At 40.1% G+C, this 72089-nt stretch overlaps 1 pseudogene; it reads right to left on the bottom strand.

The window, feature by feature from the left end:
* Positions 1 to 24314: 24314 nt before the first annotated feature.
* Positions 24315 to 56663, bottom strand: LOC140517574 (actin-related protein 2/3 complex subunit 1A pseudogene; annotated as a pseudogene).
* Positions 56664 to 72089: the final 15426 nt, after the last annotated feature.

The following is a 72089-nucleotide window of genomic DNA, read 5'->3' as shown; positions in this document are numbered from 1 at the left end:
TTGTTGCTTTAATCTTGGATCCAAGGAAGCAGAATCAGTTCTTTCAGTTATGGGCTGGTCTCAATGGCCCCTAAGGTCCCTCCCGATTGAGATTCTGTGAGATCTTATTCTCAGAAAATACCTGCTTGCCATATTAATGTAGTTTGAATTATTTGAATGTGCCTTTCTGTAATGGTCCTGTAATGGACCTAGCTGTGCATGGCTCAGCCTAGTTAATATGACCTTGAGTGCACTGACCACTGACTGAGAACCAGCCCTTTAGAGGCAAGTCCACCTGACCGCCATTGTTGGCCATTGGCTGTACCCATCCCTCCCCTGGCCCTGGCCTCCCTGTGGCTGTCTGGAGGAAGCTCTTTGCCTTGGTGACTTCATTAGCATAATGACAGCTGCCTGCACAGCTGTCTCTCCCCTGTGTAGGCCACTCTGAATTTGTTTGAACTGGCTTTTGCAGGCAGCAGGGGCCCACAAAGGAATAGTTAATGTCTCCTTGTAAATAATAGATGGTTTTGAAACACACGGCTGCTTCTTGATTCTTTTGCTTAGAGAGAAACCCAGCCCTGTGGTCATAATGACTGCCAGCCATTCCCACACAACGTCTTCCCACCCAACAGCAGGAGATCCCTGCACCAGAGGAGAAAGCACAGTTGGTTTAGACAAATTTCTTTGCAGTCTGCTTCTTCCCTGGGATGTTGCAGCTGGCTCCTTCAAACACTCCCTGGGGTTCAGACAGTTGCCATGTCAGAGCTGCCGCCTGGGTCTTTGAGGAAGGCCTTATCATCACACACCCACCTGTAAAAGAATCCTGAGCTTGGATCCACCGCTGAGAAGGCACCAAGTGCAGTCACCACACACAAGATTCTTAGGGAGAGAGGAAAAATGGAGACAACCTGAAGGTTACCTGGCACCTTACCATCATTCAGCATAACGAGAAATATTCACGTGAGGGGAAATGATTCTGAGGATCCCAAATAACGACCTCAAATAATGCAATGACAATTTTTTTTAGCCCCCAGAATCTAACTGGTTTGGAATCTTTCTGCATCACCAACCACATCTACCATGATAACCCAAATAGTGTCCCATGTAATAATTCTTGTTTCTGGCTGCCACGGGCATAACGTTGACTCATTAAACTTTGTAGTTCATTAAGATGCCACGATTTATTTTAGATCCCACTGTTCAGTTGCTCCCCAGGATGGGAAAAGAAGACCAGTGCTTTGGTGTTCTGGGACCAATGGTGTCATGGTAATTGATGCTAGAATTTGAACAAACATGAGCAGGCTGGAATTGGATGTAAAATGATACCATCAATAATAATCCTTTGAGGTCCTTGCCCCTTGCTACCTATGTGATTTTGGGAAAATTGCTTCAATTCTCTGGACCTCAGTTTCTTTTTAATCTGTAAAATGAGGGGGATTAGACTAAATAATCTCAGAGGTTCCTTCTACATTATAATCCACTCATGATGATGACCCCTGGCAGCAGGTTTATACCTTAATAGCTCATAAAAATTAGAATCAGAAGGAATATCCAGTCTACTCTAAGCTCAACTGAGGCACAGAGAGGAAGGTCTTGTCCAAAGTCATGTGGATAGTAGATGGAGAACTCACATCCTCCAATTTAAAATGCTCCTTTTTTTAAAGTATACTTTAAATACTGCTTCCACTAATACCCTTCATCCTTAAATTTCTATATTCAGGTTTTTTTATTGTTCAGTCATTTTTTAGTCATGTCTGACTCTTTGTGACTACTTTTGAGATTTTTTTTTTGCAAAGAAATTGGAATGATTTGCCATTTCCTTTTCCAGTTCATTTTTATAGATGAGGAAACTGAAGCAAACAGATTTAAGTGACTTGCTCAGGGTCACACAGACAGTAAGTGTCTGAAACCATATTTGAACTCAGGTCAACCTGACTCCAGACCCGGCATGCTATCCACTGCACCACCTAGCTACCCTTGTCCCCAGGCTTACCTGGGTCTAATTCTCTCTCCAAAATAACTGGATCTGCCAAATGCCCTCCTGCTGTTCTTGACACACAATATTTCATTTCTTGTCTCCATGTCAGGAATGCCTTCCCTCCTTACTACCATCTCTTAGACTTCTTAGCTTCCTTCAGAGGTCATCTTTTACATGAAACCTTACTAAATATCTCCAGTTGCTAGTTCCTTCCCTTGAAATTACCTTGAATTTATTTATTTTATATAAACTTCTATCTGTTCTGTTTCCTATAAACTTGAGTTCAGGGACAGTTTCATTTTTGTTATATACTTTAGTGCCTAGTGGAGTGCCTTGCATGTAGAAGACATTCAATAAATGCTTGTTGATTGCATCTTGCTATGTGACATAGAACAAATTACTCAATGTCTTTCAGTCTCAGTTTCTTCATCTGTAAAATGAACATCATAATACTTGGAAAACCTCACAGAATTCTTTTAAGCCTCAAAAGAAGTAATAGATTTGATTATCTCCCCCTCCTCCACCCCAAAAAATGAACAGCATATAAATAGCTTAAGAAAGTAAAACAAAGACATGGGTAGCATTGGAAGGATCACTCTGGTCAACCCTTTGATCCATTCTGGCCCAGAACAGATTCCTTTCTCCCAATCTTCATGTAGCTGGTGGAATAGCAGCCTCAGTAGCTAGTTCTGAATTATTTAAGGATGTTAAACATAGTTTCCACTGTGATTTTTGCATTACGGCCCTTTGGGCTTCCATCCCCAAGGAATCCCTAAGAATTAGACATGGTGGTGCTAAGAGTTGGAGACCAGACTCTGGGGAGGTTGTCACACTGACAACCTCAGCTCAACAGGCTGAAGATTTAGAAATCTTGCTAAGTAGGACCAAGTTAGCAGTCTAGGTAGATTTAAAGGTCAGTTACAGAGAAATGTCAGTTAAAGAAAGACAGAGGAAGTACATTGCAAGGAAAAAAGGCCTGGAATTTGAGTCATCAGAGCTGTGTTCAAACTCAGCTTTGCTACTTACTAATTGTGCAGCCTACTCCCTTTGAGTCTGAGATGCCTTGTCTATCAAGTGAAGGGTTTGGATTAGATGCTTTCTCAGGTCCTTTCTAGCTCTAAAGACTTATATAGGTATAGACAGGCCAGAGGACCAAGACTAGAGAAAGCAGCTAAGAGGTTAAGACCATATCAAGTAGGAACACCCACAGCAGACAATGATGAAGATGGTGAGGGGACAGGAGACTATGTTATCAGATAGTCAGTTGAAGGAACTAGAAAGACTTAACCTGGAAAAGAGAGGACATGAATGGAGACAGGGACATGGGGGCTCTTTTTAAGTATTTGAAAGACTGTCATGAGGAAGAAGGATTAGAAATATTTTGCTTAAAAGAAGATGCCATCTGCATCCAGAGAAAGAATTGACAAATTTAGAAGTGTGTATAGAATGATTTTATATTCATGTGTCTATTTGTGTCTAATGGGAGCCATCTCTAGGATGGGAAGGGGGAAGGGAAGAAATAAAGGAAAGAAGAGAAATTTACATGATAACTATTATATATTGAAAAGGAATAGAAAGTTGTACATAATAAGTTTGCAATCTCATGGGCAATCTCTTTTTTTATTACACTATGTTATGGAAATGCTTGTTTTATTCCATAAATTAAAAATAAAATAAATAAAAATAAAAAAGAAGTGTTCTTCTTGGTCTCAGAGGGCAGGACAAGGAGCAATGAGGACCTACTGAAATAGAAGTTATCGTAGGCAGATTGTATTTACATGGCTAGAAAGAGACTGAAAATTGGAGCTGTCCAAAAGTGAAATGGACTGACTCAGTTCTTCTTCCTTGGAGGCTGAATGAATAGAAGGGTTCTTGTTCATATATGGACTAACTGGATGTTTTCTCAGGTCCTTTTCAATTCTGGCATTCTGAGGTAGGATCTTGGATCAGTGATTTAGAGCCAGAAGCACAGATGTTTTAGAGCCTTAGAGGTACAGATGGAACTCAGAGAAGTTGCTACCAAGTCATGCAGGTAGCCAAAAAGTGACCTGATTTAGGAGAAAGAACACTGGCCTAGGCTTCTGGAGATGGGATCTAATCTCAGTTCAGCAGATGAGCAGAGTACAGGTCTGGGAGCTTGGTGGACTGCAAGGTCAAAATGATTTTCCTAAAGTACTAGTGCTACCATTTCCCATTCTCCTCCTCCAATAAACTCCTTTGGCTCCCTACCACCTGCAGATCAAATAAAAAATCCTCTGTTAGGTTTTTGGAGCCCTTCAAAACTTCTTGCCCCCATCCCCCCACTACCATTCCAGCTTTCTTACACCTTCCTTTCCTCTTCAGACACTGGCCTCTTTTCAGTTCCACAAACCAAACATTCCATCTCTAGTCTTCAGAAAGCTTCTCTGTCTGTCCTCCATGCACAGAATGCTCTCCCTCCTATCTCTGCCTTCTAGTTTCCTTCAAGTCCCACTTAAAATCCCACCTTCTACATCAAGCTGTTCCCTATCACCTTTAATTGTAGTATCCCCCCCCCGCATTTGTTATTAATCTCCAATTTGTCCTGTATATAGCTTGTTTATACATAGGTGTTTACATGTTGTCTCCCCCATTAGACTGAGGACAGGGACTATCTTTTGCCTTTCTTTGTATCCCCAAAACTTAGCACAGGGCCTGACACACAGTAGGCACTTAATAAATGCTTATCGTCTAACTGACTGGATCAATATGAATCTTGTCTGTGGCATGTAAATCATGAACTTCATTTAGGCAAGAGACAGAATGAACCCAAGACTATGTAGGTAACTGTTCCACCGTCCATACTGTTTCCATTTTGGGTACCACATATTAGGAAGAACATTGAGTAGCTGAGGGTAAGCCAGAAGAGGGGATCTTACTTGGACAAAGGTCTCAGGTTCATACCATATGAATCAAGTCAAGTCAGGAAGAATTTATTAAGTGATTCTTATGTACAGTAGGTGCCAAGAACTGTGTTAAGCACTGGGGGATACAAATATTAGAAACAAGAAGGACAATTATTACCCTCAAGTAGCTTATAATCTAGTGGGAGAAGAAAATGCATAAAAAAAGGCCTGAAAAGGAGGAAAAGTCCCTGAACTGGGGCAGAGTGGTGAAGTCTAAAGACTGGAGCATCACTGTCCTGGGCCATATAAGGATCAGTTGAAGGAAGGTAGATGTTTAGACTTGAGAAGGGAAGATGTAGGGAAGACATAATTGTCTTCAAGAATTTGAAGGACTTCCATGGGAAAGGGAAGAGATTCAAGTCCCTGCTTGTCCTCAGGGGCCAGAACTAGAGACAATGGGTGAATATTGCAAAGGGAGATATTTAAGTTTTATATAAAGAAAGGCTTCTTAACAATCAAGATATATCCAAATTAAGACATATCCAGAAGTAGAATGGGCTGCCTTCGGAGGAAGAAGCTTCTCCCTCACTGGAGGTCTTGAAACAAAGGCTAGATAACCGCTTCTTGGAGATTCTTCTTGTAGTTTAAACTAGATGGCTCCTAGGGAGTATTATAACTTGTGACATTCCAGGATTCTGAGTCACTGGGTGACTTTGGGTAAATCCCCAAGCCTCTCTGAACCCAAGGATTTAGTTTTGTTCTGGAGGTGGCTGTGGTGTAGTGAAGGAAACATTGGAATAGAAATGAGTATGATTAAGTTCTAGACTTGACTTAAACATAGATTGGAAGTATGTCCTTGGGCAGGTTTCTTCCCTTCTGTGGGTCTCAGTTTATTTCTCTGTAAATTCAGGTGCTAAATGTTCTTTGACACTTATAAGCACCATTGGTTTAAACAGGTAAACACACCAGATTCCAGGAGTTGGAATTCAGGACCATAATATTAGGCAGAAATTTCTCTCTCTGCTTCTCTCTATCATTTTATATACTCTGCTGGATGTGAGAAGCCCCGGGTACCTAGGATTTAATTATGGCTGAGAAGTAATCAGAAGCCTCCAAATAATTAGTATACATTAAGTGGAAAAATGAGGCTGGGGTTATTCCATGGACAAAACTGAACCCACAACAAAGAACCTCCCTTCAAATGTCACCTTCCCATCTGGGAGTGACTTTCCTTTTTGGATTGCTTTGTTTTGTGTCTCTGGTGTACTTATTATGTAATACTGTGTGTTGTAGTCTTGGTATCTTATCTTGTTCCTAGACTACAAGTTTCCTTCCAGCAGCAGCAGCAGCAGCAGCAGCAGCAGCAGCAGCAATCATGTCTTATTTAAATTTTGTACCTTCCTCAGTGCCTTCTCCCAGTGGTTCCAAATAAAAGTTGGTTGAATTAAAATGACTATCATTTATATTGTGATTTAAGGTTTGCAAAACACTTTACAAATATCCTCTCATTTGATACTCACAACATCCCTGGGAGTCAATGCTATTTTTTATCAGCATTTTACAGTTGAGGAAACTGAGATGGACAAAAGTTTAATAACTTGTCCAGGATGACATAGCTATCAAGTGACTGAGGCTAGATTTGAACCCAGATGCTCTTGATTCCAGGACTGGCACTGAACTGAATAGAGTGGAAATGGAAACATAAAAGAAATATGAAGTCCCAGTCCTAATTGGTTGCTCAGGCAATCAGTGACAGTAGATGCAGGAGCACTGGAGGTCACTGAATATATCCTTCTTTCCTACTCTTTTACTCATGCCACACAGGCAGCTTCCCTAAGGCACAGAGTATATATATGTCTGTTCTGGATGGACCAGAAAATCCTGTGGCTCCAGACTTGCAGATCTGACCCTCTGGCACCAGTAGTAGCTGTGGCATTCTCTGGGGCACTACTGAGAAAACCGCAGTCAACGTGGCTTTCCCCCTATAACTCTGTCGCCTGCTGAATGAGTACTGATGATGATTAATTTCATTAGTGGTAGATTTCCTTTAATACGTCTCTCTCTTTCTGCTCCCCACACTCTGTGAGTGTAGATAATTTTTTCCCAGCAAGTAAATCCAGGATGACAGTTTAATAGGCTCAGACATGCTTAGATCTAAAATGAGACTGTAATATTAATATACTATTGACCAGCTATGGATTAAGCAAACCTAGGGCAGCCCAAAGCAAATGCCATCCGAGGACAAGTTAATGTGCTAAGTGCTTTGTATGCAATGATTAAAAATAGCCTTGATTTACTTGGAAATTAATAGCTTTTTTAATTAATCTAATAAAACCAGAAACTGCATGTCACCAGTTTTGACCCACATTGGGCTGGAAGGTGCTGAATTGCTAGAATGTTGACTTTTCTCCTACCCAATCTTGAATCTCAGACATAGAGGGTGGGAGGCACTCACTGAGCAGTGATGAGGGGATGAGGAGCACAAGAGACACAGGATAGCTCCATCTTTTGGGCTCAATACCAATTTGTTTTCATTAGGAGACAGGATAAGGGTAAAATTGGAATATCAGAACTGGTAAAGGAGAATGAGGACATATTTTGGAGAAATCTATAACAATGATGATGGTAATGATAACGGTGATGATGATGATGGTGGTGGTGATGATGATAATGATGAAGGATAGCGACAGGGGCTAGACCCAGGATTTCATTCATCTAGCAAACTTTGAGATGAGGAAACTCCTTCTACCAATGCAAAAACGTACCTTTTCTTCAACTTTTAGCATTTGAGAATTTCCTAGAGCACTGAGATCAATGCTTACCAGTCTCCTAACCAATTTGTGTCAGAGGTAGAATTTGAACCCAGGTTTTCCTTGTTTCAAGTCTGGCTCTCTGTCCACTAGACTGTAATATTACCACTATCCTCACCTGGCATTAACATAGCAATAGTAACTGCTAGCATTCATATAGCACTTTAAGGTTTGTGAAGTGCTTTATATGTGGTTTCTCACTTGATCATAACAACGCTAGGAGGCAGGTGCTATTTCTCCATTTCACAGATGGCAAAACTGAGGCTGAATCAGGTTACGTGACCTGCACAGAATCACATAGCTAGTAAGTGTCTGAGATTGGATTTGAACTTGGGTCTTCCTGACTCCAAGTCCAGTGCTTTCTCCACTGGGCCACCTAGCTAGCTTCAAAATTTACTAAGTTCAGTACGTGCATTATCTGAATCATTATTTGAATTTCACAACCATCTTGTGAGGTAGACAGGGGGGTGCTGGTAAATGTTTACAATGAAAATTTAACAAATGACCCTCCTGAGTCAGTTCTGACATTATAGGTATTAGTATCTCCAGTTTTACAGATAAAGATGGGGTGAAGGGTGTGTTCAGGGAAGACTAGCACCTTTGGTGAGATGGTTGCCAAGCCCTCTTCAGGGCTACTTTCCACCTTTGGTGTCCACCTGTTTCACCTCTCTGTTCCAACTCTCACCTGTGGCTCTAAGAAGCTATAGTATGTGCAGAGGTCACACTCCAGTAAACCATTTCAGAGGATGGGCTAAACCAGTGTGAGGGTAACCAAGGGGGTTCAAACCCATTGGTGAGTTAGGGAGGTATCTACCTCAAGCATGTGAAGACTTCCCCTGGTGGAATGGGCAGATGAGAACAACTTGTTCCAATGATCATTAAGGCAGCTGAAGCAGGTGACATAGAGTACTTAGAGCTTGGTAAGACACCGAAGACGCCAAGGTCATTCACTGCATCCTGAGCCATCATTGGTTGTTGGTCTGCCGCTGGACTATGATGACCCTGGAGGAGAGAGTGAGGTCGATGACTTTATTCAACTCTGCCTCACTTAAATCCAATTTACGCACAAATCAAAAGACATCACCCATAACATTTTACCGTTATACCTATCACAAAGTCCTGTGGTGACAGGGAAATGATGAAGCAGCAGGTGTGGATACACTGGGAGCTGTACACAGGTGACCCAGGCCATAGGATCATTTCTCACTGGAAGCAGCAGAGGGATTTGGCAGCTCCCTGGGTTTTTGAACAGCCTTGTAAGGATCACACTGCTCACCTCCTGGTGTGAGGAAGGGGCTAAAAAAGGTACCCAAAAAATTATCTGCTTACCCAACACCCTGAATACCACAGCAGGCAGGGAATCTCACTCTGTGGTCAAAATACACAAAAAATAATGGCATGCCCATGTTAGAGAAGGTACTGTGCTCTATGATCAAAGTAGAATTGAAACAGCTCAAAGGAAATGTAGGATGTGCAAGTTTAGAGTATCCACCCAAACATTCACATGAACCATTTGTGCCTGACCTGTGGTAGAGCATACTGAGCTCATATTGGTCTGATCAGCCACAGTCAGACACATTGAAACTTGACTCTAGTGATGCCATTTTGGTCTTCTTCGAGAACAAAGGACATCAACCAACCAACAGATAAAGATGCTGAACCTCATGGAGATTAAGTGACTTGCCCAGGGTCACACAATAAGTAAGTGTCAGAGGAAGGATTTGAAATCAGATTTTCTTGATATCATGTCTAATACTTGAACTACTATGTCTCCTCATGTAGCCAATGTTCAGTAAATAACATAGACAGTCCTTTATTGAGGCTTTATTCATTGCCTCATCCTGTGTTTGTCTCTGCATATTCTAATGGGGGGGGGAACATCACATATATATATATATACACATATATATATATACACATATATATATATGTACATACATATATATATACATATATATATATGTACATATATATATATATATAGTTATATAAAAAACACAAAGAAAGCAGAAGTAAGGCAACCTTGAAGGGGAACGGTATTAAATATTGAGCATTAGATGGGAAAAGTCTCACACAGAAGGTATTGCTTGAATTGAATTTTGACAGAGACAAGGATTTCAAGAGATGGAGATGGAGAGGAAGAACATTCCAGGAATGGGGGACTAACAGTTCAAAGGATATAGAGAGGGACCCTGTTTATTCACAGGCTGTTCTAATAGAACTCAAAGTCTGGTGTATCCTACTAAGCTTTAAATTCTGGACCCAGCAATGAACCATGTGTCTGTTATCTGAGGACCAGTCTAGCTCAGGCTGTAGAGTATATAGCTAGAAGCTTGATCACTTGAGCCCTAGTGCACATTTTTTTTCATCTAAAGCATGCCATAAAGACTGTCTACTGAGTTACAATGGGCCTGTGATCTTCACTGGGAATGAGAGAGGAAGGGGGATTCACTGGTAAAATAATGGGCATTAATGTTGTTATTACTGCTTTCTTAACTAGAAAGCAGAAATTCTGGTTAAGCAGTATTCAAGCATGTGGACTTCAAGGTTGACTATTGCCAGTGTACCATTACAGAATATGTGAATTTCAGAGGTAGAGAGAACTTTAAGGAAACATTCACCCCAAAATGTACATGTCCAGGCAACCCTTTTATATCCTTCCTACTTTGTGATAGTCTAGACTTCAATTGAAGATCTCTGTTTACAGGGGGCCCAACACCTCCCATGGCAGACCATTTTACTTTTTGGAAAGTTTCAGTTGTCATACTGTTTCCTTAATTTGTGCTGAAATTTTCCTCCCTTCAACCTCTACCTCCCAGTCCTCATTTTGCTACCTGGGGACCATGCAGGATAATAAGAGCCCTTCAGATTATTACTTGAAAGCAAGCTATCATGGTCCCCCGAAGTCTACATAGCCAATTCCTTTAATCAGTCCTCATGTACAATGGTCTTGGGTCCCTTCTGCATCCTGGACACCTTCCTCTTGCCTGTATTCCAACTTGTCAATATCCATTCCAAAATGCGGTGCCCAGAGCTGTGCACAATACTTAATTATCATCTGGCAGAGAAATGTGAAACTATCACATTCTAAACGGGAAACCTCTCCATGTAATCTGAGATTTTGCTAACACCTTTATGTTGAGTTTCCAGGTCAGTAAAATTAATAGAGGAGATGGGTACTGGTGTGCTACTGAGTAAATGATATGCCTGACTTGTACACGTTTGTGTATGTTTGCCTTCTTAATTAATGTTTATGTATTAATTTAATGGTTATGGTTTTCATATTTAGCTAAGGGATTAAAGTATGGAGTCAGACAGCAAACGGGTAGCAGGTTGAGTGCCATTTAGATGCCATAGGTTTTATGGATATTCTGTAACCCATCCCCAGCCCCACCAGATGAAAGTCTTCTTTCCCTCCTGTGGTTTCTCACAGCATTTATCTGATCCTCTCCTTTGCCCTTATTTCACAATTCTTTGAACTGTAGAGATTTGTGTCTGTCTTTTCATCCGGTAGATAAGAAGCTCCTTGAAGGCAGGGTCAGTGCCATTTTTTTGTGAGGAGTGGTGATGTTTCTCCTGGCATAGTGTACTGCTCATAGCAGGTACTGAATAGATGTTTGCTAAGATGAATTCCTTAAGATAGTTTACAGAGGTAATCACATAGGCACTGTGTATGCATATGTATGTGGGTATGTGTGTGTGTTGGACTTGTTGCTGTTGTCCAGTCATTTTCAGTCATGTCCAATACTTTGTGACCTCATTTGGGGTTTTCTTGGCCAAGATGCTGCCATTTTCTTCTCCAATTCCTTTTATATATGAGGAAACTGAGGTAAACAGGGTTAAGTGATTTGCTCAGGGTTTCACATCTGGTAAGTGTCTAAAGCCAGATTTGAACTTGCCTTCTTGACTCCAGGTCTGACACTGTATCCACTGCACCATCTAGCCACCCTTTTTGGATATACAACTTACAATGTTGTATAAACAACTTACAATGAGGAAGCTCACTCTACCAATGTAGATTGACCACTGCTTTATAAAGTATAGTCATAGAGAGTTGCCTAGAACATTGAGAACTTAAGTTACTTGCCCAGGGCCATACAGACAGTTTATGTCAGAGGTGGAACTTGAACCCAGATCATCCTGGTTCTGAGAAATGCTCTTTAATATAAACTCATTTAATGACAGTGTAAGTGAGAGGTCACTTTCCATACTTGTAGATATAAGTTGGAGTCTTTGCCTGGAAGGTATCACTAAAATAAGATACTGATAAGAAAATCATATCACCAAGAAAGAAAATGTAGAGAGGGAAGTAAAGATTCTCTAAGACAGAGCTCTGTAGGACATTCACACTTAGGAGGCTGGAATAGGATGATAAACCAGTGAAAGTGACCAAGAAATATCATACAGAGAGAAACAGAACTAGAAAAGAGCGGTTTCATGGAAGCCAAAAGTGGGCAGGGGGAGGGGAAAGAATATCAAAGGTCCTTACCAGGGTACTACTATACTTACTAGTGTAGGTCCCTGGGGACAGGTAAATACCACCTGGAAAGAGGAGGTAGGATTTTATGATTCACCAGCAAACTCTGAGTCTTTTTTCTTTTTCTAAGGATCCTACCCAGTGCGATATTGTAAGTCTCAAGGGCTATATCAGTCCTTGGGGAAAAGTAGAGACCCACTAGGAAAGCTAGACTGCTATTGACTTGGTTGCAAGTCCTGTTTTATGTTCTAATGCGTAAATAATACCTTTATTATATATGATGTCTTGGGAGCCTAGATGCTTGTAAGTAGGATCTGATGGCCATGCTTGAGAAGTATCATGCATTGACCTTCCTATCTATTGCCTGGGTGAAAGTAAACAAATCAAAGATTTATTATAAGCCCTTCCAAACTATATGTGGGTCCTTCATGTCAGGAAAGAGTCTCTGACACAAAGTAATTATTATTACTATTAATCTATTTGACCTAAAATCTAAAGATATTCTGGCTTCCAGGAAGTGGGTGACATTGCCCATAACATACAGACAGCACTTTGGAGTACACTACATTAATGTCTTGGCCAATGGAAGGGCAGCTAGGAGAGCACAGAGAGCTTAATATAAGGGGAGAAATTTAAGCTGCTAGAATACTCTTGGTTGAGCTTCTTTGTGTCTGCGCTCATTATTTTCTTTTGGTGTCTGATAGCCATATTATTCTTGTAGGGGACTACCCTGAGGGCAAGAGTTCTAGGGAACTTTAGTTGATCTTGGTGGAGGGGGCAGGGAATGGAGACCTCATTGAAGGTCTGGATGTATCCCTGCACCCTTGGAACCAGTATAATCCTGGTATTCCCAGTAGAGGAAATAAATAGCATAATATAGAATCAGAGAGGTATAGAGGACCCCCATAGATATTTAGAGAAACCTGGAGAAAGGATAGTATGATTTCTTTTTTTAAAGCTCTAAAGGTGCTTAGATAGTGTCCAGATTTGGTTCAGTCTTTTTACTTTGTAATTGAGGAAGAGGAAGCCAAGGAATTTAAGTGACTCATCCAAGGTAACACAGATTTAGAGTCAGGATGTGAGCTCAGGTTTTCTGAATCCAAATCTAGTGTTTGTTCTCTACTACATGGACTTTGAGCTAGGCCTGAAAAGAACTATTGGACATACCTGTTATGCTGTGTGTGGTATGCTGACAAATATTTTACAACCAGCCATCCAAAAAGAGGGAAACCTGACATATTTTTAAATTTAATCCACATTTTTCTAATTTTCTCCATCACCTTCTTAAATCTAAACAATCAACGAAACAGCAATTCAAGTCTAGATTTGTGGTATTTGCCAGTTTTAGAGGTGTAAATATCCAGATTGAAAATTTAATGATTGGTTCTCTGGAGCGGGATGAACTGGCTTCAGCCAACCTCTGCTTAGGGACAAGAGGCGGGGGGAGGGTGGTGGAGAAGGAAGGAGCATGAGGGTAAAGGAGAAAAAGAAGGAAGGAAGGACAGACAGAAGGAGAGATAGCAAGCAATGAAAATAGTGGAGAAAAGGAGTAACAGAAATCTGCAAGAGCGACCTCAAGTGTCCCTTAGCAATTGAAGCAGATCACATGCTCCTTCTCCATTTCCCCAAACTCTTGGTTTACAAGCTTTCTGTAGCATAAATGTTGATATTGCCATCAGGATAGCAGTGGGAAGATCCATCTTCAGTGGTGTTTGCTGGGCCTAGGTCTCTTCCTTTTGCCAGTGCTACAGTGAGAAATGCAAAGATGCTTCTTTCTTCTCTCTCCCTTTCTTGTGGTCCCTTGGCTGAAGGCAGCTCATTCTGCTCAAGAGAGCTAACCATTAAATTTTCAATCTGAGCACTGACACCTTTAAAATCAGCAAATACTACAAAATCTATACTTGATTTATTGTTTTTTGATTTCTAGACTTAAGAAGATGATGGAGAAAAACATAAAAAAATGTAGATTAAATTTCAGATTCCCATTTTCTTCCCCTTAACATAGAGCTCAAACAAGCTTCCTAGATTTCTCAGTTACTGTTATTATAATGGTGAAAGTCCTGGCCCAGGAGTCAGGAGTCTTAGATGCCAGACCTGCCTCTGCCACTAACTTACTCTGTAATGTAGGGCAGGAGACCTGGATGTGATGCTCTCTAAGGGCCATTCCAATCCTAAGATCACAGGAATGCAGATTGAGTTTTAAAGGGTCCTCTAGTCTAGCTTCCTCTTTGCAGATGAGGAAACCGATGCAGAGCAGTTCAGTGACTAGCCCAATGTCACATAGGTAGTAAGCTGCACAACTGGAATTTGAATTCAGGTTTTCTGATCTTTTCTTTGACATTATTTCCTTATGGTCTGTAGTTTTGTTTTGTTTTGTTTTTTTTAATCCAGATTGGCATCAGAAAAGGAAGACCAAAGCTTCTCCAACCTATGTACTCATTTAGAAATGTTTTTATTATGTTATTGATATGCACTCATTCTAATTGTGTTGGACTATTTGTGACTCTATCTAGGTTTTGTTTTCCCTTGGCCAAGACATTAGAGTGTTTTCCATTTCCTTCTCCAGCTCATTTTACATATGAGGAAACTAAGACAAACAGGGTTAAGTGACTTGCCCAGAGTCACACAGCTAATAAGTGTCAGAGGCCGTAGTTGAACTCATGAACATGAGTCTTCTTAATTCCAAGCCCAGTCCTCTATCCACTACTCCACCTAACTGCTTCCAGTTTTTATTACAAGAATCTATAAAACAGGGCAGCTAAGTGTTGCAATATATAATAACAAAATTCATCTGGAGGAATGAAAGGTCCAGAATATCAAGTGAATTAATGAAAAGAAATGCAAGGGAAGGTGGCTTAGCCATTCCAGATCTAAAATTGTATTATAAAGCAGCAATCATCAAAATTACTTGGTACTGGCTAAGAAATAGCAAGCAAATATTCAGTGGAATAGGTTAGGTACACCGGATGCAGTAGTCAATGACTGTAGTAATCTGCTGTTTGATAAACGCAAAGACTCTAGCTTCTGGGATAAGAGCTCACTATTTCACAAAAACTACTGGGAAAACTGGAAAATAATATGGCAGAAACTAGGCATAGAACAACATCTTACACCGTTTATACCAAAATAGAATCAAAATGAGTACATGATTTAGATATAAAGGCTGACACTACAAGTAAGCTAGGAGAGCAAGGAATAGTTTACCTGTCAGATTTATGGAGTACAGAAGAATTTATGACCAAACAAGAGAATTATGAATTACAAAATGGATTATTTTGATTACATTAAATAGGAAAGTTTTTTGTGCAAACAAACCCAATGAAATCAAGATTAGAAGGGAAGTAGAAAGCAGGGAAATAATTTTTTACAACCAGGGCCTCTGATAAAGGTCTCATTTCTAAAATATATATAGAGGACTGAGTCAAGTTTAGAAGAATATAAGTCATTCCCCAACTGATAAATGGACAAAGGATATGAACAGGCAGTTTTCAGGTGAAGAAATTAAAGCTATCAATAGTCATATGAAAAACATACTCGAAATCACTAATGATTAGAGAGATACAAATCAAAGCAACTCTGAGGTACCACGTCACATCCATCAGATTGATTAACATGGCAAAACAGGATAATGATAAATGTTGGAAAAGATGTGGGAAAACTGGAATTCTAATGCACTGTTGGTAGAGCTGTGAACTGATCCAATCATTCTGGAGAGCAATTTGGAACTGTACCCAAAGGGCTATAAAACTGTGCATACCCTTTGACCCAGCAATACCTCTTCTAGGTCTGTATCCCAAAGTGATCATAAAAATGGGAAAAGGATCCACATGTACAAAAATATTTATAGCAGCTCTTTTTGTGGTGGCCAAGAATTGGAAATTGAAGGGATGCCCATCACTGGGGAATGGCTGAACAAGCTGTGCTATATGAATGTAACGGAATACAATTGTTCCATAAGAAATGATGAGTAGGTGGACTTCAGAAAAACATGGAAAGACTTATATGGACTGATGCTGAGTGAAGTGAGCAGAACCAGGGGAGCACTGAACACAGTAACAGCAACATTGTTCAGTGACTAACTGTGGTAGACTTAGCTTATCTCAGCAATGCGAGGATCTAAGAACTCCAAAAGACTTTTGATGGAAAATGCTATCTATATCCAGAAAAAGAACTATGGAATCTGAATTCAGATCAAAGCATACTATTTGTGCTCTCTCTCTCTCTCTCTCTCTCTCTCTCTCTCTCCCTTTTATTTCTTCTTTCTTGTGGTCCCTCCCATTGGTTCTCATTCTTCTTTACAACATGACTAATGTGACAATATGTTTAATATGAACATATAGTGAGTGTGTATGTAGAGTCTATATCAGATTGCACACCATGGAGGAGGGGAAGAAACCGAAAAATAAATTTAAAAATAAAATAAAACCTATCTCTAAAATTGCCTCCTTCCTTTCTGCTTCTTTCTGTCCTCATTCCCCTCACCCCATTAAAATATGTTTCCTTCACAGACTCTCAGAGCTTATAAAGCAGCTCATTAGGCATCTAGTTCAAACCATCCCCCAAAAGGAATTCCTTACATAATATTCCCACCAAATGGTCATTCCACAGCCTGATGGACTCCAGTGATGGAGAACCTGCTACTTCCCAAGGCAGCTCAGTCCACATCTGGATAGCTTTAATTATTAAGGAATTCTTCCTTACGCTGACCATAAAGAAGACTTTTTGTGACTTCCATCTCGTATCTCTGGATTTGCCTTCTGGTTTAAAGCAGAGCAAACGTAATCCCTCTGCTGATGAGCCCAAGTAACTGAAGGCAGTGAATGTGTGCCTCTTCACCCTCACCCCCATGTCTTCTCTTCTCCCTCCCCTTCCTATTTTTTCCCTCTCTTTCCCTCAATTGCCTTTTCTCATGCCTCTCCCATTCTTTTCCTTGTTCTCCTCCCCTCCTTGCTCACCTCACTCACCCCTTCTCTCCTTCCCTTTCCTTTTCCATCTGTAGGTCTGGTCCTCTAGTTTTTGTCTCTGGCTCTCTCACTATGGTGACAATTAGACACCAGATCTAAAAATCGAGCTTGGACCAGGAAAAAGGTAGCTGCCCCTTGGTGGCCATGGAATTCTAATATTTAAGCCAAGGTAACCAGACTGGGGCAAATGGAGAACCTGCAGTCAGTCAGACGGAAGAACAGGGAAACAAGAGGGCAGTTGACAGACAACCTGTTGCTAGCTGACATCTATCAAGGCAAGTATGTTGCCATATTTCTTAAGATCCAGAACTCGGTGCCAAAGAAGAAGTCATTTAGTATAATGGCCTTATTTTCAGATGAGGAAACTGAGGTCCAAAGATGGAAAACTACTCATCTAAGGTCAAACAGCTTGTGAAAGGAATGATTTCTTCTGACTTTTACTCCTGTGTCCTTTCCCCAGCAATCTGCTGTGGCCCCTTAGGAAGGTGGAGAGGTCCTAGCAAGCAGAGGAAGGTTAGGAGCAGCTGCTGGTTCAGATAAAGCTATCTCACTATATTGCAGAGAGCCCTTGAAACTGAAGCCTCAAGATGAGGGTCCTAGTTCTACCACTGTGGCATAACCTTAACTAGCCTGAGCCTCAGTTTCCTCTTCTGAAAAACTGGGTTAAAAATAGTCCTCATGTTCCTGTAAAATTTTATGATTGGCCAAACCCTTTCCTCGTAGTAGAGTGCGAGCTTTAATGCCAGTATGCCTGGGACTCCATGACCAGAGCCCGGAAGTCCTGGGTTTGAATCTTGTCTGATGCTTATTAGAAGTGGATGGGTCACTTACCTTCTCTGAGACTCAGGTTTTTGCTTATACAGTGGGGGTAATAATACTTGCCTTGTAGCACTATTGTGAGGTTCAAAAGATATAAAACACGGATGGTGTTTTGCAAACTTTAGAACCTGTATATTAAATACATGGGACAGTTAAGTGGTGTAGCAGATAGAGTGCCAGACTTGGAGTCAGGAAGACCTGAGTTCAAATCTGGCTGCAGACACTTATTAGTTGTATGACCCTGGGCTAGTCACTTAGCCTCCATTTGCCTTAGTTTCCTCATCTGTAAAATAAGCTGGAGAAGGAAATGGCAAACCACTACAATATCTTTCCCAAGAAAACCCCAAATGGCATCACAAAGAGTCAGATATGACTGAAAATGACTGAAGAACAACACATATTAAATACATGTAAGTTATTATTATTCCATTTAATAGAGGAAGTTAGAAGTATGCAGAGGAGGGCAAATGACTTGGGCAAGGTCACCTAGCTTATCATTGGCATGACTGGTACCATTATCAATCAGTTAGCAGGTGTTTATTAAGTACTGACTCTGTGCCAGGCATCATGCTAGATACTGAGGGCACAAAGATAGATGTGAGGCAATCCATGTCTTGGAGAACCTTTTGTTCTAATATGGGAAGAACACATATTGATGAGTGGAAACTAGAGTAGCCATGAGGACAGTGGTGAGTGAAACCAGGGGATTGTAGATTAGTTATGCCCTATCATTGCAGTGATAGAATTGACTTGATTATTGTTGGACTCTGGAGGTCTAGGACAAACACTTAGAACATGCCTTTGTTTTCTTCCTCCCTTGCTTCCCAACCGTTCTCAGAGGCTTGGTTCCAAATGCTCTTCTGGCTTACCACTTTTTTCTGTTGCCCACAATTCCAAACTAACTAGTTTCCTGTTTTATACAAGCCTCAAAGGACATGACCAAATCCCCCAAACATCTGAAAGGTTTCAAATACCCAGGGTTTGGTCACACCTGATTCACACCTGTGATTGATTTATTAAATTGCTGTGTATTCACTGGATAGAAGTATCGGGACTAAGTGGGAATGAGTTTATTGTCCCATCCTTACATAGATAACTAGGTCCATATAAGTTATATCTGGGCATTTCTTCTTGAGGCCTCATGGGAAAAATCATTTACTTCCCAGAACATGTTACATGAGACAAAAAAAAAAACAAAACAACTTTGTAAACCTTAAAGGATTGGATAAATGGAAATGGCTATCATTATTGCAATCTTAGCCAGACTATTAGAGAAAGTATTGCACAGAAGATAGAGACCTGACTCTGGAGGCTGGAAGACTTGGTTTCATATCCTGCCTCTGACATACAGTGACTGTAAGAACCTGAGACAAGTTGCTTAAACTCTCTAAATTGCAATCTCTAGAAGTTCCTTACACTAATGAAATCACAAAACCAGATAAAACAATAAAAACCACAGATTTTACCTTTCAAGAGGGCAGGGACCTGGTCTCTTCACCCTTCTCCTTTCTTATGGTGAGCTTTTAGCTCTGGGCTGGGTACACAGAGGTCTCAGAAAAGGCTCATTAAAGGATTCATGCATAAATTGAATGGATATATTTAAATGCCATAGAAATAACCCTGTAGATACAGAATCCTATATATCCTATAGAAAGAATTGCAGTCAAAGGAACTGAGTTCAAACCCCAGAGGGGTTAGCTACTACTTGTGGGCTAAATCACTCAAGCCTTTCTGGGTCTCAATTTGTTGATGGCAAAGTAAGAAAGTTTCTTGATTTCTGTGTTCTGTTCTGCAACTTTAAAGCCTGGAAGGTGTCAGTGAAGGTGTCTTCCAAATCCTTTGCCAGAGAGGACAGGAAGGACATTAAGCAGCTGCCTTGTAAAAGGCTCACCATTGATTGAATTGGGGAAGAATTCCTGGAGGGTGGAGTTGTTAAATGAAGGAATGAGTTTGGGTTTATGGTATTTTGCTCCCCCTCGGGACTTTTTAACCACGTATAGATTATCACCTATCTTAGAAATTTCATGTGTAAGCAGGCCTGGAGGCAGGTAGATAGATGACATGATCTTCTAGGAGGTCACTGAAGCCACAGAGAATTCCGGTGAGAAAACTTTTTCAATTGTCCAACCAGCAGGTCTTGGAAAGACAGTAGATTCTCACCTGCCTGGGAGAATTCAAGTGTGATTTTACCTAGAGGCAGGAGGAGGGACATTAGAGCCTCTAAACGTCCTTATCAGTACTTATTACTGAAATAAAATTAGTAAATTTTTCCTGGTTAAAAAATAGTAATAGCTCACATATCTAGATGGGGGAAGGGAAAAATAAGAGGACAAGCATTTATTAAGTACCTACTATGTACCACACATTGTGCTAAGTGCTTTAGGAATATCTCATTTGATCCTCAATGAGGATCACAATGAGGGAAGTGCTGTTATCACTCCCATTTTACAATAGAGGAAACTGGGGCAAATAGAGATTGAATGACTTGTCTAGTAAGTAGTAAATGTCTGAGACTGGATGTGAACTCAGATTTTCCTGACAACAGGTAAAGTGCTCCAACCAAGACACACTCAGCTGCCTCTAAAAGTATTTTACAATTACAAATACTTTACCTAGTTGGATCAGTTTGGGCCTTGTACCTCTATAATGGTACAAGTACTACTAGCTAGCCTAACTATAGCTTGTACAAATATTATTTTCCCCATTTCACAGATGAGGAAACTGAGGGTCATAGAGTTTAAATGTCTTTACCTATGGTTACACAGTGACCATAACTAAGGGATGCCATAGTGCAGAGTGTTGGGACTGGAGTTGAGAAGATTCATCTTCCTGAGTGCAAATCTGGCCTCAGACACTTAGTAGCTGTGTGTGACCCTAGGCTAGTCATTTAATCTCTGTTTGCCTCAGTTTCCTCATCTATAAAATGAGCTGGAGAAGGAAATGGCAAGTCATTCCAGTATCTTTGCCAAGAAAACCCCAAATGGGACTACAGACAGTTGGAAATGACTGAAAAAACAAAACAAAAGGATATAGAGCCAAAGGGGACCTTGGGGATCATTTAGCTGAATTCATCATTTCACAGCTCTTCTGGTGGAGGCTGGGTGACCACCTGTCAGACATGATATAGTGACAACTCTTGCTCATGTATGCATTAGTCTAGATGTCTCTGCCAATGGGGAGAGGGATTCTAAGCTTCTGTCATTAACTTCCCTGAGCTTCATTTTACTCATCTGTAAATTGAGGCTAATCCTCCTTGCAAAGTATTATTGTGAGGACAAGATGAAAGAATAACTCATTTCCATAGTGTTTTAATGATTATGAAGTACAAATCTTATTCTCCCCATCTTACAGATGAGGAAATGAAGCCCTGGGAAGTTGGACAATTTGACTGTCCATGGACATTCAGAGAAAAGATGAACCCAGATTCTCATTTGCCAAGACCAGGACTTTTCCCAATGTAATGCACTGCATTTAAACTCTAAAGTATTCTACATATGTAAGTGATTTGTAGTATTTCCCTGATTTTAGGACAGTAACAAGGTCCCAGGAGCAGCACCTTGCTTTGGCAGCATGCCCGCTTCACTTTCTCAAGCTCTCACAAGCTGGCCTTATACTCATGCTCATGACATCCCTGCCAAAGACAATAAAGATAAGGAGAGATGGAGAGATAAGGGGACTTAAGGTCCAATGGACATTATAAAGAATAAGACCCAAAAGAATCTGGGGTTTGAATTCTGTTACTGTTTTCTTAGATAAGTCACTATCCTTCTCTGTTCTTCAGTTTCTTCATTTGTAAAGTGAGGAGACTGGGTTGTATGGTGTCCAACAGCCCACCCAACTCTTAATTCCTTTCAACTGATTTTTTCCAATTCTCAAAGAGAATCAGTGGTGAAACAGGTTTTGAGGAAGTGTTGTAATGGAAAGAATACTTGATTAAAGGATGTGTCCTCCACATCTACAAAACATGTCCTTGAGCTTGTCCTTTTCCCCCATTAGGCCTCAATTTCCCACTCTGTAAAATGATGGTATTGAGTTAGAAGACTCTTAAGGTCCCCTTCAGCTCTATATTCTACTATCCTATGAAGCCTGGTCTCCAGATTTCCAGTACCTTCCAGATTTTTCTTTATTATGGTACGCTATACTCAATTAATCAATTAGCATTTGCTTGTATGAGTGCTTGGGATGCAAAGACAAAAATGAAACAGTCTCTGTGCCCCACATTCTAATGGGGTAAGATAGCATGCACATATATTAGCATTTACGTAATAGAATAAAAAGTAGTTGGGAGAGAATGAATTATTGGCTGAAAGGTGGCAGAGGGAGGGATCAAAAATGACTTTGTGGTACCCTTTGCCTTAAGATGATGCCAAAAGCAAACAAGGAAGCTGTTGTCCCCTCTCCACCTCCAAGATGGAAGCCAAGTTAAGGCCTTGAAGGCTAAGAAGGCAATGTTGAAGGGTGTCCATAGACACAAAAGGAAAATCTAAATATCCCCTACCTAACTCAAGACACTAAAACTTCAAAGGCAGCACAAATACCCTTGGAAAAGCACCCCTTGCAGAAGCAAGCTTGATCACTATGCCATCATTAAGTTTTCCTTGACCACTGAGTCTGCTATGAAGAAGATTGAGGACAACAACATCCTGGTTTTCACTGTGGACGTCAAGATCAACAAGCATCAGATCAGGTAGGTGGTAAAGAAGCTGTATGACCCAAGGTCAACACATTGATCCGGCCTGATGGAGAGAAGGCTTATGTCTGATTTGCTCCAGACTATGAAGCTTTACATATTGCCAATAAAATTGGAATTATCTAGACTGTGTCTAGCTATTCTATTCTACCTAGGCTTTGTGTAGAAGATGAACTGAGTTGTGAAAGATACCAGAGATTTTAAGAAATGGGGTTAGGAAGGTGGTGAATTTGAGGTGTAGGGGCAAAAGTATGGAGATGGGAGATGGGTTTCACATGCAAATACATCCATGATGACCATAGAGTGGGAAGAAGGGTATACTGTGAGTAAAGACTTGAAAAAATAAGAAGAGGCCAGGTTGTAAAGAGATTCAGATGCCAAACAGAAGAATTTATATTTGATTCTAACAGTAGTAGGGAACCATGGAAACTTAGTGAATTGGAGCATGAGGGTGGTTATATAATCAGATCTGGTTTTTTAGGAAAATCACTTTGGTTTATGGAAGATAGATGGGATGGGATTAGGTTTGCATTAGGGAGATCAAATAGGAGGTTATTACAAGTCTAGGAGAGAGCTGATGAGGGCCTGAACTACAGTGGTAGCCATAAAAATAGAAAGGAAGGGATATTGAAAAGACAAACAGGCATAGAGATGACAAGACATAGTAACTGGTTGTATATATGGAGTGAGTGATAATGAAGGATCAAGAATGATATTATTATTGGGAGCCTGGGTAATTAGAACAATGTTTGTGCCTTCAGTTGAAAGAGGGAAGTTCAGAAGATGAATAGGTTCAGGGGCAAAATAAGGAGTTTGTTTCTAGTCTTGTTGAATTTGAAATTTCTATGGCATATTTAGTTTTAAATATCCAATAAGCCACTGGTGATTCAGGACTGAAACCCAGGAGAGAGTTTAAGGTAGGATATGTAGATGGGGGATTCATCTGTATAGATTGACCTCTGAGTTAGAGACTTCAGAGGAAAAAGAAGAAAAGTTCCCTGGACGGAATTTTGACTACACATGCACAGTTAGTGGACATGATATGATGATGAGTGAACAAAGAAGACTGAGAAGGAATGATTAGACAGGTAGGAAAACCAAGAGAGAAAAGTCTCAGGAAAACCCCCAAATGAGAGAGTGATTAGTAATGTCAAATATTGTGAAGAGGTCAAGAAAGATGATGAAAAGACATTTGATTTACCAATTAGGAAACTTTGGTGAGACTGGTTTTTAGTTGAGTGATAAGATTTGGATTGATATTAAAGTGGGTTTAAAAGAAAGTGAGAAGAGAGGAAGTGGAGGCACAAATTGTAAATAGCTTTCTTGAAGAAAAGGAGTTTAGCTGAGAAATGGAGGAGAGATACAGGAAGATAGAAATCAAAGAGGGTGGGACCTATTGAAGGATTCTTTTTTTCCTTTGTAAAAAAAATTTCTGGCAGACAATTTGCCTAAAATTCCCCTTTAATTTAGTGTGACAGCTTCCCACAATGAACTACTTAAAGAGGAGCTTTGGTCAAGAATGGAATGAAATAGGCAATCAAAAAGATGTCTCTGCTAATTTTTTTAAGCCAATACATTCACCAATTGTTCAAAAACTGAAACAAAGCATATGCAAGAGATATTGTCTCAGTTTTGACTTGTGACAGGGTCTTTGCCATCTTCACGCAGATGATGGAGCTGCATTCTGTCAAGTATCTATCATGCTAGAGAGTGGAAACACAGATTCACATGGTTCATAGCTCCTGGATCAAAGACTCTAAAGTCTTGAAAACTCAAATTGTCATTACTCTGTTAATGCCAGTGGTGCAAAATTTGTAGTAGTCTTGCCTGTCCACTTCATAAATAGACACTTGAGTGACACTGTTTTGGTGTAGCATGTCTAGAGCAGTGTTGTGATCTTCAGCTGTGGTTCTTTTGTCCATGTTCTAGAAGCATACCATAGCAGAGATGTTGCACTGGATGTTCTGTTTTGGAATGTCTAATTTGGAGACGAAGGTCAAGGAGCCACAATCATTGTAATTAAACAGTATTGGGTAGTAGTCATGGCCAGCAGCCATCATGCTATTCTCAGAGACAAATGACACACTCAGAAGGGAGAGGAACTCTGCTTTCAGCTGTGAAACATCATGTTTTTTGGAGGCATTGGCAACTGATACAGTACTATCATGGCTGACAAAAGTGAGATGGTTCCCACTGGAAGAGAAACTAACTCCATAGACTCAACCACCACTTCTGGTACCACCAGACTCTGACATCAGTTGACCAAAAGGCATCTTGGTACTTTGTGGAATACTGGCTGACTTTTCATCAACTTCTTTAATGGAGACAGAAAAACCTCTGCATTTGAAGTCACAAGATCCAGCAGTCAGTAAAACATTGTTGGGGTGCCAGTCCAAACTAAGGACACTAGAATGAATTGGCTTTTTTATGTGTTTTCTCATCCACCAGTCATTTTCAGATTCAAAGTAACACACAGTCAACAGTCAAGCTCCACTAACTATGGTAAATTTATTCTGTAGGGGAGATGATTTTATGAAGGTGGCTGCATGGTTAATCCTCAGGATCATCAGGGCTGGTTTCCAGATACCATCTTTCTGACTCCAGACATAGGCATTATGGTCTGTACCACAAGTTACAATTCAATAGCTCTTGGGAGTCCAGTCAATACCTGTTATGTGTCCATTGAATTCCTTCAGTTCATGGTCTTTCACCCACTGGTTCCCATTCTTCTTGTAAATATGGACTTCATGATTATTAGTGCTAAGGGCAATCTAAGTATGATCTCTGTTCCAAGCATGGCAGGTGATTGGCTCTAGTAAAAATTGATGTAAGAGTATTATTCTTATTGTTTTCAAAAGGGAAAAAGGTGGGGTGGGGAGGGTATGGACAGACCTGGAATGGAGGATTCACGGACTCTGGTCAGTAGATATGAATAAGCTCTGATGGGTAGTGGGAGGAAGATGGAGGCTGGGAGTGGGGAGCAGCTGATGGGAATGATATTGAGGGTTTCTTAAAGACAGGATAAACTTGGACATGATTGTAGGCAGCAGAAAAGGAACAAGAACGTAGGGAGGGACTGAAGATTACAGAGAGAGAAATGGGGTGATGGAGTGGGGATAATCTCCTGGAGGAAATGGGAGGGAGAATGGGATCATGTAGAGACGTTGACATCAGAGAGGAGAAGGGCCATCTCTCCATCAGGGACTAAAGGAAATGTTGTGGGATGAAATTAAAGGTTGTAAGATCAAGATGAAGTTTATAAGACAGGGAGGAGAGAAAGAACTCTCTGTGAATAGCCTTAATGTTTTCGATAAAATCTGGGGCAAGGGCCTCAGCTGAAAGAGGTTGAAAGAGAAAAGGTAAGGTGTGCATAGCTATTGTGACAAGTAGCACAGAGAATCCATTAGGGAGGACTAAAAAGGTTGTCTCAAAGATAACCAAATGCCATCTGTTCAAATTTAAGGCAAGCCGTTCAACATCAAAGTAATGTCTATGCCCCAACTATTGATGCCATAGAGGCCAAAGTTGATCAGTTCTATGAAAAACCTGCATCACCTTCTAGAAAAAAACATAAAAAAAGATGTTGCATTCATCAAAGAGGATTGAGAAATACTAAAGTAGGAAATCAAAAAATAATTGGAATAACAGGCAAGTTCAGTCTTGGAGTACAAAATGAAGTAGAGCAGACACTAATACCAAATTGTCAAGATAAATTACTTATCACAGCAAACACATTTTAAACAACCCAAAAGGCAACTTTATGCATGGATATCATCAGATGATCAGTATCAAAATCAGATTAATTATATACTTTGCAGTCAAAGTGGGGAAGCTCTATACTGTTGGTAAAAACAAGACCTGGAGCTGACTATGACCCAGATCATAAACTTCTTTTTGCAAAATTTAGACTTAAATTGAAGAAAGTAGGGAAAACTTATCAGACTATGGAGCTATGACCTATATAACATCTGTTGTGCATATGAAGTAGAGGTGATGAATAGATTTAAGAAATTAGATCTAGCAGAGTATCTGAAGAAATATGGACAGAGGTTCACAGTATTGTATAGAAGGCAGTAACAGAAAACATTCCAAAGAAAAAGAAGAGCAAGAAAACAAAATGGCTGTCTGAAGAGGTTTTATAAAGCTGAGGATAAAAAGGAAAGTGAAAGGCAAAGAAGAAAGGAAAAGATATATCCAATTGAATGTAGAATTTCAGAGCATGGCAATGAGAGGTGAAAAGATTTTCTTAAATGAATGATGCAAAGAAATAGAAGAAAACAATAGAATGGGAAAGATAAGAGATTTCTTCAAAAAATTAGAGCTATCAGGGGTGGAACCAGGATGGCAGAGTAAAAGCAGGGACTCACTTGAGCTCTCCCCCAAACCTCTCCAAATACCTGTAAAAATGACTCTAAAGAAATTCTAGAGCAGCCCAACTCACAAAATCACAAGATGAAACAAATTTCCAGACTAAGATAATCTGGAAGGCCAACAGGAAAGGTCTCTTGCACCAGGCTGAAAGAGGAGTGAAGTCCAGTGCAAAATGTGCCAGCACAGATCTGGGTCCAATGTACCTGGCCTCAGGAGACTGAATCACTAGAAGCTGTAGTGGTTTCCAGACTTCTCAGCCTACAAATAACAAAGACAAGTTAGAAGGTCAACAAGAAAGTCTGTTGGGCTTAGATGAAAGAAAAGTGTCATCCAACCCTGGTCCTGGAAGCACCAGTGGTGGCTGCTTCTGGAGTTTTCAGCCCACAGACAGTGGGGGGATTGAGAAACTGATCAGAGGGGGATTATAGGGATCTCTTTGCTGGCACTGAGGCAGGATTCTGTTGTTTTGCCCATGCTTGGATCTCTGTCACAGTCCTGGGGCGAGAAGGAGCACTGACATGGTGGAGCTTGTTGTAGCAGTGGAGATGGAACCTTCCTCAGAGTTTCAGGGCTGAAAAGGGTGCTTGTGCTCACTCACAGATCAGAGCATGGGACAGGAAAGGAGTAAACATCTCTTTTTAGATAATGCCACCTTGGAAGAACTGAAAATTTACAGGTATCTAGAAGTATTTCTGAAAACAGCTGCACAAAAAACATGAAGCTTGGGACAGTACACCCTCCACCCTGGAAGCAGAGTTTGACCTTAACAAAGAGTTAATAAGTCAAGTAATTAACTGGAAAAATGAGCAAACAATGGGAAAAAAAAACACCTCAGACTATAGAATCTTACTTTGGTGACAAGGAAGATCAGAACAAAAAAACCAGAAGAAGACAACAAAGTCAAAGATCCTACATCCAAACCATCTAAAAAAATATGAATTGGTCTCAGGCCAAAGAAGAGCTCCAAAAAGATTTTTAAAATCAAGTAAGAGAAGTAGAGGAAAAATTGGGAAGAGAAATGAGAGTGATGGAAGAAAATAATGAAAAATGAATCAAAAGGAAACCCCTCCAAAATACTGAAGAAAATAACACCTTCAAAACAGATCAGACCAAATGGCAAAAGAGGTCCAAAAAGTCAATGAGCAGAAGAAAGCCTTAAAAAGCAGAACTTGGATAAATGGTCAAAGGATATGAACAGGTAGTTTTCAGAGGAAGAAATTAAAGCTATCTATAGTCATATGAAAAAATGCTCTAAATCACTATTGATTAGAGAGACGCAAAGAGAGAGGTACCACATCACACCTATCAGATTGGCTAACATGACAAAACAGGAAGATGATGAATGTTGGAGAAGATGTGGGAGAGTTGGAACACTAATTCCTTGTTGGTGGAGCTGTGAGCTGATCACATTCTGGAGAGCAATTTGGAACTATTCCCAAAGGGCTACAAAAATGTGTATACCCTTTTACCCAGCAATATAGCTTCTGGAACTGTATCTCAAAGAAATCGTAGAAATGGGAAAGGGTCCCACATGTACAAAAATATTTATAGCAACTCTCTTTGTGGTGGCCAAAAACTTGAAATCAGGGGGATGCCCATTAACTGAGGAATGATTGAACAAATTGTGGCATATGAATGTAATGGAATACTATTGTGCTATAAGAAATGATGAACAGGAAGACTTCAGAGAGGGCTGGAAGGACTTATATGAACTGATGCTGAGTGAAAGGAGCAGAATCAGGAGAACTTTGTACACAGCAACAACCACAGTGTGTGAGTAATTTTTCTGGTAGACTTAATACTTCATTGCAATGGAAGGACTTAAAAAATTCCCAATGAACTTTTGAGGCAAAATGCCTTCCACACCCAAAGAAAGAAATATAAAACTGAATCACAGAATGAATCAGACCATTTTCTTCTGTTCCATGTTTTGTTTTGTTTTATTGTTTCTCCCATTCATTTTAATTTTTCTGTGCAACATGACTAAGGTGAAAATTTAATTAATAGGAATGTATGTGTAGAACCTATATAAGATTGTACACTGTCTCAGGGAGGGAGTGGGAAGGGAGGGGGGAAGGAAGGGGAGGTAGAGGAAAAAATCTAAGATATATGAAAGTGATTGTAGAACACTGAAAGCAAATAAAATAATATTAAAAACGATAAAGCAAAATTGGGGAAACAGAAAGGGAGGTCCAAAAGCACACTGAAAAAAATAATTCCTTAAAAATTACAATGAAGCAAATAGGAGCTAATCACTCTATGAGAAATCAAGAAATTATAAAACAGAACCAAATGAAATGAAAAAAAGAAGACAATGTGAAATATCTCATTGGAAAAACAACTTATCTGGAAAATAAATCCAGGAGAAATAATGTAAAAATATTGGTCTACCTGAAAACCATAATCAGAAAAAGACCCTAGATATTATCTTTCAAGAAATTATCGAGGAAAACTGCCTTGATATTCTAGAACCAGAGGATAAAATAAATATTGGAAGAATCCACCAATCACCTCCTGAAAGAGATTCCAAAAGGAAAACTCCTAGGAATATTATAGTCAAATTCCAGAGTTCTCAGGTCAAGGAGAAAATATTGCAAGCAGCCAGAAAGAAACAATTCAAGTATTGTGAAAATATAATCAGGATAACACAAAATTTAGCAGTTTCTGCACTAAGGCATCAAAGGACTTGGAATATGATATTCCAGAGGTCAAATGAGCTAGGAATGAAATAAAAAATCACCTACCCAGGAAAACTGAATGTAATTAATGATGGGGAAAAATTTATATTCAATGATGTAGAGGAATTTAATGCATTCTTGAGAAGCCAGAACTAAATAGAAAAAAATGACTTTCAAATACAAGACTCAAGAGAAGCATGAAAAGGTAAACAGGAAAGATAAATCATAAGGGACTTATTGAAGCTGAACTGTTTATATTCCTATGTGGAAAGATAATATTTGTAACTCATGAGGCCTTTCTCAGTATTAAGGTAGCTGGAGGTCAGAGACAGAGGGCCCAGGGTGAGTTGAATATGAAGGGATTATCTAAAAACATAAAATTAAGGGGTGAGAGAGGAATATACTGGAAGAAGGAGAAAGGAAAAGGTAAAATAGGGTACATTATCCCACATAAAAGAGGCAAGATAAAGCTTTTGCAATGGAGGGGAGGAAGATGAGAGGTAATGAGTGAACCTTATTCTCATCGGGCTTGGTTTGGGGAGGGAGTAACATATACACTCCATTCGATATGGAAATATATCTTGCCCCACAGGAGAGTGGGGAGAATTCAAGAAGGGGGCCAATAGAAGGGATGGCAGATTGGGGGAGAGGGTAATTGGGGGAAAGTGCTTTTGAGGAGGACAGGGTCAAAGGAGAGAATAGAATAAATAGGGAGTAGGATAGGATGGAGGGAAATATAGTTAGTTTTTCACAACATGACTATTATGGAAGTGCATAACTGTACATGCATAACCTATATCGAATTGCTTGCCTTCTCATTGGGGGTGAATGGGGAGGGAGGGAGGGAGAGAAGTTTTTTTTCCTCCAAATTTATTAGTTTATTTGTTTTCAATTTTCAATATTCACTTCCATAAGTTTTATGTTTTCTCCTTTTCCTTCCCCAAAATAGCATACAATCTTATATGGGCTCTACACATACATTTCTATTAAACATATTTTCACATTTGTTGTGTTGCGTAGAAGAATTATAATGAATGGGAGAAACCATAAAAAAGCACAACAAAAGAGAAAATAGTCTGCTTCATTCTGTGTTTACTTCACTCAGCTTCAGTTCGTATAAGTCTTTCCAAGTTTTTCTGAAGTCTGCCTGTTTGTCATTTCTTATAGTACAATGGTATTCCATTACATTCATATACCACAACTTGTTCAGCCTTTCCCAATTGATGGGCATCCCATAAATTTCTAGTTCTTGGCCACTACAAAAAGAGCTGCTGTCAATATTTTTGTACATGTGGGTCCTTTTCTCATTTTTATGACCTCTTTGGGGTATAGACCTAGTAGTGATATTCCTGGGTCAAAGGGAATGCACATTTTTATAGCCCTTTGGCTGTAGTTCCAAAGTGCTCCCTAGAATGATTGGATCAGTTCACAGCTCCACCAACAATGAATTAGTGTTCCACCTGTATCATCTCTTCTCCAACATTTATCGTCTTTCTGTTTTGTCATGTTAGCCATTCTTAAAGGTGTGATGTGGTACCACAGAGTTGTTTTGATTTGCATTTTTTTAATCAATTGTGATTTAGAACATTTTTTCATATGACTATAGCTAGCTTTAATTTCTTCCTCTGAAAACTACCTGTTCATATCCTTCTGTATTCTTGTAAATTTGACTCCGGAACTCAAAGTTTTAAAAACAAGTCTTAAAAATTGTTTTTACATGCCAAAACAGAAGCAATTACTATTTACATTCACTCTGAGCCAGCAGGGCCCAAACAATGACTGTTAAGTATTCTTGGGCTGGGACCTATTGTTGACCAATCAATGAGAGGCAGAGTGAATTGGGTTTACAGCATTGTCTTTAAGAAAGAGATCTACTCCATAAACCCCAAGGTATCTTGCTAGGATCCAGCTGTCAAAATTTACATTCCTTTGGGCAAAGTACACACAGGTAAAGGTATGATGTCCTATGTGGACAGAAGAAGGGGAAGGAGGGAAGGAGAAGAAAGGGGATGAGATAGGAGGGAAAGGAAGGGAAGAAGAAAGGAGGGAAGGAAGAAAGGAAGGAAGGAAGGAAAAGAGGAAGGAAAGAACTGGCCAGTTGAGTTCCCTGTGGAGCAGCTTAGACTACTCACAGGTTTTTTTAATCCTTTGTTCTAGAAGAAAATCATTGACATCACTGACATCAAGAAAGTGATGGCATGACTTATAAGTGAATTGAATTTAAGTGAGACAGGGCTGTGCAAAGTCACCAGCCTCACTTTCTCCTCCAGAGCCATCTGGTCTAGTGGCAAGAATCAGAATGACTGGAGATGGCCACATTTCACCATCACAGATCATAGCTCTTCCATATTGTAATTAGTAGATGGCTTTTCTTAGCTTAATGGATTGGCTGCAAGCACATTATTAAGAAGATAGAAGCAGGATTTTCTTCAGTGGAGTTTTGATTTCCTGCTTATCTCCTCCTCTCAGAATCATCATCATCATCATCCTATAATCATCATTATCTTTCTTCAAAACTAAGTCCAGATGTCTTTTCCTCCCTTTTCAAGGAAATTTTTCCTGATTGTACCTTCCTCCATTGCTGAGGTTCTTTCCTTCTTCAAATTATATTGTATTTACTTATCTGTGTATGTGCAAGGCTGTCAGCTCATATTGGCTCATGAGAGCTGAGTGTTAAATTTTCAGTCTGTACATTTTCACCTCCCAAATTGGCAGATGCTATAAATCTGGGCTTGAATGGTGGCTTTGTTGATAACATAGAGTTTTAATAAAGTGATGGAGAAAATGTTAATAATGTAGATTCAACTTTAAAGTTTGCTATTCTTTTTTCCCCCCAGAAAGTCAGTTGTTAAATATTTATGATGACATACTTAGTATCTCCAAGTAGAATGAAAACTCTATGACAATAGAGACTAGTTTGTTTCTGTCTTCGTAGATCTAGTACCTGGCAAAATATTGAACTGAATTGAATTTGTAAAGCTTGGACTAGAACCAAGATCATGCAACATAGGATTACTGCTGAAAAGGACCTTGAGAGTTATCTAGTTCAAACCCTTCAGTTTACAAGTGAGGAAACTGAGGCCCAGTTATATAAACCAAGGTTCTCTTACTCCAAAATCCAGTAGCATTTCTACTGAACCATGGAATGGGACCTTAAAGACCACCTTGTTCAATATCTTCATTTTACATTTGAGGAAACTGAGGCCCAGGGAAGTTAAGTGACTTTTCCAAGGTTGCAGGTATTCTAAAGCATCAAAGGAGATATTTGAACTCCAAGATTTTATTTCAAAAGCCAGTGTTCCTTTCCCTGGTTTATATCTGTCTTTGTCTACTATTCTCCAGCAAAAACTCAAATGGCTAGAAGGGGAAATTATCTTTCCAGGTCTAAGCAGGGTGCTTTGCACACAGTCAGGGCTTCATAAATATTTGTTGAATTGAATGGAGTATCTAATTGTTTCAGGACAATGGCATTTCTTTGGTGGGTGAGGGGGAGGGGTAGAGAAAGATTTGGTGAATTATTTAGAGTTGCCAAAGGTGTTGAGACAGGAGCTAATTAAAAGAAGCTATCTGCAATCCAATACCATAAAAGAATAATAAAATTCAAATCTCATCTGTTCCACTTCAGGTTTCTCGGGTGCATAAAACTCTATAAAAGGCAGCATCTGTGGTCCCTGGTCTGCTGGGGAGATATCACAGACACTAATTCAATTGGTGGTTTTAACTGCGCATTGTACCATGTATATTTCCATTTATGACATTTTCCCGCATCCCTTTGGTAGCTTGTGAAGGGAATAGGATATGGGGATGGAGTTGTTATTGACCATAATGAAGAAACTGGGTGGAGCCAGAACTGACTGTCAACCTGAGGGATAGTTTCTCCCCCCTCCCCCAATGGCCTGCACACTACTGGCTTCATATTCTAGGGAAAGGACCATTGCATTTACAGGCAAGTGGCCTGGGCTCGTGTCCTGGATCTGGAGCTGACTAGCTGTGTGATCTTGGGCATGATGTCCCCAGGCTGGTCCTTAACTTCCTTTTCTATAAAGTTACATGGCTAGATCAGATCATCCCCAAAGTGTTTGCAACAATTTATAACTCACATTTCTATGGAGTTTTAAGGTTCACAAAATGGTGGACAGTCAGGCTTCTTTCTACCTTTTCAGGCTAATTTTATTCCTCATACTCTTCAACTCTAGCCAAGCTAAGTTACTTGTTGTTCCCCATCCACATCAAGCCCAGTCTCCATGGGCTGCCCAGAAATGCTTGGAATGTTTTACCTCCTCACCTGTGCTTTTGGACACTGCAGCTCTCTGGGAGCCTTAGCTTAAGTGATACCTACTTCAATAGGTCTTTCTCTGCTTTCTCCATTGGGAATGACCTCATCCAAATACTTGGCATTTATTTTGTATATATCCTATATTTGTTTACATGTTATCATATTGCAAAATCCTCCCTCTCTCACAAATCTTAGAATGCAATTCCCATTGAAGGTAAGGATTACTTTGCTTTCATCTTTGTATCTTCAGAATTGGGGACATTGCCTTGACCATGGTAGGCTTCATAAATGTTTGTTGATTGATTGATAGGGATTGCCCACAAAAGTCCAGTGAAGTCCATAATATATTATAAACCCTATTTAAGACAATTTGAACCTGACTTTAAATCTTGCCTCAGACACTAAATAGCCGTGTGACCCTAGGCAAGTCACTTAATCTCTGTTTGCCTAATCTACTGAAGAGGGAAATAGCAAACCTCCAATGTCTGCCAGGAAATCCCATACAAGGTTACAAAAAGTCAGACAGTACAGAACATCATCAGGACAATAGGATTATAGGTTTTAAAGATGTAAAGAACCTTAGCAACCTTCCAGTACAAGTACAATCCATCCATTTTACTGATGAAACCTAGAGAGGTTTAGTAACTTGACCAAGGTTACACAGGTAGCAAGTAGTAGAATCAGAATTTGAACCCTACAATCTTTGGATAGTAGATATAGAGACTATCTAATCTACTCCCTCAATTTACAGTGAGAAAACTGAAGCACAGAGAAGTTAAATAACTTTCTCAGGGTCACAAATGTGTGAGGCAGGATTTGAATCCAGAACTTCTTGACTCCAAGTCCAGGGTCCTACATACTACACTATGTTGCTTCAATTTCTCTAATTCCAAATTTAGCATTCCTTCTATTGCACAAACTGCCCACATGCAAATAGAGACAGTAATGGCACACCTGAGAATGGATTCTCAGACTCTTTGCTCTTGGGTTATTTCCTTGGGAGTACCTGATGTGGCCTTTAATTTGTGAGGTCCCATCTGTGAAGGCTTTGTGTACAAGCTAATGATTTGAATCCATGTCTATCATCTGAAGACCACAGAGCTCTCCTTTCCAGAAAGTCTATCAGTAGGTGAAGTATTTTTTGTTGGCAGCAAAATGTGAAAAAAAGCAACATGTATGAATGGATAGAGATCTGGCCTTGGTGGGAAGGACCTGGGTTCAAAGTCCTGCCTCTGACACTGACTAGCTGTGAGACTCCAGGCAAATCACTAAGTCTCTCAGGGCTCCTAGCAACTAGCTCTTGAAGACTCTTAAATTGCCAGGGTGTTGACTGGCATTGGTAGAGGGAATTTCCTTATTTGGGAAGTCCCTATACTAATGAAATCACAGATTCAATCCTTATTTATCCCTACCCCAACACATGAAAGCTATTTACTAAGATGCAAAAGGGTCAAGGATGTATTGGAAAAGAAAAAATCCATTCTACTATAGGTGGATAGGCTACCCATAGTGTAGCTGACTCTTGTTGCCCAGTGCAAGACTTCAAAAAGACTAGGTGGACAGAGTACTGGACTTGACTTCAGAAAGACCTGAGTTCAAATGCAGCTTCAGATACTTGCTAGCCGTGTGAGCCTGGGCAAGTCCTCCAATTCCTCATCTGTAAAATGGGGATTGGTTGGTTGTTGTCCTTTATTCTTGAATAGGATCAAAGTGACATCACCGTAATAAACTCAAGTTTCAGTGTGTCCGATTGTGACTGATCAGACCAGTGGGGATAATAATAGTATCTACTTTCCAGGGCTATTGTAAGGATCAAACAAAATATTTGCAAAGTGCTTTGTAAATCTTAAAATACTATATAAATGGTATCTTTTTATTTTTAATCACATATGATTATTGGTAGAGTGGCAAAGAACAGAGACAAAGTGAGAGTTGAATAACTCTGGTTCTTTCTAAAGAAGTTGTGGGTGAGAGATTCTATTTGGGGCTCCCTTAGGTTGGGCAGCTACACTGCTCTGCTGCTTACTATTTAGGGGTCATGGTTGCATCTTTTTATGGACCTCAGTTTTCTTTAAAATTAAGGGATTGAACTCCAAGAACTCTGCATCCTTTTTGGATTTAAATTCTATGTGCAGTCTGAGATCCCCTTCTAACTCTGAGATTCTGTGACTGGATGATAAATAAGTACAATTTAAAACAGGCTGAAAGGGGCTTCAATCAAAGCTATTTTGGTTGGCATACTGCTCACATTGTTATAATGCTTTACAATTTTAAAAGATTTTTTTTTCCTTACAGTAATCCTAGGAGGTAGGTAATGCAAGTATTATTATCTTTATTTTATAGCTGGGGAAACAGGCTGAAGGAAAGTGACTTGCTCAAGGACATAGTCAGAATTCAACATAGCTAGAATTCAAACTCAGTTCTCACCTTCGGACTTTGTTCACCCTTCTTTTTACTGACACCCCACACTGCTTGGTCTTCTCAATATTGGACCTCTAGGGTGTCTGAAGTTGTGCTCTGGGTTAGTGGAGAGGGAAGGTAAAGTCCATTTACACATAACCTGGGCAGGGAAACATGGCTGCATCTCTTAGATAGAAAAACTCCCTTCATGGATGATTTTTGCTTTGATGCTGCCAGTTCTGGAGACATAGATGAGTTCCAAGTCCACCAGATGACCTCTGAGCCTTATCTGAGCTGACCAGCACGGTCTTTTGTGCCATCATCTCCACAGTGCTGAGCTGAGCAGGAAAGAGGCAGTAATAATGGGATAATCAGGACCCAGTTGCAGGACAGCTCCATCTCTGAGGATAATAGGAGTCAGAGGAACAATGTCCTCCCATTTTCCATCAGGGAAGCTCAAAGCATATGAGTCATGTAGGCTGTAATTTGATACCATCAAAGTACAAATAAGTGCTGATTTCTGTACGCTTGATGATATTGTTGTGTCTAAATGGGGGCACATTATCATTAGTCAAGTTGTGGATGGGATTCCATTGTCTAGCAGCCAGAGAAGTTGGATGGATTTAATATTTTTCATCTGGTCAGATTGTCCAAAGTACAATAGTAGATGCAAATGCAAGAGAAAGCCCAGTGAAAGAGGCATATTTTGAAATACAATTATTTGAATGTCTGTCCTCATACCAGAGTTTGAGTTTGAATTATAGAATTTTGTAATGAAATCAGTTATGGAGGAGTTAGTAAGTCCATAAGCATTTATTAAGTGCTCACTAGTGTCAGATACCATGTGAAGTGTTAGTGAAACAAAGAAAAACAAGAAGCCCCTGCCCTTAAGGAGCCCACATTCTACTGAGGGAGACAACATAAAAATAGCAGATCATTGTAATGGAACTTTATATTAGGATGTAAGCTCATTGGATGTAAAGATTGTTTCATCTTTTGTACTTATACCCCCAGCATTTAACACAGTACTTAGCAGGTGGCAGGTGCTTCATAAATGCTTATTAATTGGTTGATAAGTTCATGCAAGAGACATACAAAGTAGATTGAAGGGAATCAAAGAGGGAAGGTATTAGCAAATGTGGGGACTGAGAATGCCTCCTGCAGAAGCTAGATTTAGAATTGAATCCTGAAGCATGCCAGGGAGGCCTTGAGTTGGAGGTGAAAAGAGGGAGCTTTGTAAGCATGCTCACGGCTAACACAAAGGTATAGAGACTGATGATGGAGTATTGTGATTGAAAGACAGCAAGTGGGCTAGTGCAGCTTGATCTTAACATGAGTGAAAGGGAAGAAAATGAAAAAAGAATGAATTGAATGAATTGAATGAATTATGATAACCTATAACCTGACTACAGTCTGGGGCTAGGGTCCTAGAATCTAATGATTTATGTTATTCTATGATATGAATTATTCTTTTCATGAGAGATTACATTTTATAATATTTTCAGGTCTACAAATTCCTCCCAATGATCCTGCCCCAGCAACCTGCTAAAGATAAAAGTAGCATTATTCTCACTTTACAGATGAGGAAACTGAGGTAAAGAGAGGTGAAATTAATTGCCCAAAGTAACATGACTACCAAATGTCAAAGTCAGAATTTGAACTTGGGTCTTGTAATTCCATGCCCAGGGATCTTTTTGTTCAATAATTTGCAAGTATGAGTGTGTGTGTGGGTACTCAAGTACACCTCTTCCCTCCCCCTCCCCCACTCCAAGGAGGTCAAAGATAGGTTCTATGTATACTAAAATATGTACAGGAGCACTTTTTGTAGTAGTAAAGGACTATAAACAAATTAGATGCTCATTGATTAAGGAACGACTAAGCAAATGGTGATGTCTAAATGTAATGGAACATCACTGTGCTCTAAGAAATGATAAACATTGAGAATTTAGGGAAGTAGCAGAGGATTTCTATGAACTGATGAAAAGTGAAGTAACCAGAACCAGGAAACTACCATGCCACACTGAATTTATATACATGTATGTACACATGTTTATATACATGCACATGTGTATGGGTATATATATTTATATATAACATAATTATAAATATTAAAACAATGCCCAACAAAGATTCCCATTAGGGACTTCTCATTAGCTGAATCTATTGCTGGCAAAAGAATATGCGCTTCAGATCTGTGCTCTCTTCCAATGTCTTCTGTCTCTAAAAGGTTCTGCTCTGATAGAGCGTCCTACCCTTTGGTTTTGGATTCCCTAGGTACAGAAAGATGTGGTCTTGGGAGAAACCACACAATACTGGAATTGAGAAAGATCTGACTTCAAGTCTTCATGCAGACCACTAGTTGGGTATCCTTGAGTAAATACTCAGCCTCAATGAACTTCAGCTTGATTAGCTATAAAAACAGCTAAGAAAACTCTCTATTTCCCAGGGTTCTTGGGGATAAGGTGCCTTGACAAATTTTAAGCACTAAATACATATAATAGTATCTATGAATATTCATGCATCAGTAAATATGTATTATTTGTTATTATCCCTGCTACTAAAATCCTCTCAGCTTGACTGCTTGCTTGCTATGTAATTGTCAACAAGTCCTTTCTCATCCCCAGGTCTCAGTTTCTTCACCTGCAAAACCAGGACAAGGTGCCTTTATACTTTATGTTAAGACTACAGTTTCTGGTTTACCAAGTATATTTCCAATCATTCTCTCATTAGTTCATCTCAACAACCCTGGCAGAGTTCTCCCTCCCCCCCTTTTTTTTAAAAAAAGTAAGGGAATCTGAGACTCAGAGAATTTGAAGGGAGTTTTCAGATATGAAGAATTCAAGCTGCTGAAACTTGGGAAAGACCCTCAGTCTCCGGGATGTAGGTAATATCACAGGAGGGAAAACAACCACATCCATGTTCACCTTGTGGGTAGCCTTAATTATGAGCTCCTGGCACAGAGCACATCCTTAAATACAGGATTCATGAATTGAATTGTGTTGACTCCAAAAGGTCCGTGATCTTCGATCTTTGATCTACTATGATCTTTAAAGAGGAATTTACTTTCTAAACAGCAGTTCTGTAATTTAAGTATTTCCAAGTTTAGGGGTCCAATTTAAAAGCCACATGGCTGGGGGTTCCAGGGGGCACCCATCCTGGGTGGCTCATAAGACATGGGACTTTGAATGCTCCACCATTTCTGATTTTTATCGACAGCAGTCCCACATTCCCTAAACACAAGAATCTCTGTGCATTTTGAACACCATCCAAAGCCTCACTTTAAGCCAAGCCACGAGGCACTCTGGGCCAAGGGGAATTCAACAGCTCTAGGGCCTACTTGCTCCAGCCTCACTGAGATGGAGCACACTGGATAAGAGCCCAAATCCATTCTGTGCCCCTGGGAAAATTGCAATCCTGCTTCCCACTCACCTTTTCTCTTTTTTTCTCCCTTAATGGGCTTTCAGCCTCTCTCTCCTTTCCTTCCCCCCCAGCTGTGGGCAGTTAGACTAAGAGACATTCTTGATGATGGCACATTGTGTTGTGATTAGATTCTCTGGGAGAACAATGTCTATGTAGCCTGCCTGCCTGCAAGAGCTGCTTAAATGGGACACACCAGAGAGATAGAAAGTAGCTCAGCCAGCCAGAAAGAGAGGTCACCGCTAAGAGCAGTCCAAAGGAGACCCCGAGAATAAAGGATTTCCCAAATCCAAGAACCAAACAGAAGCCAATTTTCCCCTCTCAGTCTCTGAATGGAGGCAGAGGATTTATTGACATGTTGCTTGGAGGGAGACAGGCCTCCAGGGGTGTTTTACAACCTGCAGAATTAACTTGGCCAAATAACATTCTACAGGAACATATTTTGACCTGTCACTGGATATACTAAGAACATCTGGCAGGTTTCACTATCCGTAAACTTTGGGGGTGGAATGCTCTCTGTTCTGCCTGCTGTCCTCAGAACTCAGACATTTGGTCTTGACTGGCTTGGGCTATCTTGCAGGGAGTAATGGCCTTCCTTCTCTTTCCTAGTCCTGGTGCTATCAGCCAGGGAAATGATGTCATTTCATGGGTAGCAGGAAAGGTGCAAGATGTCTCATTTTGCCTGGGCAAACATGCTTTCCTTCCTAAGCAGCCCTCCCAGCCTTCTCCGGCTCTTTCTAATAGCTCTGCTTTAAAAAATTACTGATAATTAGTATTTACCCAGAGCCTTCAGCAAACAATTCCTGAAGTGCTTGTTGTAATTATATATGCAAATTGTTATGGAAGAAAAACGTTCATGGCTTTGAGGGAAGGCCTACCACGGAAGGATGAGGGAAATGGGTGGGGGTGGAGGGAACATTAAGGTATACTTTTGCAAAACTCAGTTGCTGGGAGTGAAGCATCTCTCATCAATATCCTCTATCACAACTGTCAAGTATTTAATGAGATGAAAACAGAAAATAATTTGGTTGATTTTGGATGGATGAAGTCAGCAGTGATATTGGGGAAAACCTTTCTTTGAAAAAAACCAAAAGCTCCTTTTTGTTGATATCTGCATATCACAGTGGATAGAGAGCTGACTTTGGAACCAGGAAATTCTGGGTTTAAGATTCCCCTTTGACACATATTGGCCATGCAGCCCTGCGTAAGTCAGTCAACCACTCAGTGCTCTAAGCAGCTCTGTAAGACTGCAGATTTCAGAGAAGCTGTTGATCTGCATTTGGTAGAGGGAATTTCTCCCCCATCCTTCCCCGCCCCCCCCCCCCCCCCCCCCCCGCCCCAGCTCCCTATGCCAATGAAATCCTAGAGCCGATTCCTATTTTTTGCTTTAACTTTGCATTTGTTTCTGAATACATGCCTCCCCATACCATTGAAGCAAACCTTGGTACAAATGATTTAATAAAAAAAAAGCAGATCAGCAAAGCCAACCAACATATCAGCAGTGTGTGTGCCAGATTAAGCAACATCCTGTAACCATAGGACCCCACCTCTGCAGAGAAGGGGAGGAGGTATACTGCCACCTTTTCTCGTTATTATACAGCCTTCACTTTCTTTCCTTTTATAAAAATCATTCTAGGAAAGCCTTCCTAATGCATGTGTAACAGTCTTCTTATGTTCCTTTCAGGTAAATATGTAGGTTTGGGGGTCAAAATCACTCATCATAATGATCAAGAGTCCCTACCTACTGGATATTATCCCTGTTAGATGAGTCAGGTTTTATCATACATCCTCAAATCTTAGTGATACTAAGAACAATTGACTCAAAATGAAAACTTTGTGAAATCAAGAAAATATATTAAAGACAATCAGCACCCCAAGCACCACTTCCCAAACAGCACCTGAGGAAATGCTTGTCTCAGCATAGCACAGTTATTCTGGAGGCCCTCACAGCCAGGAGTCAGTACAGGAAATGGAGAGCATTGTTGAAAGCCTGGTTGTTTTCCCCAAGTCAAAGTCTTCTCCCTGGGGCATGTTTTCCCCCAGCTCCTTTTCCTCCTTTATCATGGAAAACCTTGGCCTCCCTCCATTGGCTTTCCTAGCTGGACTCTTCTTAGCATGCAAGGACAGAAGGTTTCTGAGGTCTGCCAGAGCACAATTATAGCAGGATTCCAGTGACTTGCCATGCTCATGCTACATTGTGATCAATAAATATAATGCTATGGCAGAATGGGAAACAGCTGGATGGATTTTTTTTTGGCATTTGCTCTTTCTTTTCTCCTCCCCTCAATTTTTTCTGCTTCTTTTCCTTTTTAATCTTACACTGGTTAATCTTGGCTCTACCACTTCCTAGCTATGTGATACCAGGCAAGTAGGCACTGAAAGTGGATCAGAAGACTCAACTAATGACAAACTGCTTGAACGCATAGTTCTGAGGAAGCCGAGGTTATGTTCCATCAGACATGTCCCTACTTAGGCATACCCCTTACCTATTTGACGGAATTTGTGACTCACAGAATCAAGGAAGACAACTTCAGAACTGGAAAAGGCTGGGGAGAAGGGAGGTCTGGTAATCTCATAAATTCTGGACATTTACATGTCCCTTAATCTGGTTCCTGCCTGTAAACGATCATTAATACACTTCCCACTCATCCACCCTCTTCCAGTGGTGAACACTGTGGTAATTGAGAACCTGGAAGTGGTCAGATGAAGCTTCAGGGTAAGTGACTGAAGAGTGTGGTCAGTCTGCACTATGTTTTGGGGAGGGGGGAGGATGAAAAGGGGTTGTCTGGCAGTTACCTGGGCATAGAGAAAACTGCTTGGTGGTGACCTCAGGCCCTGTTCCACTTAGAAAGATATGACTTGAGAGTATTTTTGGTTGATTTTCAAAAATGGCTATGAAGTATCCAGAATTTCAAGCCACAGTAACTATAGATGAGGTCTTTGATGCCATCCAAGCAAAACTGTCTTATAGATGTGCAAATGGAGGCCCAAGAGGGGGAGGGAATTTCCTGGTACCCCACTGCTACTTTATGGTGGGGACGGGATTTGAATCCACATCTTATGACTCCAAGTCCAGTGCTCTTTCCAGAAAACCAGTCCTGACAGACAAATGTGTATTCATCTTCCAAGGATAGATGAATAAAAAGCACTTACGTGCTTAGTATGTGGCAAACCCTGTGCTAAATGCTAGAAAGCCTAATAGAGAAACAAAATGATTTCTCACAGTCAGAGCTCTGCGTGCTGGATCTGGGAGTCAGAGTATCTTGATTTAAATCATGGAAGAGAAAAATGGGGAAAGGGGGAGCACTGAGGTATACTATATACAACAGCTCAACTATGTGGCTTTGGGCCTGTTTTCTCATATGTAAAGTGTTCAGTCTGTTTGACTCTTCATGACCCCACTTGAGGTTTTCCTGTCAAAGATACTGGAGTGGTTTGTTATTTCCTTCTCCAGCTCATTTTACAGATGAGGAAACTGAGGCAAATGGGTTAAATGACTTGCACAGGGTCACACAGTGTCTGAGGCCAGATTTGAACTCAGGAAGATGGTTCTTCCTGATTCCAGGTCTGATGCCCTATCCACTGCCCCAACTAGCAGCCCTCTCTAGAATGAGGGGGATTGAATTAGTCAAGGATTCTTACGCTAGGGTTCACAGACTCCCCAAAGGATCACGAGAAGATTTCAGGGGTCTTTAAACTTGAATGAGGAAAAAAAATACATCTTTATTTTCATTAATTTCTCACTAAATTTAACATTTTCTTCAATCCAAGAGAGATCAATAGGCTTCATCAGACTAGCAAAGAGCTCTGTGACACAAAACAAAACTAGATGAGCCTAAAGTTCCTTCCAGCTAAGGAAGGGATCTATGATTCCAGCTCTGATCCTCACCTAAAGGATCTTATCAGGCAGAGACACTTACCTTGGGAAACTGAGAGTGGAGATTTAGCAAGTCCTGATGAGTGGAGACAAAGAAGAGACAACTGATATTCCCTTAGCAGAAGCAATTGTTAATAATGAGTTGATGACCTCAGAACAAGAGATGGAGTGTGTGTGTGTGTGTGTGTGTGTGTGTGTGTGTGTGTGTGTGCGCGTGTATATATGTATGTTGGTGGGTTGGATGGGATATGCACCCATATGATGGGTAGGCAGAAAGAAGGGAGATGCCCAGGGTTAATGAGGGGAGGTAGCCAGATATGAAGAATGGTCTGGGTTCAGGGACTGGCCATGTGTGTTTGCACTGGCTGACTCATCCATCAGGTTGCACCCTCCAAAGACCTCGATTCCAAATCTGAGTCAATTTAGTTGCCCTGGGTAAGGTTTCAGGAGGTAGAGGGGTCTTGATTAGTGACAGGACAGATAATAAAGTGGTCCAGGTGGATGGTTGGATGGGGTGTGGAGAATTGACTAGGATCTGGGGTTGATGAGATATCCTGGGCCATGTGAGTTTGAGGTGCATGCAGACCACTGAGAGTATCAAGATAGCATGGCTACAGGAAAGTGATTTAATTCCCCTATCATTATTTCCTTTCTCTCCTTTCTATAATTCCTTCAGCTGTCAAATGGGGGTATGGAGTATTTGTGATGGTTATAAAGCCTCTTCTCTGACCATCCAAATTTAACTGAACTTTGAAGGTAGAATCTCAGAGTTGGAAGGAGACGTCAGAGGCATCAAGTCCAACCTAAACCTAAAACATCAGTCTCCTTCTACCTATCCTGACTAAATGGGGATCCATTATATCTAACCAACCCCAGACTCTGAAGATCTCCAGGTACAGAAAACTTAGAATGCTCTGACAGTCAGTCAATGAACATTTGTTCAAAGTGTTTACTATATGCCAGACACTGCAGTAGGCACTAGGGATAGATAGAAAGGCAGAAACATGGTCCCTACTGTCAAGGAGCTCACATTCCAAAGGGGCAAGATAATATGCAAATACCTAGGCACAGATACAGAATAGGTAGATGGCAATTCCAGATAGTAATCTCAGGGCAGTTAGGTGGTACAATGAATAGAGCACTGGTCCTGGAGTCAGGTGGACCTGAATTCAAATCTGGCTTCAGACACTTACTAGCTGCGTGACTCTGGACAAATCACTTAACCCTATTTGCCTCAGTTTCCTCATCTGTAAAATAATCTGGAGAAGAAAATGGCAAACCACTCCAATATCCTTGCCAAGAAAACCCCAAGTAGGGTCACAGCAAGTCAGACATGATTGAAACGACTCAATAATGACAGCAGCAATCTCAGATGGAAGGGCATCAGCAGCTGGGGCAACTGGGAAGAGTCACATGTAAAATGTGAGCTTTGAGCTGAGCCTTAAAGGCAGCCATAAATATGTAGATAAGAGATGGGAGTGTCACATGTGAGGATCAGCAAGTAGAGACCACTGTGACTTAGATGTAATGTGTTGAGGAAGTAAAGTGTAAGAAGACTGGAATGATAAGAAGGGCCAGGTTGCAAAGTTCTTTAAATGCCAGAGAATTTTTTATTTGATCCTGAGGGCAACAGGGACCCAAATAGAGTTTTTCCAAGTAGGGGCCACACAGCCAGGCAGTCTTGAAGGAATTCAGAAAAATAGGTCCCTCTAGGCATTCTAAGAAGGTTTTTCCAGGTAGAGGTCAGGACTCAAACTGAGTTTTTAAGGATGAGTTCAGGGACTTCCCTTTAAAAGGTACTTGGGAAATGGAAAGAATTGCTCAAAGAAGGGGGGAAGGCTTAAGGAAAGTTAAGGTAGACCTGGAGTACTCTGAGAGAAGTGGGCTATTAGGTAAAGAGTACTAGAGGAAGAAAAGGATTCTCAAGGTTATTGAGAAGGGAGGGGGAAAGGTTTTGGGGGGAGAAGTTACTTAAGAAAGGCAAGGTATTGTGAAGGGGTCAAGGAGAATATTTAAGAGGGAGGTAGGGATGGTAAGAGAAAAATGAAGGGTGCTTGGGGAAGAGATAAATGGAGAAAGGGAGGATGGATTATACCCTAAAGGAAAAGAGATGGCCATAGGGTAATAGGGAGTACAGTTCGGGGCAAGAGTCTGCACCCTTACAGGGAATATTCACAGCTAAAGAACTGTATAACTCAGGCCTTAGATGATGGCTGTTAGTTATGGTCCTACTATGAGTTATGGTTCCCCTAAAATCGTTGACTCTAACATGAGCTATAAAATTCTCTTGCTTCTGAATATTGGGCTAATCAGATCTCGAGACAAGGCAGCTTGGGTCATCTGGAACAGGGTATGATGCTAGGCAAAGAAGCAGACCCACTGTTTGCAGTGAAGTAGAGGTTTGAGGGTCATGAATGACCAGCCACTTGGGTCATTATAGGGTTCTAGATCAGTTTGTAGGTTTTGGATAGAGCTTGCCATCTGGGTCTGGTCATCAGGGGTGACCAAGCTGCTTCCACACATACTGCATTGGGTATGGGTTGGAGGAAATACTTGTAACCCAGATATGGTCCTTTAAAGCTAAGAGGTCCTTGCTTCTGCCTTTCCTGCACTTGGGCTTTCTCTAGGGTTTCCCAAGGGCCCCCCCTACCTTGTCCCTTAGCAGTCAAATCCCTGGAGAGAGCTCAGCCCAAGTCTATGGACATGGACATCCAGGACATGCAACTTAACATGGAGCTGATGTTCCTCATCTAGAGGGGACAGCCTATTCCATTTTAAGATAGCTTTAGAAGATTTTGTTATAGTGGTTATATTAACCCCAATTATGGTTCCTGATAACTCTCTTTTTCCAATTTCCACTCTTCCCCCTACATAGATCCTAGGTCTGATCTCTAGGGAGGGAGATCAGTCAAATAAGGCTAGTCCATGCTCATGGTAGTCTTTCAAATATTTGAATTCAATTATCATGTCCCCTGTCAAACCTTCTTGTCTTTGGGGCAAAGACCTCAGTTTCCTCCAAGGAGACCTAATATGGCAGTCTCCAGTCTTTTCATCATTCTGGTCATCTTTCTCTAAATGCACACCAGGCTATTACTGTCCCTCCTAAAAGGGAGGGGTGTCCTCAAAACCTAACACAATACTCCAGATGGTGTCTGACCAGGGCAGAGAATAGCAGGCTTATCTATTACCTCTCTTGTTCTGGTAGACTTCAGGAGCTATTCAGCGAGATAATCAAATGAGATAATGCATGTCAAAAAGGCTTTGGGAAACTGTAAAGCTGTGGATGAATGTGAGAGATCATTATCTCCATCAGGATAATCAACAGGCATTTGGCAAATTCAGTCAGAATGCTTTGCTCCCAACACCCAGCTAAGACCTGGCTGTGGAGTGGAAGAAGAAGAGAAGGGATGATTTGTTAGTTCAGAGTGCTCTCAGGGCTAGGCAGGGAAACCATATAGTGATGGGGACTCAGGCTGCCCTGGGAAAGCACTAGGAACATAGGATATTAGAGTTGGAAAGGGCCCTTTCTAATGTTGGCCATTTGATAACTGGGCAGCGAGGGAGAGGAAATGACCAAAAGTGACTAAGGAACATTAAAAAGGAACTAGGAGGCAAATTGAACCAACTTCCACTCTGATCCTTTTTCTTAGGACCACCTTACAGGTGGGGGCTCCCCTCCTTAACACACCACCCTCACAGACACTGCCTATACAGTGGACTACTGCTGACAATGGTCTTTGGAGAGAGGAGAGAGTGCAATTCTGGGTGATTGCCTAGGAGAGGGGACAACTCAGCAGGTTCCCATGGTAACCTTGAGTGTTACAGGCCAGGCACTTGGTATCTCAGGGAAGCAACATAGGGAAATGATGGCTACATGAATTCTCTCTCCGCCTTTCTCTCTCTTTCTCTCTCTCCCTCTTACCAGAATGCTGTCTTTTTGGGGAACTTCAAATGTGATGCCAAATCATGCACATTACTCAATTGTGAATAAGCATACTGGAATACTCACATGCCATGGATATGTGATTTAGTGGAAATTACTTTGATTAGCAGAAGCCCCTGTCCTCATGGAGTTTGGTACACAAATGCAGGGCACTGTATATACTTAAATAGTTTAATGTTCTCCTTGACACAAGCACTGGAAGAGTTGATCATAATACCTCCTCTCCTCATCTTCCCCACACACTGAATACCTCCTCTGAGGCTTTTTAGCATCTTGTGAGTACCAACGGCATGCATCCCTCTTTTATTCTTTGCTCTTTTTATGTGGCCCATCCCCCTCCATTTCCTTCCTGAGAGCATCATGGGGAGAATATGACATTAAAAGGATGGATTTTTATGCCAGAGAACTGCTTGAGATGTTTAAAAATGCAGTGAAAATTTTTAAATGCAAGTCAGCCTGCTCTCTTCCTCATAATTAGTTCTGGAACCAGATCTTTGTTCCTCTTTAGTACCCCTGAAAATATATGAATCAATAGCTTCATTCATTTTGTTTTGACTATGTGGATTACTAAGCTCATCTCATTTGAGTATTCATAGAGCTCATTAAGGGAGTCCTAGGAGAATGCTGGGACTTGGTCAAACCAGCATGTCATCCTGAAGAAACAGAAGCCTCTGGAGGATCTCCTCATCTATAGGGAATCCCTCTTCCATTTGGACTTGATGTTCTCCATAGCAATGGTGAAAATCTTTCACAAGCTTATATATTCCAATTCCACATTTGACACTGATAATCAGAGAATCTTTCAATCAATAATTGTCTCTGTGGTTACCTTTAATAAAGAGTCCTTTGTGACCTTAACATATCCCAAGAGACATCTTGTTGGAATAGAACCTTTAAGGTTATGTTTTGCTCTATTAGATCAATTTTTTTTTGCAGTTACAAACAAAACCCCACCATATTTTGTTTTCTCTACACTTTTCATTGTGAGACTGATGTGATCTGTTGTTGAAATTCCTCAGTGTTCTCTTCTCATATGGGTTGGAAGTTGCTGGTGCCTCCTCTGTTACTTTTCTTTGGTCATAATGAGTATTTCTTTCCATTCTTTTAACATATTTGGGAATCTATCTGAGATATAAAAACTGAGTTCCCTTAACGTATTGCCTCCAGTCAATTTATTCTGTATTCAGTGAAGTCCAGCTGTTTTCCTTCAGTTTCATAAGTGACATTTTCACTTTCTTATATAACACATCAGGGATTTGGTTGTTAAGAGTCCTATGCAATGATTCCAATTTCATTTATGATGAGAATATATTGCTATGGAAACACTGTCAGATCTGTTCAATTTTGTATCTACTTGTTGTCCCCCCTTCTAGTTTCATCTATATATACTTTTAGGATGATCTGGCTAAGTGAATTCTCATGCCAAGCTTTCTGCAGGCTTGTTTTCCTATCTAATGTTTCTACCTCCCCTTTTTTGTGAGGCAATACTGCTTTCAATCTTCTATTCCCCCCCTCCCCAATAATGTTTTGCAAATGAGCTTGTACTCTAAACTTATATTGTCCTTGGCTGCTATATCTTTCTTCTTGGCAAGCTGACTGAGTGTTTGCTGGCTGAGCTCGTTTTTGGCTTCCAAGTTGCAGCAAGTGCTTTACAGCGGTTAAACTACTCAAAGAAATGATGATAATCAAAGGCAGTGTTTTTACTCTTATCCTCTTCTCACTTTTTGGAGCCAAGAACTTATTTAAATCAGTAAGTTGTAGATTTTGCAATTGCACATATTGGCTTCTTATCTTTATTCTTCTAATTTTCTGTTGAGTTTGACCTTTACTTTATTTGATCATCTGACTACACGTAGAGCTGATTTGGTAATGACTCCCATATCAGTAATAAGTCATTTTCTATCTGCTAAGATATAGTCCATTTCATTTTTTTTTTGTAATGTTGTATTGTGATTGCTATATCCAGTGGATTCTGAACCTCCACTTGTATAAGGTATTCTTTTTTCTTCAACAGTGCTCTTTCCTTTTCTAAAAAATAATGTTTATTTTTTTCTGAATTACATGTAAGCACAATTAAAACATTTACTTTGTATTTTATTTTTCCCCAATTATATGTAAAAATATTTTTTAACATTCATTTTTAAATTTATGTTACAAATTCTCTCCATCCCTCCCCACCCTCCTCATGGAGAAGGTAAGCAATTTGGTACAAGTTATTCTTGTGTAGTCATGCAAACCATTTCCATATTACTCATGTTGTAAAAGAAAACATAGACCAAAAAAAAAATCCAATAAAAATTAAAAAAAGATTAACTTGATCTAGATTCAGACTCCATCAGTTCTTTATCTGGAGATGGATAGCATTTTTCATCATAAGTACTTCGGAGTTGTCTTGGATCATTGTATTGCTGAGAATAGCTAAGTCATTTCACAGCTGATCAGCTTACAATATTGCTATTACTGTGTACAATGTTCTCCTGGTTCTACGCATTTCACTTTCCATCAGTTCATGTAAGTGTAAAGATAATTTTTAACATTCATTTAAAAAACATGTTTTGAGTTCCAAATTTTCTACCTTCCTCTCTCACTACCTCTTTCCCTGAGACAGTAAGCAATTTTATGTAGATTATACATATGCAATCATGTAAAACATATTTTCGTATTAGTCATGTAGTGAAAGATGAAAGATGAAAAAAATATGAAAAATAATAAAGTGAAAAAATAGTATGATTTGGTCTGCATTCAGACTTCATCAGTTTTTTTCTCTGGATGTGGATAGCATTTTTCTTCATGAGTCCTTTGAAATTGTCTTAGAGTTATTCACAGTTGATTATTGTACAGTATTGCTGTTACTGAATATAATGTTCTCCTGGTTCTGTGTAAATCTTTCCAGGTATTTCCAAAATCACCTTGCTTATCATTTTTATTATGTGCATGGTATTCTAACATCCAGGTGTAAAACTTCTGGGGATTCAATAAGACTTTGGGTTATTTTCATTTCTGAATCCTTTTTTAACTCTTTCTTTCTTTCTTTCTTTCTTTCTTTCTTTCTTTCTTTCTTTCTTTCTTTCTTTCTTTCTTTCTTTCTTTCTTTCTTCCTTTCTTCCTTTCTTCCTTCCTTTCTTTCCTTTCTTTCTTCCTTCCTTTCTTTCTTTCTTTCTTTCTTTCTTTCTTTCTTTCTTTCTTTCTTTCTTTCTTTCTTTCTTTCTTTCTCTTCTCTTCCTTCCTTCCTTCCTTCCTTCCTTCCTTCCTTCCTTCCTTCCTTCCTTCCTTCCTTCCTTCCTTCCTTCCTTCCTTCTTTCTTTCTTTCTTTCTTTCTTTCTTTCTTTCTTTCTTTCTTTCTTTCTTTCTTTCTTTCTTTCTTTCTTTCTTTCTTTCTTTCTTTCTTTCTTTCTTTCTTTCTTTCTTTCTTTCTTCTTTTTTTGCTCTTTCCAAGGGCCACATTTAATTCACTGATTATCAAGGGAAGCATGAGAAATTATATTCATAGTGGGTGACCTTACAGTTCAGGCTTATCATGCTTGTCATTGTTATTGCAATAGGAGAAGACCACAGGTCCCACGAAATGATCCCTTTGGTTGTCTTTGGGTGTGCAATAAAACAAACTCAGACAATTCTTTTCATTTACTTCTCAGAGTGAGAGGAGCTCACTGATAGGGAGCTACCATTTAACTTTAGCTTCCGCTTTCATTTATAGCAAGGGCATGACTATCAGGATAGCATAAAGCATGGGACAGGAGGCAGATTGGTTTGCAAAGCGCTTTTTTTGGAAATTAGATCATAGCCTCTAATAGGTGTGGAACAGGTTCTGTCAGAAGTTGCTAAAATCATTGACTCACAACTCGTTCACTATATAGATGAATAAAAAAACTTTTGTTAAGCAATTATTTTTTGTAAAATCCCTCTTTTCATAAGAAGAAAAATGAGACAGTCTGCTCTCAAGGAGCTACCATTCAAACAGGGAGGATAACACATAGAGGAGGTTTCAGTTGAAAGTCGGATAGATACATTCTTAGATTTTTGGGGTTTAGCAGTGAAGCAGATGGTAATGAATCTTTAATGTCATTGCTACTGACAAAACCACTTACATGTCAAACCATTTGACAGTGCCAAAGTCTTTGTCCACAGTCTTTTACAGGTCTTCGGTAGCTGTGGTTGCTGAGGTAGGGGCTGTAGCACCTGAAGAAGTATTTACCAAGTTGTTTCTCCACAAAGGCTGATTCCTTGGGTAATGCCTATGGGGTCTAGGCTAGAAGAAGGCCCAGTGGTTTGTGGGGCAGTGAAAGATTAAGGGACTTACCCAGCATCACATGATGGTAATTGTAAGAGCTGGGATTCAAACCCAGGTCTTTAGACATCTCTTGCGTAGGGTGATCCTCTTGTATATGGTGATGCTGCCACCACCATGGTGCAGGCCCTCCATTGTCTCATACTTGGACTATCACAATAGCCTCCTGGTTGGTTTTCTTTTCTTCAAGCATAGTTTTGACCATATTGATCCTTTGTTCAATAAACTCCAGTGGTTCCCTGTTGTCTCCAGGCACACATATAAAATCTCTTTGGCTTTTAAAGCCTTGATGAGTTGATCTTTTCCAACTATTCCAGTCTTCTTAAACCTTACTGTCCTCCATGTACTCTACAATCCAGTAGAAAAAAAGACTGAACAGCTACAATAACATTATTGTGCTATATGAAATGATGAGGAAAGTGGTTTCAAAAAGCATGGCAAAGCCTATATGAACTGATGCAAAGGGAAGTAAGAAGAACTGGGCACAGTAAGAGCAATGATGTAATGATGGAAGACTTGGTTACTCTGAGTAATGCAATGATCCAAGAGAATTCCAAAGCATTCATGATGAAAAAAATGATTTCCACCTCCAGAGAGAGAATTGATGAACTCTGAGTACAAACTGAAGTATAATTTTCTCACTTTATTTTATTTTTGCAATATGGCTAATATGGAAATATGTTTTACATGATTTTGCATGAATAATTTATATTGCAGTGCTTGCCTTTCTCAGTGGGTGAGGGAAGGGATATGAAGGAGAGAGAAAATTTGGAACTCAAATTTAAAAAAAAGAATGTTTAAAATAAATAACAAATTACAGAAAAAAGAAAGTTAAGATTGTTTAGATAGCCTCTGCTTCTTTTTTTCCCTATCCTAGCTCTTCATCCTGGGGCTTTCACTACTTAGGCTACAACTGGGGCATTTTCTTCTATTCTAAGGCCCCAGGAATGTTGAAGAAGACTACCAGAGACTAGATTTGATTCAATTCAATTAAAAAAAAAACACTAATTACTTACTATTTGTAAGACACTAGTGGAAAAAAGATGGAAAATAATTTGATTCCTTCCTCAAAGGGGCTTACATTCTATTGGAAGTGTGGTGGGAGGGGCAGGGAAAATGTATACACAGATGAGAATAATGTTGGGGAGTGATTGAGGCAAAAGTGAGATCCAGATAATGTGATCAGAAGACTAATTGAGGAGGGAGAGGATACTTCCAGCTGTGTGGGATCAGAGAAGGCTTCGTGGATGGAGTGGTACCTGAGCTGAGCTTTGAATACAGATAAAGAATTTGAAAAGTGGAGACAAGGAAGAAGTCCATGCCAGGTATGGAGAGGTCACCCTACATGAATTCATGGAGGTGGGAAATGGCATAGTAAGTTTGGAAATCAATGAGTATTGGAATGTAGAGTACTAAGGGGAATGTGTGAAAAAAATCTGAAGAGCTTAGTGGGATCCAGATTATGGAGAACAGAGTAAGTTGTATTTTACCAATAAAGAACCATCAAAGATTTTTGAATAGGGGAATTGTCAATTTGGCCAGAATTGTCAATTTGGAAAATTATTTTTGTAAGTAAGTGGAGGATGGACTGGAAAACTGAGATCCCTTAGCTGATGCCTAAGTGTTGCTGTGGAATGAACATGGACTTTTGATTTGGAAGACCTGAGTTTGCATCCTAGCTGTCTATTAATTGTGTAGTAAGTGAATCATAATCTCTGCATGCCTCAGTTTTCTCTTATGTATAATGAAGAAACTGAACTGGACTCTTTCCAGTTCTTAATCTTTGATTCCTCTAAGGTCCTTTCCAGCTATGGACATCTAAAATTATAGTCCATTCCTCCCTACCATAATGCTTGCTTCCCTCCTCATCACCAGCACCCTACTCTCCATCCAAATTTATCCATTCTATGACTTCAGCTTCTAAAGATTCAGGGAAATAAATGAGTTTTCTCTCCTTTGATGAACTCCTTCAATGTGATATGGGAAAAAGCCTGGGTCAATGGAACCCAAGTGCTGCCAGGTTCTCTGGGGCTTGAAAGACTTCAAGTGAGAACTGTCAATGAGCTGTGTATCCCAAGATCAGCCCAGCTAAATGCAGAGAGGCTCATTGCCAGAAAGTGGGTCACCACAAGATGAATTCTTTTGGTCAGAGCACCACATGGAAGGTGCCCCCTTAAGGTGTGGAAGGACTGTGAAACATGTCAGCAAGGGAGTACTCAAATAGATGAAATTATAGATCCTTGAGGTAGATAAAATAGTGAGTTATTATTCCTAATAATGTCATATTTCTATAGAACTTTGTAGCTTATAAGGCACTTCTATCATGACAACTTCTGCAGGAAGGTAGTCCACAGGGTATATAGTATCTCCATTTTATAAATAGTGAAACTGAAGCTTAGAGTGGTATAGCAACTTGTTCAAGAACACAAAGTAGGTTGTGTCAAAGATGGATTAGAACCCATGTCTCCCAATTCCAGTTGCATTTTCAGAGAAACCTTCTTTTATCAGGCTATCTTGTCCTTCAAAGGGGTGATTGTAAAAATAAAAGTTTCAAGTGTGGTGGTAGGACAGGAGAGGAGAGATGCTGGTTTTATTAGAAGGTGGTTAATGGTTAACATGGAACTGTGAATTCATCCATGTAAGGATCTGCTAGTGAAGAAATACCCTCTTCTCAGTAAAGAATGGCAACTCTCAGTTTCTGTAGACTTAGAGAGCTGCCTTGGGCACTTCAAAGTCATTATTGTTTAGTCACATCTGGGTCATCGTGACCTTCTTTGGGGTTTCCTTGGCAGATACTAGAATGGTTAGCCATTTCCTTCTCTCGTTCATTTTACGGATTAGGAAACTGAGGCAAACAAGGTTAAGTGACTTATCCAGGATCACATAGCTAATAAGTGTCTGAGGCTGGATTTGAACTCGGAGATGAGTCTTCTGACTCCATGCCTAGTGCTGTATCTACTGCACTATCTACCTATCCAAGGTCATATAGTCAATGTGTGTTAAAGGAGGGAGTTGAACCCAGGTCTTCTAGAATCAGAACCTGGACCTCTATCCAATATACCAAGTTGCTTCTTTTCAGGAATGGTCAACATTAAGGGAGGGAAAGGGAGAGCTAGAGCGAGGTCATCAGACACATATAAAACCACTTTGTGTACATAACTGCCTTTCTCATCTCTGCCTTTTTCATATCAATGATTCTGACAAAAATAGTCTCACTACCATTCTCTGCTTGTTGAAGCCACCTATCCATCCAGACCCAAATTGTGTCCTGCCTCCCCCATGTAGCTTTCCCTGATGACCCCAACCTTCAGGCTTCTGTCAGTCCTGCTGCTGTTACTGTCTGCCTCACTCATCTATCTCTTATCCCGTGCTTCTTCTTCTGACATTTGTTTTTTTTATCTTGCTCTGAGAGTGAGCACTGTGTGTATTTGCCCCTCTTTACCCACTGCTCTTTACCACTGTCATACACAACTAAGCACTCTAGGTGCTTAGCAAATAGAATGTTGGTAATAATAGTGACTGACTTCCCCATTAGTTTGCTGTCCTCAGAGGCCTCAATTCTTCATCAGGGCCCACTCACATCCCCCCACTGCTTTAGATTGAAAACTCTTCGGGATAAGATTGTGTCTCCTTGCTTAGACTATGGGCAGGGGCCAAGTCTCCTTCCTCAGATGACTCAAGGATAAAGACTATCTCTTCTTTAGAAAAGGGGATCATTGAAGACAGAGAGAGGTCTCTTCCCCAAGCTCCCAGTGTCCCCAAACTGTTAGGGATCAAACATATTATCCTAGTATGGGAGTAGGAGGTTAGATAGTATTTTCAAAGTACTTTTATCGACACCTTTTGTTTAATATCATAGTTTGGAGCTGCATTTTAAAAGAGGAGCTGAGCAGAGGTAGGCAATTCTTTAACTCTCAAAGATGTTTTTCTTTCTTTTTAAAAAAATGCATTTCTATGAATATATTTTGTTTTTTTATACCCCCTGCATTTTTCAATATATATTTCGTTTTCACCCACCCAAAGAGCCATCTCCTATAAAAAAAAAAAAAGAAATTGAGGTGGTGGGAATAAGTCCATACTCTTCCACCTCTGCAAAAGAGAGAGGTAAGTGCCTTCTCATGTCTTCTTTTGGGCCAAGCTTAGTTATTATGATTTCATAGCATTCAGAATCAATTTTTTTGTTCTTTCAATTTATATTCTTCTAGTCACTGTGAATATTGTTTTCCAGGTTCTACTATCTAGCTCATACGAGTCTTTAGGGTCTGTTTTCTAATAGTAGAATATCAGTCACTGATAAGCTGGAGAGAGAAGGCCTCCTTCTTTGTAGCTTCTCAGTGTAGGCAGTTGTATGTCCTGTTAGATAAATAGGGGTGGCTCTGGGAGGGGGAAAGGGTAATATCATAGAATATAGCAAGTACAATCAAGTTGGGAAGGACTCTAGAGGCTACTTAGTCTATCTCCCTCTTTATGAGGGGGTTAACTAAGGTCCAGAGAGGCAAAGTCACTTCTCTAGAATTGCACAGCAAGTCAGTAATAGAGCTAGGGTTAGCCCTCCCGGGCCAGTGAACTTTCCACTCCACCAGTTAGTGGATGCCCTAGTAATGAGTGATGTCATCTCTCACATCCCCCCACACCCAGTCTCACACTGACCCAAGATGTCTCTTATCGATGGGCAGCCAATTAAGTCATGCAGCATCTCAGGGCTGAGCCTTATAAATCTTACCATTTGCAGCTATTGATGGAAATGAATCTACTGTATTGATCACTTGTACCTCTGTTTCAGGCGGGCTGGTCACCTGCCCAGCCATGCTGCCAGGAGCAAAAGCCCGCATGATAAATGACAAGCTCACAGGCCCACTCTACCCAGCAAACGATTGTTCCTGGGAAAATTAGAAATAACGATCAGGTCTGTAAACAGATGATTACAAAAGACTCAGAATGACTTTGGAAATCATTTTGGCCATTCACATAATCAAAACCTTCTAAAGAGACATTATATTCTGTAGGCATTATTTTATTTGTGATCAGACAGGCTTGCCTGAGTGATATTTATAAAGACATTTTTCATTATTTTTACTTCTGAGAATGGTTGAGGATAGCAGGAGACTCTGGAGTCAAACTAAGGTTCATGTATACATGTCAGAGAAGTGAGTTGTGGATGAGTTAGGTGGTCCCTTATTGGTTATTTAAGCAAATATTTGTTAAGGGAAATCGTCTCATATCCCCAAAGTGGTCGCTTGCTGTCTTACTATGAAAAAATGTATTGGTAAGTACCTAGACAGAGAAAGGCAGAATTGTATAGAAGACAGAGGGCTGTCCTTGAAGCCAGGATAAGCAGTGCCCAATGCTACTTCTGACACGTTAGCTGTGTGACTCTACTCGAGGTAACCCTACAGCAGTAAGGGTGGAAGTTGCAAAGACTACGCCAACTGGCAAGGGTAGAAGGCACTTCCTCACCTGGGAGCTCCCTATATCAGTAAAATCATTATTCAGTCACTTTCTCCAGAAAAATGCTTTAGATAGTTCAGTCCACATCTGGGAATAGTTTTTCTGAGACACATTTCCCTCCAGAAATATCTCTACCCAGATAGATTCAGAAATGGAAGGGACCTTAGGAAGCATTTAGTCTAACCTCATTTTACAGATGAAGAAATGGAGACCCAGGGAAGTTAAGTAGCTTGCCCAGGTCACAAAGATAGTATGTGTCTGAGGCAGGATTTGGACTCAGGTCCTTTGACTCAGGAATTTTACCTTTTCCCATTATACTAAAGCATATCAGATACAAAATTGATAGGAAGGGAAATTCACACTTCTAACCACCCAGGGTTGCTGGGCAGTACTGCACTATTTTAAGATGGACCTGAATGGAATCCTTCCCTTAGCCCATTACTCAAATGAGTACATGTGAAATGTGGATTAGATTATAATCTCCTTGAGAGAAGAGACTCTTTTGCCTCTTTGTTTCTTTGAGACAATTGGGGTTAAATGACTTGCCTAGGGTCACACAGTTAGTAAGTTAAGTGTTAAGTGTCCAGGGTCAGATTCAAACTCAGGTCTTCCTGACTCCATGGCTTGTTCTCTATCCACTGCACCAGCTAGCTGCCTCACTTTCACCTCTTTTTGCAGTCCAGTGCTTAGCACAGTGCCTATTACTTAGTAGGGACTTAATAAATATTGATTGATCCATAGATGTAGAAGGATACTGGGCATGGCATCATAGGTCCACAGAATCAGAGATGAAATGATTTCAGAAGCCATCTAAGCCTCCCTAATACAATAGTCAGCCAGGCTTTATTTGAAGATTTAAATCCTCAGTAATAGGAACCCCACCACCTCTGGAACTAACCCATTCTGCTATTGGCAAGCTCCATTCATTAACTAGTTTATCTTTATATCAAGTTGCAATCTGCTTCTTTCTCCCATTGCTCCTGGATCTGGCCTTTGGGAGGAAGCAGGTCAAGTCAGTCCATCTTCCTTATGGAAGTTTTCCAAGGACTCAATTTTTTTGGTCTTCTTTTTTTTTCTAAGTTCAATAGGAAGATGGTGGTAATAAGAATAGTTGAAATCTGCTTTAAAGTTTGCAATGGGTTTTATGGACCTTTTATTTGGCCATTGCAACAACCCTTTGTTTGGAAACATTTCTTGGGTACTCCTGCATGGAAGGTAAGTAGGACCACTAGCATCTTTCTGGGAGCTCAAAATGACCTAATGCCTGTGACTCAAGACTAAAGGGCTGGACTCTTATCTGAGGAACCATCCCTCTCTCTGGTCTATAAAATCAAGGTGTAATGTCAAATATGTCTCTGTCACTGTGTTTCTGTCTGTCTTTGTCATTATCTCTCTGTCTTCTCTCTTCCTCTTCCAACTTTGAGAACAGATATCCAAATAAACTTGGTTTTTGAATGAGTGGATGGAAACCCATGCCCACTTAATGTTTCCTCTTCCCAACCCTTGCCCCCAGGAACTGTTGATGGTTATTTGTGGTAGAAATGCATGGCAGCACAAGTTTTTATTACTGGCATGAAGCCTGAGCAACAATTGTGAACTCCAACTGCTGTGTTGAGGAGAGATATTTTCAATTCCTTAAGAAGTATGATCCTAGAATATAACATTCTAGTCAGAAAGGGGATATTTTCCTGGAAAATGCGAGCTTTGGGAATTGCTTCATGGCTAAGTACAAGTTTGATACTTCCCAAATTCAAGAGTTTTTAGATCAGGCTTTCTAAAGGGAGAAAGGGATTTCATGAAATACCATGCATCTTTTAGTTTTTGGGCAATGTCCTACTTGGAGAACAAAGCTAGTGAGTTGCATGGCTGGTATAAGCCCAAGGGAAAGCATACTTCAACATTTGTCTAAACAATGACAGGTAACACACACCTTTAAGGAACTGGGTAGGACTTAATGGGATAGAGGCACTCATTAGTACGTCAAAATCTTGCTCTAAATTCTATTCTCTTTCAGTAGCTGATAGATTATTTTGGATGTTTTTACATTATTTTCCTTGCATCTGGTTTAGGGCTATTGTATATCGCTTAGGTCTTCATCTTTTGTGGGATGTAATTAAGGATGCCCATTCCTCATTTGCATGTGCTACCTTGTATAATAATCAGACCCAATAGTGATCACTTTCAAAGAGGAAGAAGTCAGAATCTTCCCCAAGAGAGCTATCCTTGAGATCTCTTTTATCCACATTTGTGGAAACCAAAACAAGAGCTATATCCTCAGTATATTAGGAAAATTTCCTGGAGCAACTTCAGGAGGAAGCAAAGAATCAAGAAAAAAGAAATTCACCTAAGATCATCATACCTCCAGAGTCTTGGAGGGACCTGGGGTCACAGATTGCTGGGCGGGGGGAAGAGTGGTGGTGGTGGTGATTACTACACTGATGTAGGTTGAACAAGATGATATTTGAGGCCCTGATGACATTAACCAAATGTGTTAACCCTGGCTTCTTTGTGAAACTGTAGTTCCTAATAATAACAGCTTACAACGCAAAGGCAACCAAAATTTTTACCAAGGTTGTTAACCTTTTATCTGGAATTCTGTTCCATTGTTGGGACTTCATCCCTTGATCATTGAAGAGATTGTGGAGTGGAAAGGAAAGAGTCCTGGAGGACTAGATTTTCAGCCTAGGTTTTGCTACTTACTACATATATAATCTTGGGCAGGCCCAGGGTCTGCTCCTTCTCATTGTCAGACACTCTTCTCTGCTACCAGGGGTAATGCCTATGGCCTCTCTGGACCTTAGTTTCCCTGTCTATAAAATGAAGGGGATTAGACTTTAAAAATGCTAAAGTCCCGTCTAGCTCTAAATCTATGTTCAACAATCCTTTTACAAGTAAAAAAGAGAGGTCCAAAGAAGATATTATGGACATTCCAGGGTGGGAGTGATCTGTTAGAAGAGGTATGAAGTAGGATCATGGAAAACTTCATGAAAGGAAGCTTCATGAGCTGACTCCAGGCTCATTTCATGGTATTTCTCTTTAAATACTTTATATTGCAGCCAAACTCAATAATTCTGCTTGTTAATGATGCCCTGTGTCCCCCACACCTTTGTACCTTTGGTCAAACTGTTCTATATGCCTGGAATACTTTGCCTTTATTCACTTGCTGAATTCTTACCTGTCCTTTAAAACCCAATTCAAATATCCCCTCCTCCAAGAAGTAATTCTTGATTCAAAAATAGCAAATGCTCTTCTAGCCTCTACTTAAAGATAATTTCTAGTGCTGAATAGCCTTATACTCGTGTACAATTCAAGTTAAGAAGTTTTTCCTTTTTATCCTTCTGATTTCAATATCTGAACAAAATATGCCCCTTTCTCCTAGTTCTACCCCTTCAGCCCAAGTAGAACAAATAGGGTACCCCCTCTGAGCTATCTCTCCCATCTTGTACTTGAACACAAAAGTTAAATTTCCCAGACAGTGGTTGTTCCATTGGGTTTTAGAGGCAACCTTAAGGGGCTATTCAGCTAAATCATAGAGCTCATCAGTTCTCAACATTGTGCTTCCCAGGATTTGCTCTTAATCCTATAGTCAGACTCTCTTCTATGCTGCCAGGGGTCATGCTACTTGAGTCTGTTTCTTCCCTTGGATGACTGTCTCTTTGTATCCATATCTGTGGGAAGTGTATAGACACTCTGTAACTCAGTGGATGTAGTGTCTCCTACTGAGCCAGCACCTACCCTTCAAAAATACTTGGTTAATGTAGGCCAGGGGTCTGGGGAGAAGAGAGAAATTCCTTCCTCCTCCTCTGCAAGGGTCTCTTACCCAAGCAGAAACCTGTTTGCAATGCCACTAGCTCTTCTATGACTGAAAATATGAAATTCATTCTAAAATGCATCCAAATCATATTGTTCCCTCCTTGACTGAGAGAGTCCGTAAAGGGATCGGAACATAGAAAATGCTCTATAGCCAGTATAATATTTTTAATGAAGTCTCCATTTACATCTTTGCTTAGTTTCTCATGATGTCATGGAGATGATCTTGTGTTTTATAAGACTGTGCCAATGAAGGACAAACTTTAGATGTCCCTGCTCATGACAGGTATAGGGTAAAAACAAACAAACAAACAAAAAACCAAAAGGTAGATTCTGACAAACAGAAGCAGCTAACCTTGACAACTAGTTAGCATTAATAATTAGTTAAAATAGGAAGCTACAAGGCAGGGCTAATTGTGAATAAAAGTCATCTGTCAACCAATAAAGGAACTAATCCCCAACCTTATTGAGCTGTGTTTGTTTTAATTCTATTATATTTGTGTGATGGGGGCCCGTCGTCAGGGCATATGCAATATGCTCTGCCTGGTACCAACCCACCTGGAGTTGTAGTGAGCATGGATATTGGAGTAGGTCTGCCCCAACTTCAGAGACTTTGAAGGCATTTAATAACTGTTTCCTGTCAGCTTACAGCATAGGAATGAAAAGCTTTTTAACTGGCTGTTGAGTCATAACTGAGTGTGACTGCAGAAGAAACTGCTTTCTCTTCCCTGGAGACTTTTGGGTGAGGTGGAAGAAATGCTGTAAGCCTCTGGGTAGGAGAAGAGGGCTGCTTGGAAGTAGCAGCAACCTGCTTCCTGCCATCAGCTGCCAACAGGCTGCAAATGCATGGTACTACCTCTGTTTTGCTAACTCTTTCCTGATATTAGATGAATGAATATCCACCACAGATCAGATCCAGTGATGACCTTGTAAGCCTCAAAAGGTCAGAAGAACCACTAGAGGTCCAGCAACTGACAACCTTAGCAGAATCTATTGATGGTCCTATCATCCGATTCCAATAGAGAGCCAGCCCTAAGAAAAGATCCATCTGACCCAGCCAAGCAATGATTTGGCAAGAGACCATCCCACCTATTAGTTATCCATCTCCAAGAATTAACATGAGGGGAATGTTGTCATCACCACTTAACGTCCGTGTCCATCTTTCCAGGAACCTCTGTTCCTGGGTACATAGAGAAGGAAATGTGCCTCCTCACCTTCATGGGAATGTCTTCGATCTTATTATATGTCACAAGTAAGTATCCATTTAATAAAGTTATTATTTTTGTTATTGTTTTGTCATGTCCTATTTTCCATGACCCCACTGGGGTTTTCTTGACAAAGATACTGGAGTGGTTTGCCGTTTCCTTCTGCAGCTCATTTTACACATGAGGAAGCTGAGGTAAACAGGGTTAAGTGACTTGCCCAGAGTCCCACAGCTAATTAGTATCTGAGGTTGGATTTGAACTCAGGAAGATGAGTCTTCTTGGTTCCCAGTTAAGTGCTCCAACCACTGTAACACCTAGCTGTCCCCTAATAAAGTTAATTGGTATTAATTGATCGATATTGAGGAGAGATCAACCTGTCAAAATGATGTTGAACTAGTGATCACTATTGGTGAGAATATACCATAAGCAATACTACTGAGGAAAAAAAATAACAGTCACTTAGGGGTTGAATTTTGAGGGGGAGAAGTATTCTTGCCTATGGCACCTGTTAGTTTCAGGAGAGTTGGGAAAATAATTCCAGAGTTGCATTATGAATTACAAAATTTATTTGAGAATCCCTTATACAGAGAGAGACAAAGACACAGACAGAAAGACAGAGAGACACAGAGAGACAGAGAGACAGAGAGAGACAGAGACAGAAACAGAGATAGAGACACAGAGAGAAAGAGACAGAGAAAGATGCTGATGTCATCTTCATACATAAGCTGAGGCTAATGAATTTAAAACAATAGAATGCTAATTGGAAGAATTTTTACTATAAAATGCCAGAGCTCGGAGTGGCTCTAAAATACCAAATTTCAGAGCTAAGGGGGACCTCAGAATTCATCAAAGCCAGTCCTTTTGTTTTCAGAGAAGGAAACTGAGTCTCAGGGCACAAAAGTAATTTTTCTAGAGTCACAAAGCAAGATAATGGCATAAAACTCATGTCTTCTGAATATTAAGCCCAGTGTTCTTTATGCCGCACCACTCTTCTCTATGAAAAAAGTAGTAAATCACAGTTTCAAGGGATGCCTGGTTATGGATTTTTAACTCTAAAGTATAAAATTTATGTAAGGTCAAAATCTCTTGTACTAAAGCTGAGGGAAGCAAGAGCACCAGTTTTTAGTCACAGTGATCTAAAGACAGAAAAAAGAAAGAAAAGAAATGATATTTATCAAGCACCTGCTACGTTCCGGGCACTGTACTAAGTACTTTACAAATATTATCTCATTTAATCCTTTCAAGCCTGGGAGATGAGTGCTATTATTGCTGCCATTTTACAGTTTAGAAAACTGGGGCAGACAGAAGTTAAGTGACTTGACCAGGACCACACAGCTACTAAGTATCTGAGAATGGATTTGAATTCAGATCTTTCAGACTCCAGGATCAGTGCCCTGACTCAGACCAAGGCTCATCCTAAGCTTTCTATGATTCTGTGAAATGGGACTACTAAGGGCTAAACCATCAGTGGTGCAGTGAAAACAGTGCTGACCTGCCTATGAGTTACAAGACCTGAGTTTGAATGTAGGTTTTGCCCCTTGTGACTCTGGGCAAGTCATTTCTCAGCCCTGAGCCTCAATTTTCTTATGTGTCAAATTAGGAGGTGGGACTAAGTGACCTCTGGGGTCCCCTCCATTTCTAGATCCTGTGGTCCTACAAAGTTATAAGGAGGAAAATGCTGAACAAAACTGTACTATAGCAACATGAGTCGTTATAGATTTCAGATCATTTACACCCACCCTTTGATCCCATCCTTTTCTAAAGGAGTTCATTAACTAAAGCCCCAAAAGATGAAATAAACCCAGAAATTCTAACTCTGGATGCACTAAGAAGCATTTATGGTCTCATCTCTCTTCCTCCAATTAAAAAAAAGGAAAAAACCTCTTGTAACAATAGCTAATATTTATATAGTGTTACCATGTGCCAACCGCTGTACTAAGTACTTTACAATTATTATCTCATTTGATTCTTCCAACAATTCTGGGAAATAACTGCTTTTATCATTCCCATTTTACAGATGGGGAAGCTGAGGCAAATAGAAGTTATATGACTTGCCCAGAGTCGGACAGCTAGCAAGACCCTGAGGTTGGATTTGAACTGAGGGCTTCTTGATCCCAAACCTAGTACTCTGTTCATTGTACCATCTAGCTGCCTCAGAGATGCAAATCTGCATGGTCAAGCAAAACAAATTTCTGCATTAGTCATGTTCAAAAATACATGTCTCATTCTTCATCTTAAATTCATCACCTTTCTGTCAGGAGGCACATAGGATTCTTCATCATCAATTCCCTGAAATCATGATTGATCACTGTATTGATTAGGATTCTTAAGTCTTTCAAAGTTGTTATTCTTTGCAATATTATTATTATATAAGTTGTTCATTTGTTTCTGCACATTTCACTCTATGTCACTTCATACAGGTTTTCTCAGGTCTCTTTAAAACTGTCCATTTTATATATTTTGAATAAAAATTGAATTTTAAAATTCAAGTTTTATTCTATTTCAAGCCCATAGTCCCCCCATCTTACCTCCTCTTCCCCTCACCCCCAATCTGACCTTTCATCATTTCATAAAGCACAATAATATTCCATTACATTCATATGTATTTCCTCTGTTTTTTGAGGCATATGTTAGTGATAATGCGGGGCCACATTTACTTTGGAGACCTAGTTTTTAACTGCTTTTCTGAATGATTGGAACCATCTCCACTAACTGTACATTAATATATCTATTTTCCCACAATTTCAACATTTGTTTTCTTCCTTCCTTTTTTCCTTCCTTCCTCTTTCTCTTTCTTTCTTTCTTTCCTTCCTTCCTTCCTTCCTTCCTTCCTTCCTTCCTTCCTTCCTTCCTTCCTTCCTTCCTTCCTTCCTTCCTTCCTTCCTTCCTTCCTTCTTTCTTTCTTTCTTTCTTTCTTTCTTTCTTTCTTTCTTTCTCTTTCTTTCTTTCTCTCTTTCTTTTTTCTCATTTTTACCACTTAGATGTCATTAGATGGAACTGCAGAGCTGCTTTAATTTGTCCCTCTCTAATTATTAATGATGTGGAGCATTTTTTTCATATAAATTTTCATACCTTAGATCTCTTCCTTTGAAAACTGCCAGCTCATGTGTTTTGATCATTTAATAATTGGGGAATGGCTCTTATTCTTATAAATCTGAATCAATTTATTATATATCTTGGAGATGAGCTCTTTATCAGAGAAACTAGCTGCAGATTCCCTCCCCCCCTTACCTCTTTTCCTTCTAATTTTAACTTCAGAGGTTTTGTTTTTGTTGATTCCTTTTCCATGGCACCAGCTTGAGACCTCAGTTGTAGCTAGGCATAGAGCAGAGGTGGCAATTACTCCCAACACATGCTAGATGCCCCTACAATTGATCCATTCTTGTTTTTGAGACAGAAAGGCCCATGGCTTCTCTTGTCCCATGCCTACTTCTCTTTTATATAGTTGTTTAAGAAACCTTGAGGCCCCTAGGCTGCTTCCTGCTCTGCATCTCTTTTTTCTGGCTTCCTGGGCACTTTCATCCTGAGGTTATATGTATGGTTAAAATCTCACATATTGATCTGGAAGGAGGCTGATAAAAGCCAGACATTGTTATGAGCCCATCAGAAGGATTTCAGGCAGAGACTATTGACTGATGCGCTTCAGAGATTCAAACTCCAGATTCGTGTGGCTCTGCAGCTTGCAGAGGTTTTAATCACCGCTTTGAAGCTGAACAAATCAATTTGATATTTAAAAGACTTTAAAAAAAGAATAGGAAGAGGAGGGAGACAGAGAAATACACATTACTAAATGAATTGGTACCCCAAATCACAGAATGGCAAAACTAGGAGAGCCTTTAAAGATCACCCAGTCCAAATCTTCCCTCCCCCAATTTTACAGATAAGGAAATTGAGTCCTAGAGAAACACCATCCATCTCCAAATACTATGATTTCAGAATCTTATGTTAAAGAAAATAAATATTATAGAGAGAGTCTGCCAAGCTAGTAAATGGGAGAGCCAGATCACAAACCTTTGAAGCTTTTTTTTTTTTACATTATACAATATGTCCCTTCTTCGACTTAATTAATTCACCAACAAATATTTATTAAGTGTTTATTATATGTGAAACACCAGGGATATGAAGACAAAAATACAGTGGTCCCTGCCTCCAGAGAGTCCACATTCTCTTGGAGGAGGAAATGCACACATATAAGTAGTTATAAATTTTATGCAAAATAAACACAAAGAAAAGTAGTTCTTGGAGATGGAGATCAGGAAGGACTTCGGTAGAAGGTGATGCTAGAGTTAAGTTTTGAAGGAAACTAAAGATTACAAGAGCAGAGAGGGAGGGGAAAATGCTTTCAGGGTTGACTTCAGTGAAATCCTTTTCACCCGCAAGGGAAAGTCCTATTAGGAAAGAAGTTTAACCAAAGATTCATGGTGTGTAATTGGCAGGACAGTTGGGTTTTCTGTGTGTGTGTGTGTGTGTGTGTGTGTGTGTGTGTGTGTGTGTGTGTGGTATATGAAGCCTCTTTTCCTAAAATGGTGCTGGGGTAAGATGATAGTCAAGTCTGACTTTTCCCCCTACACTCCCACACAGAACTTAATGGTGCTACCCACGAAGCCAGGGAAAGCATTCCCCAAAGAATGCATAGAACACTTTATCTTTCCAAGTTTTCCCTCCTCCAGGAATCCTTCCCAGACCACTACTTCTAAGTCCTACTACTTCTTAGAACCCTGTTAATATTTAATCTTCTTATCATAGGATCTCTTTATCTTAGAACTCTCCTGAAATCACAGGATTTGGAGATGGATGGTACCTTCCAGCTGATTCTACAGAGAGGTATAATGGAAAGAGCATGTGACTTGGAGTTAAGGAAGCTTTGTTTAAATCCTGGCTCTGACACTTATTAGCTATGTGATCTTGGGCTGTTGAATAATCTCACTGGACTTCAGTTTTCTCATTGATAAAAATGTAATAATACTTGAGTTGGTCTCCCTTCTCAAGTCTCTCCTGGCTCAATTCCATCTTTCACTCAATTAGCAAATTAATTTTCCCAAAGTACAGATCTGACTATGTCATACTCCACCCACCCCTTATTCAGTAAATTCCAGTGGCTACATATCACCTGTAGGACTAAGTATAAAATCTTGTTTGGTGTTCAAAGTCCTTTCTAACCTAGCTCTTTCCTACCTTTCATTTTTCTTAAACATTACTCTCCTCTGTATGCTTTACCATCCAATGACACTGGCCTCCTTTCTTTTCCTCCCTTCTCCTTTAACCCAAGGTCCTCCTTCCTTCCATAGGAAGTTCTGCCCCCCCACCCCCATCTCTGTCTCCTACCTTCCTTGGTTTCCTTTAAGTTCCAGCTAAAATGCACGTCTTCTATAAGAAGCCTTCCTGATCCCCCTTTATGCTATCTTTCCTTTGTTGATTAGCTCCAATTTTTCCAGTATATATCTTGTTTGTACATTGTTGTTTTCATGTTGTCTCTCCTAATATACTGTGAATTTCTTGAAAGCAGGGACTATCTTTTGACTTTCTTTGTATCCCCAGCACTTAGCATAGGGTCTGGCACATAGTAAATGCTTAATAAATGCTTATTGATTGACAATAAACTAAGGAAAGTCCTTAATAAACTTCAAAGCACTATTGAATTGTGAGTTATTAAATTCCTTATCTGAGACAGATGAAGAAATTTAGTACCAGAGATTGTGACTTTCTTAAGGACATATAGATATTAAATAGCTGAGTTGAGATTCAAATCCAGTAGCCATTGTCTGCTTCCCTTGGCCTGTTGTATAAATTTACTGATTTGTGGGATAAATGACACTTTGAGAAAACCCTGTAAGACAGTATACCCAGATTCTAGGTAAGCATTTGACAAAACCTCTTATGCTCTCCTTGTGGAAAACCTAAAGATTGGACTTGATGATGGCACCATTAAGTGAATTCAGTAATGACTGACCAATCAGAGCCCAAAAGTCATTAATGAGTCAGTCATTTTGAAGGAAGATTTCCAGTGGAATGCCTGAGGGATTTGCCCTTATGTTTTTTTTCAACATGCTTATCAATGAATGAAGGCAAAGGAGATGTGTTGACCAGTTTTGAAGATGAAGCAAAGCTGAAATGGACAATGAATATATTTGATGAAAGTTAGCATTCAAACAAACCTTACTAGGCTAGAATGATAGGTGAAATCTAATAAGATGAAATTTAAATCCTACACTTGGGGTGAACTCTACTTATCCCATAACTTCTGCTATCATGTTTTTCCTGGGCTTCCAAAGGGTGGAGGTTGTTCTGGTAGTCCTAAAAGGCAGAACTAGCAGCAATAGGTAGTTGTTTCATAGAGGGAGATTTTCTGCCTCCATAAGAAGGAAAATGTCCTAATAATTAGATCTAACCAAAAGTGGAATTGGTCGCCTTGAGAGCTAATGGGTTTTCTTTCTTTAGGGATCCTTAAGTAGAGGCTGGGTGGTTACTTGTCAGGGATTTGGGAAAGGCATTCTGATTCAAACACAAGGTGCACTGGGTGACTTTTGAGGTTTTTTCTAAATCTGAAATTCTACAGTTCTACAGTGACCATTTGTAGCCCTGAGACAAATTGTTCTTGGGTTCACCTAACCCTTGCCCTAACACTAAACCTAATCATAACACTAATCCTAAATTTATTCTTATTTTCATGGCCCTAAACCTGACTCTGACTAGTTCCTAACCCTAGTTTCTGATGTAATCCTAGCTCTAATCAAGAACCAGACAGTGAACTTGACTCGACTTAGAGCTGAGCCCTGAAGTTTCAGCTACCTTACCCAAAACTGAGTGCCTGGTAGATAGTAAGCATTTAATAAATGCTTGTTGATTGGTTAGTTGGTTGATTGAGATCTCTAATGGTTCCACTGAGTTCATGTTTCTGACAGCTTGATTCAAAGGACTTGGTTGGTCCTGGGATTGGGTCTTTTCCCTTGTTAGAGTTGACCCCTCAGGGGGAGCTTTGGGGATATTTGTATGTCCAGATTACTGAACTGCTTTATTGGTATGTAGAGACAACCAGGGTGTCCTAGCATATGTCCCTGTAGGTTGAATAGTGTCAGGCTTTAGACTAGAACTGGAAGCAAATGTATGTGTTTGTGTGTGTATGTATGGGGAGGGTCGGAGTCCTAGGGTGGCAGATTTGAAATCAATTTATGAATTAACTTTCTAATTATCAGAGCTATCCAATAACAACAACTCAGCTTAATAACGCTTGGAGGATAGGTATGCAAAAGCCAGGTATGCCAATGTATACCAACATGCTTATGACCATTTTGCTTTCTATAAGGTAGACTGCGAAGAAATTACTGAAGACATCTCTTCCAAAATTTACCTTCCATCTAGTCTGCATCTTGTACCTAATTTTTTATAATGTTACCTCCTGATCAGAATGTAAGTTCTCCGAGGGTAGGAATTATTTGTCCCTTTGTTTGTATCCCCAGCACTTAGCATAGTACATTGTATGTAGTAGGCACTCACTAAATGCTTGCTAATGGAAAGATAGCTAATTCGATTTTGCAGAGAAAACTGAAGTTCAGGAAAAAAATTAAGACCCTTAGTTTCCCTCTCAGTAAGTAGTAGAACCAAGATTCAAACTTGGGTCTTCTGCTTCCAAGTTTTCAGGTCTTCCTACTAGACTCCACTGTCCCACAATGACATGAGCCACCTTAGCATGCAGTGAGTTCATCATCACTAGAGATCTTCAAGAAAACGTTACGTGACCACTTTTCAGAAATGCTTTAAGGGAGTGATTCCTATGTCAAGTGAGAGTTAGCCTAAGTGGCTTCTGAGGGATTATCTAAATTATGGATGATCCCATAGGTAACACAGACCTTACTTAAAAGGAATTTAGAAAGAATTTACTTATTAAAGGAATACTTACTTCCAAATGTACAATCACAAATGTACAAATGTGCTCCCCCAACATGTGAGAGGCATAATCCTCTCCCCATCTTAAAACCCTTCCATTTCTGAGGAGGGGAAGGGTTCAGAACTTAGCTCAGTTCCCACAGAGCACAGTCACAGCCCTGTTTCCATGCACAAACCCCCTTCTGACTCTGGTTCAAATCTCAGGTACCCTCATTACCCCACTCAGGTACCCCATTACCTGAGTCTGGCTCTAAATGGCCAGGTCTCTGGGGATCACCTCCAGCATCTGAAACCAAGGACAAACAACACAGAACAGAAAGAAACAAACATAACCAGATCCATTTCTTGAAGCTGATAAGAGAGACAGAATGGGTAAGGATTTTCCTTTCTTCTCATCAGTTCAGTTCATAGTATTCATGGTGGGCACAGCAGATAGGAGTTTCTCAAAAGAGTGTAGCCAGATTAATGAAGAAGACAGCCAAAAGAAAAAATGACAAATGACTTAGTCTTGTCAGTTTTAAAGACACAAGTTGATCCTTAATCACATGGAAGGGCCCCACTAGGCTCTATTATTAGAACTGGGCTTGCCTAGATCAGTCTTAGGTTTCATGTAAATCCTTAGTCCTGCTTTGGAGAAACACATGGTCTTGACTCTGACCTCCCCAAATGTGCACAGAGCATCGATCCTAGGTGTGAGTAGAACATTCATCTCATTCAATACCATTTCCCGTTGGGGTTCATTATGCCTATTCCAGATGCTCCAGTTTTTGTAGACACATAGTAGTTTAATCAAATAATGTATTATGGGAAGGTCATTCACATCCCATGACCCTCCAGATCGGAGAATTTCAGAGAGGGAAGGAACCTTAAAGACAATGTAGTTCTAACCCTTTATTTTACATATGGTAAAACCGAGGCTCAGAGACAGAAAGGCTTTTTTGTGAGAATATTGGACTAGAGCAGTTTTCAACTTTTATATATTTATTTCTGTTTGCTTATGGCACAATCTTATTCTTCACTGTGAGGAATAGAGGCACAGTGAACATTTAAGATGGCATCACCCCCAGAGAGTTGGGAGATAGTCATCCTTCAATAAAAGCTACTCTTTTTGTTGAATTTTTTGTGAATTCAAGGTCCAAAGTTAGCGTGTATATATTATAGGCAAGTTTTTAGTTGTTCTGGGAGTACTATACTTAATGTATTTTATATACTGAGTAAGTAAAAAAATTTATATTAAACAAAATTATTTATAAGTTTCCTTTTACCTGCACTAATTTAACATTGAACATCATGCAGCATGACAGATTAAACTCCTTTAACAACTACTGAACTAGCTGATCTCCAGGGTCTGTTAAAATTTGAAACATATAATCCTATGGATCTTATAAGCTGACTCACCCAAGGCAATAGGTAGCAAGAAGCACAACAAGACCTCAAATCCAACTCTAGAGACTCAAAATTTTAGCTATTACCCATTTGTTCAGGGCCCAGGAAGGCCAACAATAGAGTGCTCTGAAGGACAATCAGAGGTGACCCCGAGGGAGAGTGACAAGCAGAGCAGAGGAAGTCATTCACTAATGTTCCCACGGCAGCTCTAATTGTTAAGAAAACTATATTCAGCGGTTTTCCATCATTTTAATTCCATTTTGAGTGAGTTTAATCTAATTTGCCCAGTGACTAATTCATGGCCTTGGACAAATTAATACATCATGCATTTTTTCCCCTAAGGGACATGTGACCCTTGAAAAAGAGGTTGGAATTGCTGCCTAGCCCAACATCAAAGGCTCCTCTGCTGATGTTTGCAGAGGGCCTGGCAAGGCTGAGGGGTCATTATTCAGGTGAAGACTGGCATCAGACTGTGCTCCTTAGAGTGCTGCTTGGCATTCACCAACCTCTGAGAACTTTTCAACA

The sequence above is a fragment of the Notamacropus eugenii genome, chromosome 1 (genome assembly GCF_028372415.1).
Source record: "Notamacropus eugenii isolate mMacEug1 chromosome 1, mMacEug1.pri_v2, whole genome shotgun sequence".
NCBI classification, from domain to species: Eukaryota; Metazoa; Chordata; class Mammalia; order Diprotodontia; family Macropodidae; genus Notamacropus; species Notamacropus eugenii.
Note: the sequence above shows the minus strand (reverse complement) of the source record. Positions and strands in the feature narration are given on the sequence as shown.